The sequence below is a fragment of the Chaetodon trifascialis genome, chromosome 17 (assembly GCF_039877785.1).
Source record: "Chaetodon trifascialis isolate fChaTrf1 chromosome 17, fChaTrf1.hap1, whole genome shotgun sequence".
Taxonomy (NCBI): domain Eukaryota; kingdom Metazoa; phylum Chordata; class Actinopteri; order Chaetodontiformes; family Chaetodontidae; genus Chaetodon; species Chaetodon trifascialis.
Genome location: NC_092072.1, coordinates 5,563,249 through 5,631,769, shown reverse-complemented (window position 1 = coordinate 5,631,769; position 68,521 = coordinate 5,563,249). Strand labels below are relative to the sequence as shown.

At 43.0% G+C, this 68,521-nt stretch overlaps 3 protein-coding genes across 5 annotated transcripts; 2 read left to right on the top strand and 1 right to left on the bottom strand.

Moving 5' to 3' along the window:
* Nucleotides 1-5,173: 5,173 nt before the first annotated feature.
* On the top strand, nt 5,174-13,791 carry zc3h12ab (zinc finger CCCH-type containing 12Ab). The gene is made up of 6 exons (XM_070985143.1): nt 5,174-5,190; nt 6,977-7,485; nt 10,371-10,510; nt 11,717-11,951; nt 12,068-12,168; nt 12,702-13,791. Exons 2-6 carry the CDS (start codon nt 7,115-7,117, stop codon nt 13,679-13,681), a joined length of 1,827 nt encoding a protein of 608 aa, XP_070841244.1. The 5' UTR covers nt 5,174-5,190; nt 6,977-7,114; the 3' UTR covers nt 13,682-13,791.
* Nucleotides 13,792-20,952: 7,161 nt separating this feature from the next.
* Nucleotides 20,953-23,685, top strand: smim13 (small integral membrane protein 13). Its single transcript, XM_070985432.1, has 2 exons — nt 20,953-21,446; nt 22,226-23,685. Exons 1-2 carry the CDS (start codon nt 21,371-21,373, stop codon nt 22,414-22,416), a joined length of 267 nt encoding a protein of 88 aa, XP_070841533.1. The 5' UTR covers nt 20,953-21,370; the 3' UTR covers nt 22,417-23,685.
* A 4,688-nt stretch (nt 23,686-28,373) lies between these two features.
* nedd9 (neural precursor cell expressed, developmentally down-regulated 9) lies at nt 28,374-59,826 on the bottom strand. 3 transcript variants are annotated; one of them, XM_070984884.1, is made up of 7 exons: nt 57,743-57,942; nt 44,478-44,894; nt 33,852-33,950; nt 32,805-32,942; nt 30,051-31,226; nt 29,819-29,908; nt 28,374-29,338 (listed from the first exon to the last, which is right to left on the bottom strand). In XM_070984884.1, exons 1-7 carry the CDS (start codon nt 57,752-57,754, stop codon nt 28,802-28,804), a joined length of 2,469 nt encoding a protein of 822 aa, XP_070840985.1. In that variant the 5' UTR covers nt 57,755-57,942; the 3' UTR covers nt 28,374-28,801. The 3 variants fall into 3 exon arrangements, with proteins under 3 accessions (XP_070840985.1, XP_070840986.1, XP_070840988.1); XM_070984885.1 differs by lacking the exon at nt 57,743-57,942 and adding an exon at nt 59,775-59,826 and having other exon boundaries at nt 28,670-29,338; XM_070984887.1 differs by lacking the exon at nt 57,743-57,942 and adding an exon at nt 50,323-50,424 and having other exon boundaries at nt 28,670-29,338.
* Between the last annotated feature and the right edge of the window lie 8,695 nt (nt 59,827-68,521).

Here is a 68,521-nt window from a genome sequence, read left to right as displayed (position 1 = left end):
TGCAGCAGAATCACCAACATCTGGGCCGGATTCAGAGCCCTCCTCTGAACCAGAACCTGCAGCAGAATCACCAACATCTGGGCCAGATTCAGAGCCCTCCGCTGAACCAGAACCTGCAGCAGAATCACCAACATCTGGGCCAGATTCAGAGCCCTCCGCTGAACCAGAACCTGCAGCAGAAACACCAACATCTGGACCGGATTCAGAGCCCTCCTCTGAACCAGAACCTGCAGCAGAATCACCAACATCTGGGCCGGATTCAGAGCCCTCCGCTGAACAAGAACCTGCAGCAGAATCACCAACATCTGGGCCGGATTCAGAGCCCTCCTCTGAACCAGAACCTACAGCAGAATCGCCAACGTCTGGGCCGGATTCCTCTGAACCAGAACCTGCAGCAGAATCACCAACATCTGTGCCGGATTCAGAGCCCTCCTCTGAACCAGAACCCGCAGCAGAATCACCAACATCTGATCCGGATTCAGAGCCCTCCTCTGAACCAGAACCTGCAGCAGAATCACCAACATCTGGGCCGGATTCAGAGCCCTCCGCTAAACCAGAACCTGCAGCAGAATCACCAACATCTGGACCGGATTCAGAGCCCTCCTCTGAACCAGAACCTGCAGCAGAATCACCTACATCTGGGCCGGATTCAGAGCCCTCTGCTGAACCAGAACCTGCAGCAGAATCACCAACATCTGGGCCGGATTCAGAGCCCTCCGCTGAACCAGAACCTGCAGCAGAATCACCAACATCTGATCCGGATTCAGAGCCCTCCGCTGAACCAGAACCTGCAGCAGAATCACCAACATCTGGGCCGGATTCAGAGCCCTCCGCTGAACCAGAACCTGCAGCAGAATCACCAACATCTGGGCCGGATTCAGAGCCCTCCTCTGAACCAGAACCTGCAGCAGAATCACCTACATCTGGGCCGGATTCAGAGCCCTCCGCTGAACCAGAACCTGCAGCAGAATCGCCAACATCTGGGCCGGATTCCTCTGAACCAGAACCTGCAGCAGAATCACCAACATCTGGGCTGGATTCAGAGCCCTCCTCTGAACCAGAACCTGCACCAGAATCACCAACATCTGGGCCGGATTCAGAGCCCTCCGCTGAACCAGAACCTGCAGCAGAATCACCAACATCTGGGCCGAATTCAGAACCCTCCGCTGAATCAGGGGCTTCACCAGAATCACCAACATCTGGACCGGATTCAGAACCCTCCTCTGAATCAGGGGCTTCACCAGAACCACCAACATCTGGGCCGGATTCAGAGCCCTCCGCTGAACCAGAACCTGCAGCAGAATCACCAACATCTGGGCCGGATTCAGAACCCTCCTCTGAACCAGAACCTACAGCAGAATCGCCAACATCTGGGCCAGATTCCTCTGAACCAGAACCTGCAGCAGAATCACCAACATCTGGGCCGGATTCAGAGCCCTCCGCTGAACCAGAACCTGCAGCAGAATCACCAACATCTGGGCCGGATTCAGAACCCTCCTCTGAATCAGGGGCTTCACCTGAACCACCAACATCTGGGCCGGATTCAGAGCCCTCCGCTGAACCAGAACCTGCAGCAGAATCACCAACATCTGGGCCGGATTCAGAGCCCTCCTCTGAACCAGAACCTACAGCAGAATCGCCAACATCTGGGCCGGATTCCTCTGAACCAGAACCTGCAGCAGAATCACCAACATCTGGGCCGGATTCAGAGCCCTCCGCTGAACCAGAACCTGCAGCAGAATCACCAACATCTGGACCGGATTCAGAGCCATCCTCTGAACCAGAACCTGCAGCAGAATCACCAACATCTGGGCCGGATTCAGAGCCCTCCGCTGAACCAGAACCTGCAGCAGAATCACCAACATCTGGGCCGGATTCAGAGCCCTCCGCTGAACCAGAACCTGCAGCAGAATCACCAACATCTGATCCGGATTCAGAGCCCTCCGCTGAACCAGAACCTGCAGCAGAATCACCAACATCTGGGCCGGATTCAGAGCCCTCCGCTGAACCAGAACCTGCAGCAGAATCACCAACATCTGGGCCGGATTCAGAGCCCTCCTCTGAACCAGAACCTGCAGCAGAATCACCTACATCTGGGCCGGATTCAGAGCCCTCCGCTGAACCAGAACCTGCAGCAGAATCACCAACACCTGGGCCGGATTCAGAGCCCTCCTCTGAACCAGAACCTGCAGCAGAATCACCAACATCTGGGCCAGATTCCTCTGAACCAGAACCTGCAGCAGAATCACCAACATCTGGGCCGGATTCAGAGCCCTCCGCTGAACCAGAACCTGCAGCAGAATCACCAACATCTGGGCCGGATTCAGAGCCCTCCGCTGAACCAGAACCTGCAGCAGAATCACCAACATCTGGGCCGAATTCAGAACCCTCCGCTGAATCAGGGGCTTCACCAGAATCACCAACATCTGGGCCGGATTCAGAACCCTCCTCTGAATCAGGGGCTTCACCAGAACCACCAACATCTGGGCCGGATTCAGAACCCTCCGCTGAACCAGAACCTGCACCAGAATCACCAACACACCAGTATGATTATGTTCTCCCACACACCGAGCCTGAAGCAACATCTGCACCAGAATCAGCATCTGGACAGCCTTCAGAACCATCCTCTCAACCAGGGGCTTTGCCAGAATCAGCAACATCTGTGCAGGATTCCAATACCCCCTCTAAACCAGCACATGCACCTGAATCACCAATGCCTGGGCAAATCTCAGGACCAACACTTGAGGCACACACCACTCCAGCACCAGAATCACCAACACATCAGCATGAGTCTGTTCTCCCACACACCCAGCTTGAAGCAACACCTGCACCAGAATCAGCATCTGGTCACATTTCAAACACACCAGCTGAGTCACACTTCACACCCACAGGAGGACATCAGGTGGAAACACCAATATCTGAGGATGACTGGAAAGCAGCTCCTGAGTCACTCACCACAAATAAAGATGAACACTCACATGGATCTGATTCAGCAGAACATGGACCACAGCCAATAAATTCACCAGCCACTGTGCCTGCAGTACTACCTGAGTTATATCCTGCCGTGCTTCCTAACTTGCCACCTAAAACATCGCTCAAGCCAGAACCAAAATGGAGAGGCCGTAATTGTCATAGAGGATAAATTGAGGGAGAAATTAATCAGTAAAGTAAAAGATTGTCATTATATTATATATATCATTAGATTGCGTCTGTCCTGAAAACATAAATAAACTCTAACAAAAAATAAACAGAACATTATTTTGCATTATTATATTATGTATCTAATTGACCAGCTTTTCTTTAAAACTGAGATGTATTGTTAGAAACAGTAACAGACAAGCCTTTGAAAAATCACACAACCGTCTTTAAAGACAAATATAATAACCCAAAAGACATGAAAAAGACTAAACAACCACCTTTTTCAAAACAATGCATTAAATCACATATTTATACCTGCAATCATGTAACTGTGATACACACAAAAAGAGGAAACAATTTAATTAATAAAATGTGTTCTATCCAATCATATCATTCATGTGCAGTGATGTCATCGCAGCTGAAGTACAAGACCATGATGATGTCATCATCTTTTCATTGCCACACTGAGAAAATTCCTCCGTCACTGTCGTGTGATCGTGTTCCTTTGTTTCTGTGTGGCTCAAAAGACTCATGATGCCTTTAAATAAATCCAACCACACAGTCAGTAATCTATATGAAAATGAATTAAATGAGTGTTTAATGGTGTAAAATAAATAAATTATGACATGTAAAAGACATCAAAATGAATATACTCTCCTCTTCGTGTCAGGGATGGAGGAGTAGGGAAGCGAGGAAACAATTAGCATCGAGGTTAATCTCAGATTGCTGATTTCATTTTCAGAGTTCTGAGTCTAATTTTAGCAATCTTAGACCTCAGTTTAGTCAGAAGATTGTTTAAACTCTGAGGCTAAAGTTATGAGACTTTAAAGAGCAGAGTCAGAATTCAGGTCAAGACTTGCTGACACAGGATTAATGACAGTGTTTACTGTGAATGTCCACTCATAAAATACATAGAAACTTCAGTAGATACACAAGTTAAGATTTTTTCTGCCTTTTTCTTTTATTTAATTTTGTAAAACACTTAAAATGAAACAATCAGAAATGCAAAGAAATCACCTTTTGTTTGAACTCCTTACAATTTAAGTCCATACTAAGGTTCTAACCAGTAATGAGATGTCACAGGCTCTACTGCTGTAAAGCTGGATAAAACTGGTCACTGCCCTTCAGCTCCATCATGTGGTAATAACTTTATTGTAATTTAATAAAGTTAAAAGGTGTCTGTTACTACTGGTGGAAAATAGACCAGGTTTTGACTTATTGTATCACAGCTCTTGCAGTATTTTTTGTGAGTAGACGTCAATTTCAAAGAAGCTTATGTCACCCAGTAATTATGTATTCAAGCTCTGTTCTTCAGTACAGTTTTGAGGTACTTATACTGTACTTGAGTATTACTATTTTCTGCTACTTTATACATCCTTTACACTTTACAAAGGATATCAGAGACAAATGTTACTTTTTAGATAAGATTTATTTGACGATTTGAGTTACTTTTCAGATACAATACACAATCGATGAATAAATTATGAAGTATTATTATAGATTAAGATGTTACCCAGCAAGTAATTAAAAGTGGCCTCACTTGTACTAGGTGCAACATTAAAGCCATGAGTACATCAATAATCAGAATCAAATAAAATACATAATTCTTAATAATGAGTGCTTTTACTTTTAGCACTTTGAGTATATTTTGATGCTATACCTTTGTATTTTTACTTGAATTCAGGACTTGTATTTGTAACTGAGTACTTCTACACTGTGTTATTGCCACTTTTACTGCAGTAAAAGCTCTGAGTACCTTTCCCACCTCTGCTTTTACATGTATTTATTCTCTTAATGCTCCTCATTTATTCGTGCGTAATTGATCTCAGCGGACTGGATGAGTCAGAGCTCTGACTGGAGTCTCAGCATGTGACTCGCCCAAATCTCCACGTTGGTCGCCTGCTGGTTGTTTGATGATGTCGAGAAAAAGAAAAAACCCAACTTCCTTGAACCAGCTCACAACACAGACAGAAGCTTCTGGTCTCCGCGCTCATCAGCTGCCACAGATTCGTTAACCTGCGCGAAAAGACGCGTCCATTAGAGGCTTTTCAGGTGAGTTTCTTTCTTCGTCCTGTTAAGTTTTAGGCAGAAACAGCAGGAGCGACTTTCTGAACTCGGTTGTGATCCTGGCACAAGGTTAGATTCTGCTCTGTGTTCACAGCGGATCCACAGCAGAACGAGAAGTTTCACTTATTCATGTAGATAACGAGAGATGGACACGAGAATCACTCTCTCACTTCACGTTTTTACCGCATCAGATGGGATGAGGAGGAGAAGTTTACAGAGATGAAGTGCTCATGATTAGTCCGTTTATCGATTATCTGCACTTATTTCATTCCTGCCACGAGCCATAACACTGTACAACAGTAACTTACACAGTTAATCCACCAACCTCACAAACCCCAGTATTTGACATATTACTTGCACTACTGCAATATTGCACATACTGTTTACTGTTTCCTTGCTTGTACATGCTTATTTATATACTTTGTTATATTGTATTTTTATTATTATAAATTATATAATATGTACTATAAATGTAATATAATATAATATAATATAATATAATATAATATAATATAATATAATATAATATAATATAATATAAATGTAAACATATTATATAACTATATACTTAGTTATAGTTATATTTTTATTTTTAACAAACTGCTGTTATTCCTGTTGTATACATTCTGTGTTTGTCTGTATGTTTATTTGCTGCTGCAACAAAATAATTCCCAAATTGGGATCAATAAAGAAGCACTCTAAAGTCTAAAGTCTAATATTGATAACCTATGAAACATTTCAGTCACCTAAAACGCAGCAAATGCCAAATATTCACAGATTTCAACCTCTCAAATATGTGGATTTGCTTTTTTCTCTATTAAAGACATTGCAAATATGACATCCTGGGCTTTTTAAACTATTAACTATTTCCCATTTTATAGACATAACAGCGACTTATTAATCAAAAAGTAATCTGCAGATGAATAAGTAATGAAAATAATGATTAGTTGCATCTCTAGAGATGAGTAATAATCTGATTTTGGACAAACTAAAAGGTGTTTAAGACAGAAAGAAGAATAGAAATGATAAGAAATGACTAGTAAAGTAACAAAGTAAGTTTGAGAGAAAGAAATAAAATCATTTCATTAAAAGACAATATTAATGGAATAATGGGCTGCAGTTAATCATTATTTTCATTATCCATTTATCTGCTGATTATTTTCTCAGTTAAGTGGAGACACTACAGGAGTTGTGTAAAAAATTGAACACTTCAACATGAAGCTTTCCCAGATGATGACTTACATTAATGACTGACAATAATTTTTTTTATATTGGAAATTTTCTTACGCATTACAGCCGCATATGCAAATGAGACATTAACTGTTAACTGTGCTAATTTGCATAACCGTCCAGAACAGAAATCTGAACTCAACACCCAAATGTATATCTTGAATGTTTTCTGTCCACTAGTCTGAAAGACGACATGTTAGAGAAGGAAAATAGCCCAGAATCTCAAAACAGACCAGATGCTTTCACCTGTCATGTTTCCCGTAATTGATTCATAGATTTGTTTATAAAATAACAAAAAATAATGAAGAATGCCCTTTATTATCATTGCCCAACAGGATGTGTTCAGGTTCTTTGTTCTATGTGACCGACAGGCCAAAACCTAAATATGCTCAGTTTGCTGTAACATAAGACAAAGAAAAGCTCAACTTTCTCACATTTGAGAAGCTGGAAGAAGTGTTTGAATCAATGATTGATCAATTATTATGCTGTTGTTTAGGGCTACAGACTGATCACAGTAACAATAATGTGTTTTTTCAAACAGGTGGAACATGAGAGAGAAGACATAAATGCTGAAGGTACTTTCGTACCATCTGTTCACCTGTGGCGTAAAATCCTCACAGGCCGTGACACAGCTGTGTAGATCTTCCCTTCACTTCCCCCAAACTCCTCCTGCGAGAGCATGCATTCCAGCGATCCCGACCCGTCCCCGGACCCCCAGCACCTGGAGGCCCAGCTGGACTTCTTCCACAAGCTGGGGTACTCCACGGCTCAGGTTCAGGCCGTTCAGCAGCTGTTCGGCCACAACATGGACACAGATAAAGTCCTGGGGGAGCTGGTTCGGATCGGGGCCAGTCGGGAGGCCAATCAGGGGGCCAAGCAGGGGCCGGTGACCACAATGTCGGTGCTGGTGCCCAGAGGGGACGTCCAGGCTGCGGGCCCCACCCTACTGCTGCCTTTCCCTGTATCTTCTCCTCAGAGCAGAGAGGAGAGTGGTGAGGATGAAGACGCTCTCAGACCCATTGTTATAGACGGCAGCAATGTGGCCATGAGGTGAGAAACTCCACAGAGTAAAAACTACAGCTGAAATGATTGATCAGTTGATCGGCACCTACTTTGTTAATCAATTAGTCCGTTTTTTTTTTAATGCTCCAAATTCACATCACAGCTTCTCAACTGTGAGGATTTGCAGCTTGCAGCATCTCTCCTGCTGTAACTGTTTCCTCACCTGTGTCCAGAGTAATAAAGCCTTTTGTCTCTTTGTTTGGTTTAGCGAAGCTCTTAATGTTTTTGTTTTATTTATTCTTAACTTATCTTAATCTGTCCCACAGAAGCTAGCCACCATGTATTTCACCTTTAATGTGGTTTTGTGGCCAAAATGACTCTTTCATGTCAAGTTGTTGTGAGTTGTCAAACTACTCGCTCGTGAGTTGTCAAACTACCCGTCAGTGAAAATAACACCGTGACAAATATGAGATGTTCGTCTGCAGATGTTTCGTTTGACCTCAAGTCGTCCGATGATTCACGTTGTGTTTTTGAGTTTAACGCCATCGTCAGTGAGGCGATGGTAGATGTGTCTGATAGCCAACAAAGTGAGCTCCAGCTTCACTCAGATTGACGTCGTAGTTGTATTTTTGTTGTAAGTACAGCGAGAAGATGCAGTGGGAGTTTTTTGTGGTAAAGGTTTAATAAAGATAAAGTGATGTGCAGCTTTCTGTGACCTTTCAGGCGGGACCAGCACATTTTTAAACAGTCTCAGCTGCGCTGTCTCGTTAGTGTTGTAGTGATGAGTCACTTCTGACATCTAATCTAAAATCTTAATTTTTAATGTAAGTAAATCAACGCAGGATTTGACATAAACAAATGTGTAATTAAGTTGATGACACATGATTAGCAGCGCTGTGAGGCTACACAGACCCTAAAAGCTAAAAGGTAATGTCAGCATGCTAACATGCTCAGAATGACCATGCTTAATGCTAATGTTAAGCAGGTATAATGTTTACAATGCCCACTATCCATGTTTAGCATATTAGCACCCTAACATATGCTAACTAGCAGTAAACACAAGGAATAGAAGAGAAATAACATGCTGTTTGTTTTCTCTGTATTTGCACTGAGCTTTGAGGGATTGTTCACATTTTACTCAGAGGACTCATGGACCAGTTTTACAATTTCAGCTTCTTCTCTGTCACTGACAGAAAAGGACAGCGTGTCCATCATGGCCTCTGCACTCTCTCGAACACTGAGATTCTTCCTCAGTGTTAGCGGATGTCATAGAGTTCAACAACAAACAGAAACTGTTGCCGTTTTCTCACTTTCCAGCACCATTAGACTGGTATGCTGTCTCTCCCCTCATGCACCTTCTCATACATGCACACACAGTTTGTAGAACAGAGGTCAGAGAACAAGACACAAAAAGCACAGTGTGTAAACTCTGTGTGTGTGTGTGTGTGTGTGTGTGTGTGTGTGTGTGTGTGTGTGTGTGTGTGTGTGTGTGTGTGTGTGTGTGTGTGTGTGTGCAGAGTATACACACCCCTTGCCTTTCCCAGCCAGGCACGCCCGTTCAGGCTCGTTGCAGACAAGCTGCTTGAGTATGCAAATCAGAGCGAATACGTACGTCTATGAGAGCCTTCTTGTTTCCTTGCAGACCAGCACTTCTTATAGAGAAAGGCCTCATTTTGACAAAAACAGGCCTGACAGCATTTTACGCCTCTGCTCTCCTATAAGCAGTCATCTTCCACTGTTCTGCTGTTTGCCTTGGCTTTAATCGCGACTCATCCAAAAAAGCTCCTGAGGGCTAAGAACACTAACAACTGTCAAATTTTTATCGCAGAGCTCTGCTAAAGTAAATAAGCAGTGACTGCCTGTTGTGTCTTTAGATTTGTGACTGTTCCTCAGGTTAGATGCTCTGATATCGGTGTTTGCTGCTGACAGATTTGTTGTTAGTCGTAGATCATCGTGAAACTGCTGCCAAGAAGAGCAATCAGCTTAGTTTTAAACCTTTGTGGGTTACTGCATTGGCGTCTGGGCAAGATGAATCTGAAGATGAAAGAATGAAAACAAGAGAGACAAAATATTTTTGTTTCCCAAATTATTATTATTGTATTTCTATTACATTTTTAGATGTTTCTCTAATTGCTTTTTTATTGTAAAATACTGGATTATTGTTGTCTCTTCAGGTGTAAACAAACAGTCTGAAGTAACGCTTGTTCACTGCTCCCAGCCAACAAATTGTTTGCCATAGAACTCCCTGTAAATCTACAACTTCCTGATTTTATGCTTCTGTTTGTGAACAGATTAAACAAATGAGATATAACATGTTAATTAGTGAGTTTTTAGGTGCTGGGAGGCTGATTGAGTTTTCTCTGAACTGAGCCAGGCTAGCTGTTTCCCTTTGTTTCCAGCCTTTATGCTAAGCTAAGCTAACTCAGATTCTCTATGCTAGTCTGACCGTTAGCCATCAGAACTGAGCCAATCAGGTTATTTGATTGGTCGATTGACAGCACTATAAATCAACAACTATTTGAACAATTGATTAATAATTTTTCATTTTTTAAGCTCCTCAAATGTGAACATTTGCTGTTTGTCTTCATTCTCTATGATAGTAAATTCAATATCTTTGATTTTTGGACTGCTGGATTGCAGATTGAGACATTTGAAGATGTCACCTTGGCCTCTGAGAACTTGTGAGGGACATTTTATAGGCTGAGCAGTCCAGAAAATAATAGTGAGATTAACCATTAACAGTTGGCTAAATCATCAAGCTTGTGATCCTCAAGGTTACATAGTGAATATTGTGATAAGCTGTATTGATAAGAGTGAGGACACCTCTGTCATTGTGCTCAGGGGAAGCTTTCATCCACAAACACTTAATTCCAAGAAGATGAATAGTTTCTGTTTTCTCATTCATGTTTCCTGGTTTCCATTCATTCATTCAGCCATGGGAACAAGGAAATTTTCTCTTGCCTGGGAATCCAGTTGACTGTGGACTTCTTCCTGGACAGAGGCCACACTGAAATCACAGTGTTTGTTCCCTCATGGAGGAAGGAGCAGCCCAGGCCAGATGTTCCCATCGCGGGTAAGAAGATGGGGCTTCATGTTTGCTTTAAAGTTTTCTATTTCCTTCTTTTCCTGGCAGCGCTGAGCACACAACACTGCCCTCATTGTTAATTGAGATCAAGGTGTGGTGGGATCTCTGTGATGGCTTATTATACTCATTATTGTTATCAGGAAGCAGGTTGTGAGTGCATCGTCATGAACTGATATTTTATAGCCTAAAAGATTATTGGGGAAATTAAACAACTGCAAGTCGCAGCCCCGTGTCAAATGGTTTGTGGCTTGTATAGACTGCAAAGCCACAGCCAAGGTTAAAAGGAGCAGGATGTGATTGGCTCTGATGATATTGCTGTATTTCTCAAAATGGGAAAAACCCCAAGTACTTTTGTTTTTTTCAAATGCTGAGTAAATGATCTTTATCTGTAATCTGCGTGGCTATAACTCAAAAGATGCACAGTAAATGCAGGGTTTTTCCGATGGTTTGTGATGCCAGAAGATAATAATTTGAACTGTTGGCGTCAGTGATTTGCAAGCGCCGACTGACACCAAATCGCTTGTTTGGTTTATGTAGATGAACAGATTGCGCATGCTGACATAAAGGGTTTTTTTTTTAATCACGATGTACTTTTAGGGCCCTTAGTTAATATTAAACTGGGTTAATCAGTCTGACTCAATTCAAAATGCAACAGTGGCTTCCTGTAGAATGACAGTTTCGGTTGTGCATGAAGTTTAATGTGCCTTTACTTTAAGTGGCTATAATTCATATTATTATTATTATTATTATTATTATAACAATGTGTTATGGCAATGTGAAGAGCTGCTATACTGAGTTTCAGCTCATTGTTTAGCTGTCTAGATCACTCTCATCTCTCTAATAATGTTGTTTTTTTGCCACAGGAGGCTGTTGATTTCAGTGAAAGAGCTCTAAAAACCATCTGTAGCAGCTAAAGAGCCAGATATTTACCTCAGAAACTGGTGGAGACCAAAATCCGAAATAAAAGATTGAATATCGGAATTGTCATTTTATTATTATTATTATCCCATGACACCAAATGAATGATAATGTTGCTCCAGAACTGCTGGATGTGTAAATAAGCACTTATGTGGTTCTTACTCAGGTAATGTTGTCGTAATGCATTCACAACTTGTTGCTGGTGCCCCCAGGAGGCCAAAACAGTTGCTGCCGGTGTGATAATGGCCTGATAAGTACTTAATGTTTGGTTGACAGATCAGCACATTCTGAGAGACCTGGAGAGGAGGAAGATTTTGGTGTTCACGCCGTCGCGACGTGTTGCGGGGAAACGGGTGGTCTGCAATGATGACTGCTTCATCGTCAAGTTGGCCTACGAGTCCGACGGCATCATCGTGTCCAACGACACGTACCGGGACCTTCAGGGAGAGAAGCCGAAGTGGAAGCGCTTCATCGAAGAGAGGCTGCTCATGTACTCCTTTGTTAATAACAAGTGAGTTCTGCCTTCTTGGTACAGGGTTTCCCTTCCTGCTGTCATCCTGAAATGTCACACAGGTAGATGATAAATGAGTCAGTGTGGACTAATGTTTGAATTTCACCCTGATGCAGGTTTATGCCTCCTGATGATCCTCTGGGTCGCCATGGGCCGACCTTGGAGAACTTCCTGCGGAGATTTCCAAAGACTCAGAAAAAGCAGCCGTGCCCTTATGGTGAGAGAACCTGTGTAAAACATTACTAAGGCCAGTAACGTGCCATTATTTTTAAATGAAATGTGACACAAATACTAATAATACGAGTAATAGTTTAACTGTACTAGCAGTGTGGCTGTATGTTGACTGGTTCACCACAACTACTTCGTGTTTAGTGCTAATTAGGAAATGTTAGCATGCTAGACTGACATGGTGAGCGTGAAACAATTTTGTACCTGCTCAACATCAACATTATTATTGCGAGCATGTTAGCATGCTGACGTTAGCATTGAGCTCACAGTACAGCCTCCCAGAGCTGGTAGCATGGCTGTGTTAAAACACAGCAAAATTGTTCGCAGAATGGTAAATTGTTGTGTGAGGTATATTTGATTACTTGTGAATGGGATAAATCATGCCAGACCACCACCGTTCTCTTGGAAGTATTTGAACACTAATAGTAAAAAGCTAAACATTAGCATGTTAACATTGTCACTGTGAGCATTGTGTGATTCTTATCAGCACTGCTACAATCTTCTGTTTTGTTCTTCTTTCAGGAAAGAAATGCACGTATGGAATCAAATGTAAATTCCACCATCCTGAGCGTGCCAAACAGTCCAATCGCTTGGTTGCCGATGAGCTTCGGGAGAACGCTAAGCACCCTTCCACTGCTCAGAAGCAGTCGTCAGTTCACTCCAGCCCTGTGCCTGGACAAAGCCTCTCGTTGGTGGAGGACATGGCAAACAAACTGACCATGGGACATGAGAGTGGCTCCTTAAAGAAAGACCATAAAAATGAGCATGTAACTCAGGTCAAGGCGAGTCACCGCTCCAGCAAGAGACTGACATCTAGAAAGGAGAAGACCAGCCAGCACTCCTCTTCTGACCACGGCTCAGTGCGGCATAGCGGCTCTCAGGAGCAGCTGGACTCTGGCTTGGGCTCCATAGACAGTCAGCCAATGGAGGCTCCTCGGAGTGACCACCAGTATGGGGTGACATACGGGAGCTCTCAGCACACTCACGGTGCAAGAAAGCAGTATTGCCCTCCTAGAAGTGCACCGTGCAGCTGCTGCTCACATGGCCCTTCCACTCAGGGGACCACACCAGCTTTCCTGCACCACAACCAGCATTACAGCCTTGGGCCTGTCAGCAGCCACAGCTCTGATATGATCCCCTACAACTCGCCTCATTACCCCAGCTATGGTACCTACCCAGTTAGCATTCGTGCGTACAGTCAGCCCACAGATTTCCAGCACAGCAGAGTCCACTGCCACCAACAGCAGCAGTACTGCTCCGATCTGTTCGGGGCTCATCCGGCAAGGCGCACCCTGCCGGGGGAGCGCTTACAGTGGGAACCTCCTCAGGGGACACAACCAAGCGAGGGGGGGGAGAGAGAGGTTGTCCGAAAGAAACTTCTCGCTATCTTCAGTGTCCACTTGGTGGACACGGCCATGGACATGTTTCCTCAGCTGATGGATCCACAGTTGCTGGTTGCTGAGATCCTCATGCTGCAGAGTCAGAACAGGTCTCTGAGATGAGATGAAGTCCATGGCCGGTCTGAATCCTCGTCTTTCAGTGGAAAGACTGACAAGGCTGCAGAAGCCAAGATAAACATGAGTTTGTGTATTTTTGTATTGTGGTATCCACCTTGCTATAAACTGTATTAGAATACATTGGAACGAGGTTTTAAGTTGCCTCGATGAACTGGATAAAATAAGAGCCAGTATGCAGTTGATACAAATTGTATCTTTATTTAAAAATGTAAAAGGAAAAAGTGGATTTTAAGGCCAGATAATGGTATTGAAAGCGGTAACGCCCTGACACTCTTATGGTTTACCACTGTTCTGACATCTAATCTGCTTCTACTATGCTGACGCTATCCTGGACGTGTTTAATTATATGTTTAGTGTGGCATGGATGAAAAGAACTCTTTAGAAATGACGTTGTGTCATATTGGCACTGTGCACTGTGCTTTTACAGCCAACTATTGCACAGGGTTGGGCAATTATTAACTAGTTTCAACCCTTCAATAAAGTTGACATGATGAAATAAAAGTGTTGAGATATTGTGATATTTTAGGCAATGCTTCATAGGTGCAAGTAATAATCTCAGAGATAATGACATTTGAAAATGTAAAAAGTGGCTTTAATATTCCCAGTTTATTTAATGTGTTTGTCTGTTTGTGTATTTGCTATTTTGCCATATTGAGAAATTAGATCCTTTGTAATAGTTCAACTTCTTGGGAATGCAACACAACCATTTAACATGTGTCAGTTATCATTTATTGTTTCAGTCATAGTATTTAAAAGTGCAAATTTACTGATGGTTGACTGAGAATGATGAACGATTGTTTTCATTTTAATAGCAATGAACATCACTGTTATGATATGAAAATAAACTTTTGTACATTGTACATGCCACGGTGATTGATATACTCTGAGTAAACACCAGCTGACAACACAGATACTGTGTGTGTGTGTGTGTGTGTGTGTGTGTGTGTGTGTGTGTGTGTGTGTGTGTGTGTGTGTGTGTGTGTGTGTGTGTGTGTGTGTGTAAGAGAGCTGTGCAGTCTTTGGCTGCAGTCTTGTCTGCACAAGAAAGTCCTGTTCATCACACCCCTTCAGGTGTTTTGCATAACTCTTAATTGTCTCTGCCCAACAATCCTGCAGGAAATCATTCATTTGGCTGTATGTGAGTGTGTTAGTATGTGTGTTTGCAGCTCATCTGACCTGACAAAGTAATGACATTTCCATCAGCCTCAACTGAACTTTGTGTTTAGTGCTAATTAGCTAATGTTAGCATGCTAAACTGACATGGTGAACAAAATAAACATTGTACATGCTATACATCAACCTTCTTATGGTGAGCATGTTAGCATGCTGACATTAGCATTTAGCACAAAGTAGAACCTCACAGAGCTAGTAGCATGGCTGTAGACTCTAAACACAGCAAAATTGTGAGCAGAATGGTTAATTGTAGTGTAAGGTATGTTTGACTTTTAGTGAATCGGACAAATCATGCAAAAACACTGGTTTGTTGCATTAAAATGAAGAAAACTGATATTGTGGTAAAGCAGTTAAGCACTTTTCATCCCAAATTTTAAACAAAACATTTAATCTTCATTTTATTATTTAATTACAAGTCACAACTAATTAGAAATTAGTTCTTTAAGAGTTTTTTTTTTTAAAACAATACTGTATGTAACTGTTAAAAGCTAAACATGGGCATGTTAGCATTGTCATTGTGAGCATGTTAACAGGCTGATGTTAGCATTTAGCTCACATTTAGCTGCTGCGCCGTCCTCACAGAGCTGGCATAAAATGGAAATACTCAAGTGAAGTCCAAGTACCTTACATCTATATCTAAGTACAGTGAGTAAATGTGCTTCTTTTAGTTCATTGTTCCACCACCGACTACAGCCACACAAGCAGAGGAGTATATACATGTACTACAGTATGTGAAACAGCTTTGAAGTCCTTGCATAGCTCCGATGCCTGTGAACATAAAACATCTCTGCAGTCTGAATGCAAAGAGTCCACAGGTCATCAGAGGTACAGGTTAAAACAAACACCGTGAGCCGTCAAAACTTGTTCTCCAACACAAACACACAGCTAAACCACATTTTAATATCATCTCCATAAGTCCACACAGTGAGAGAAAAAAGAAAAAGTTATGAGAAACCAAAGCAGCTCTTCTAATGATCAAAGTTAAATGTTTTTGCAGGGGGATCAGATAATGATGCATTTTGTGGGTATCAGATTAAACAGCATGTGCAGAGGTGGGAGACAGTTTCATTTTAAATCAGTTACTGACAGCGGGGGAACAAAAGCTACTCAGCTCCTTTTTTAATGATTTTAATGTCTTTTAATGCGAAAAACAAAACAGTTAAACTTCCATGGACTCACCCACAGTTACCACATACTGTGTTTGCATGAGGCAGGTGTTGAAAATAAGGAGTGCTGTGTTCACTGACTGCTTCATACAATATATTGTTACAGAGCGAACACGTTCAGTCATGGGACGCTTAGCAAAGACGCACAACAAGGTGCCGGGGAAAACTCTAACAGTGACATTATGACTCATTCACGGAAACAGTTTTCCATTGATGTGCTCTTACTGTACTTTCCCACCTAACACTGCAAAATGATACCAACTAAACACATATTAACATACTCAAATACACATTACACGCACACATGTATCAGAGTGAGGATGTGGAAGAAGGAAGTGTTCTTGTTGTCAGCAGAGAGCAATTTATGGTGAGATCAAATAAAACTTCACTGAACATTGAGTGTAAACTAGGCCAGTGAAGCAATAACGAGTTACACGAGAAATAAAAGGATAATCATTAATGAGAATTTTGAAATAATCATATAAACATGCACTTTTAACATGTTAAACAAAAATGTATGCATATAGGTCGGTGTAAAGATGCTATATTATGATGTGCAAGGCAACTTGGATTAAACATCGGGAGGCAAACAAAGTAACATAATGTTTGTTCAAGCCATGTTGCATGCTACAACAAAGTTTGGACTTTTCTTTGTAGTTGCTTGGGAGAGTTCTTGTCAACACGTAAATATCAACAATTGTGTTTCTCTCCTGCACCTTTTTCTGTGTTAATAGCCGAGCCTGCCAAGGAAACGGTATGATAGTTATTGCACAATCGGCTGGGGGGAGGAATTCTCACCAGAAACGGAAACTCAGTGTAATGTGGTGCAGCATGTGGAAAGAGCCTGCTAACCCAACAGCACTGCCATCTCATGGAGATGAAAAAATACACGTTGAAATGATGATCCGAATGTTCGCAAAGCAGGAATGTTTGTAGAAACAGGAGGTCTTTGTCTGCGCATAAAGTGTGTTGTGCTTTTTTTTTTTTTAACGCAAGTGCAATTTATTACACCATGGGAACTTTGCCACCTCGTTGTTCCTGCTTTGCATCTTTAACTTTGGCAGGACATAACCCCCCCCCCCCCCCCCCAGTAGCTGGTGCTGGTGGATCTTATGGAGGTTAAAGACCAAGAATATTCAGCAGTGATGGAAAATAACTAAATATGCTTGTGAAAGTACTGTACTGAAGTGCAATTTTGAGGTACTTTACTTGGGTATTTCCAATATTTTTAGCTCCTGTTTACTTCCACTCCACCACAATATATAGGCAAATACTGAACTTTTCCACTATATTTGTTTGATAGCTTTAGTTTCTGTAACCTTACAAGATTTTTATATATAAAACACATGGTCATCAACAAATAACGCATCGTTACAGATTACAGTTCACAAGAAAGTATAAAAATAAATGAATTCACCTCAACCTGCTGTGACATTAAAAAGCTACTCATCCTTTAATATGCCAGTCAAACTATTCCAATACTATAATATATAATAAATAATATATGATTATAGAAGATTCTGAAAGGGGTCATTTTACCCAGTGATTACCTTTAGGTTTGATACTTGAACAGGACATTTTGCTGATGAAGATTTGACATCTTGTCATCTGAGCTGCTGCAAGATTTCACGGGCCTTTACCATCAAAATATTATTCATCATCAGACTATAAAACGCCCGGAGAGGCTGTCATTCTTTTCAAGAGTTAGATGAGATGATAGATGTCACTGTTCCGTCTGTAAGCAAATGTGAAGCTACAGTTGGTTAGCCTAGCTTAGTTTAGCTCATAGACTGTTTACAAGGGGAAGCAGCTCAGTCTGAAGGCACCTACTGTACCAGCACCTCTAAAGCTGGTAATGAATTACATCAGGGTTCATGATTAAAGGACAGATCTCTGCCCGGAACTAACCAAGTTGTTTGTGTGCCAAAACCTAACCAAACAGGTGTGCTGGTCCTCTGGGAATGTACTTACAGAGCATGATTGAGTGATGATTGAGTTACTGTTTGAAGAAACTTTGGGTTTAGATCGATCATGATTAAAAGATCCAGAAAACAGCGGCAGGAAATAACTTGATAGCTTTTATCTCACACACTAAAAGTCAGTGAGCAGGTCAGAAAATGTGACCTCCTGAGAAATATATCAGAGGTAAAAAAAGTTCCATATCACTGGCCGAGGGCCCAATAAGGCTTGGTTGCTGAAACCTATCAGCTAACTGACGCTCAAAGCAACCATGCCCATAATTACGCATAACATCATAATATAATTTCAGTGATTGAGTTGAACAGGGAAGTTGTCATGAATGGGGAAATTGGCTATAGAAACCAAAACCCTTTTTTATACCAGGTTGTAAACATGTTTATTTCTGCTGTAAAATTGAGCAATTTAAATTTTATAACACAGCTATAAGTCACTCAGTCTGCTCTTACAAGTCAACTCCCTGTGGATAATCATGAAATGTGTCTGCAGCTATCAGTTAAAACATTCTTTGAAAGTGTCCCAGCAGAAACCAGAACCACCGTAAGTGTTTCCATCCGCAGTAAAACAAAGTAATTGGATTTAAAAAAAAATTTATCTGACATCCATACAGGTGGAGACAAATCAACACAGTGAAAATGAAATGCCACACTTTCTATGGAAAATGTCAGGTTGTTGGAAAGAGATTACACAGTACAAGGGAACTACCACCAAACCACATATTTTTAATGTGATTCGCTGCATCAGAGAACATATTTAGCAAGAACTGATTTTATTTATTTATTTTTTGTTTTTTTGGCCACCCACATTTGGCCAATAAACAGGTGTTTATTCACACATCCAGTAATTTTCCACCTTTATAGCCTAATTTTTTATGTCCTTTGCATTTTCATGACCAAATAAAGACACAGCACATGATACAACAGCAAGCAGCAAACAATAACAATCAGCTATGGAGGAGGGGGTCTCATGTCAGAAGCTGTGCAGATGATTCCAGATGCAGTTCGATGGGTAAAGATAGATGCTGCAGGCAGGGAGATCTTAGGTTAGTGCGGACTGGGCAGGTATACTGTGAGCACTGATTATATGTCTATGCTCTTGTGAAACTAGAAAGGAGCTTACAGTGTCTCTATGCTCACCTGCATCCTGGTCTAGGTACCAGAGGATGGAGGCAGTATTCTCCATGCTTAAAAGATGGAGGAAATCCTCCAGCCACCTATTCTGTTTTAGCTTTATTTTTGGTCTCCACCAACGCCTGAGGGAAACATCTGGCTCTTTGGCCGCTAAATGCTCCACTGTGTTCACCAGCTACTCGCTAACTGTGTCTGTCTGTGTTTGATGCTCAGCAGATAATGTAAAGTGGGTTTTTAGAGCTTTTTTGCAAAAATAAATAAAAATAAAGAAATAAATAAAAAGCTGCCTATTACAGTGGTGAGAGTGGAGTTGCAGCCAGGCAGCTAAACAATGAGCTGAAAGTGTGTAAAGCTCAGAGGAGCCATTTCACATTGTTTTCACATTGCCATGAAACACTGTCATTCTAAAGATGTTTGTTTAGACGTAACCTGAGAATAACAATCCTGCAGGTGAAAAACCTCATATGAAGCAGAGTCCTCAGGGCTTTCAACTGTATGGGCTGGACCGACATACTTTGGCTTGACACACTGTTCTGTTCACACATTGGTAAAATGCCTTCTTGAAGCATGACTCATGAGCTCTCTGTACTTTAACATGATATGCAAATTCTGAGGTACGTGAAAGGATACACTCGACTGCAAATATGCGCATGTCAGGACATGACTGCTCCCAGATTTCAGCAGTGGTGAAAAACGTACTCAGATCTTTCATTTCAGCTGCTGCGCAAGGTAAAGTAGAACTCCTACATTTAAAATCTTCAGTAAAATACAAAAGTATTTGCATCAAAACAGTGTGATTTAATTTAGAATTATATTTTGTATAAAGTCTAGTGAAAAAATACAATGAAGTACAGAGTAACAGAAAATGGATATACTAAAGTTAAGTACAAGTACCTCAGAATTGTACTTGTGTAAATGTACAAAGTTACACTGGATTTGAGACAGAGAATGAAAGAGGATGAGAGGGAGACATAGACCTGCATACATTTGCATTTTTTGGTACATCATGTGATACACTCTTGAATTTATTAAAGGTCTCCTCACTTCTTGTGACGCCTCAGCAGTGTGAAAGAAAGTAGAAATGGGTCACAGCATCAGATCTGATATCCACAGCCTACTTTCTGCTCCACCACTGGAACACATGATACAGAAAAGATAACAGCTGTTTAAAGTCAGCTCACTATGTTTCTCCACATCGTCCAGATCAAAAGGATCTGACTTGCACCTGACAGTGTAGTGAAGAGCTGTTTATGTGCAGTGCAGTGTCAGAATACAGGATGATGTCATGTACACCTAAAAAGCAGCTTTTCTACAACAGGGATTTGTTAATTGAAAATAATTCACCAGGTTACAGATGTGTGATAATGACTCCTCCTGCTGGACGTATGAAGCAATGCAACAGTGTTTCAAGTTACTGCATGTGTGAGCAAACATTACTTTGTTAGTGTCTGGTTGCTTATTTCTTCTTTAACGCATGGTTTTGTTTGCATGTGCTCAAAATAACACCAGAAAAGTTAATGACTGCCCAAAACTTGGGCAGTCTGCAAGGGAATCACATCGAAGAAACTGTGTCCCAACAATGCAGAGCAGAGGGAATATTAGCAAACAGAAATGAGCACACACAAAAACAAATTAAAAACAATGTATATTCCACTTTTAGCATTAGAAATATTCTATGCTTAAATGTATATTTCTAGTACTGGTAGAAACAATAAGATAAGAATGAGAAAAGTCTGGTGACGTCAGAAACTTCACTTCCCAGAATTCAAATGAACCTTGCGCAGCCGCAGTTGGGCTCGGTCTGCTGACGCTGATTTTGTTGTCTTAACCCAGTTACTGTTGTGAGCTAATGCTCTGCCTCGGCTGTGAGAACCAGCTCATATATGTTGCAGTTATGTAGCACATGGAAAAAGGACTTTACCCTGCCGTGACCAGCTAACCTTAGCTCATGTTACAGCCCTCCCTCGTCGTGTGAAACTGCTGCGGCTCCGTTTGTCAACCAGCTAGCTAAGTAGCTAGCTAGCTAGCTAGCTAGCCACACACGAGCAAGCGAGCTGGTGTGAGTTTGCAATGTGCTGCTGTTTGTTCTCTCTCTCTCTCTCTCGTCTCGGCTAGCTATTTGACTCAGCGGCCAGGCGGCTAACCTTGCTACGGTTGTGAGGTGCGGAGCAGAAAACATACCGCATCCGTTTCCTTATGCTGTTGGTGCTGTCAAGTGTCCAGCTAAGATGTGGCAAAGTGTCGGGCTCACACTGCTGGTCATTGTGGCCACACTTGTCTGTGCGCTGCTCTTCATGCTGTTTGGTGAGTTTAAAGAAAATAACCTCCATAACTTACTTACATAACGAGCTAACTCCCTAAAAGCCATTGTGTAGCTGCTTTAACTGTTGTCATGCTTTGGGAACAGTGACGCCGGGATCGGTTGAGTTAGCTAATAAGGGGCTGCGATAGCTGACAAATTAGCTGAATGATTCGGTGTTAAATTCACTTTGACCATCTTAAAGGAATAGTTCCTTATTCCCACCTAAACGTCCGACTGCTCCTCTAAAGTCGCTTTGAATGGCAGGTCAGAGTGTATTGAGTGTCTTTGACCGGCACGTTTCGATTTCAGTAAGGAGTTTCTATATTTATCGTGCTCAGCGGAGCAGTCTTGCAGATGTCGGGACATAAACACGGTTGTTGCGCTCAGAGCTGCAGGTGCATATTCACGCAGCCCCACCACTGAGTGCTTGCGTCTCCTCCTCCTCTGCTCACACCTGCTTAGCTTTAACAGGACACACCTGAGCCACATACAGTAATCAGGTGTGAGTGCCTCTAATGTAGCAGCATTACTGGTACATTCACATTCCAGTGCTAAGCAGCTGAAAGAGAGGTACTCTGTGATCTCTGGAAAACATCCCAGTTGTTTTTACTCTTTCGTCTTTCTGGATGAAACAATATTCTTTCCGCTGCTCAAAAAAATGACACGCTTACCTCTGTGTAATGCTAACATGAGAGGCACAAAGGCAGACTTGAGCACCTCTGGTTTTAAGAGCACCTGTATCATCCCTGTAAATGCCTGTTGTCCCTTCCTTACCCCTCAGGTTGGTATGTAGTCTGGCAGCTCTTCCTGTCCAAGTTCAAGTTCCTGCGTGAACTCGTTGGGGACGCTGGCACCCCGCAGGCCGAAACGCAGCCGTCCGAAACCAAGAGCGAACGTACAGCGAACGCCTCAACACGAAATCGGCCCAGGACTGCACGCCAAAGAGTTGCCTCTCCAGAAAGCACTTCATAGATCGCCTAGACGGCCGCTGTGTATCCTTCACATCTACTTGCGAAACCTCTCCTCACATGGCCGCTTTTCAGCCCTCTACAGACGTCACGTGTGACCATCAGAGACATTTCCCACGGACCCTACACTCTCCATTACACAAGAACATTGTGGACACTCAGTAGTCAGCCCTCCTTCACCAGGACACTTTAAACTGACCAGGCAGATCTCCTGGTTTCAAAGGGAAAAGCCATTTACATACATTACTGTCCATTTCTCTGTCTTCTGTTCATGTGTTTGGTTATGTACTGTCGTCTACGTACTGAGCAGTGAGTCTGGGGCTCCACTCATGCCCCTCCTGTTATCCTGCAATAGTGATGGCCAGAGTTTACGAGTGGCCATGCTGCTTCCTGCCACCTATGTGGAGCATGAAGATGCTCCATCACACAAAGAGATGTGTTAATTCTTTCACGTACATGTTTTAATCTTGCGTTTTTAACAGAAGTATGTCCTACTTTGAACAAAGTAGACAGACAAATGTTAAAGATGAGCTCGTCTGCATTTCAACAACTGAAGATAAACTCTAAACTGAAACAGCGATTTGTATAACTGACAATTTAAATTTCTTTGAAACGTAACAAAGTGCAATGAAAGGAATGTTTATGCTGTCGTTTTGTTGTTTCTTGCACAGTATACTCTTCATATTACGGACTACCATCCAGTAGATAATGCCCAAAAATCTCTAAGGACCTGTTGGATGGAAGGAAGATGACAAATGACACGGCTTCATTCCAGTTGTGCAAAATGTGACCTTTTTTTCTTGCAACTTCTCCTTTGCTCTTTTTTTTTTATCGATTTATACTTGAAGAGTCAGGAGAAAGTTTCAAGGACTGTTGGTGTTCAGAAGCAGCTCTACACATTATTAGCTGATCTCTAGGAGCAATGAAACAAGTGGTGAACCCTCTCCCGTTCCCTGTGCCTCTGTCTGTACCAGTGCCTGTCGACAGGACATCCACTGTTTGTTACATGACCTCCTTTTGTATAGCTGAGAGTAGTTCGGTTTCCATTACACAGCAAATCAAAGCTGACCAGGGCCTCGTCAATATTTATGTAATATTCTCCCTCCAGGTAAAACTCATGTAACTCTTGCACCTTTTTATCAAGTGATTTTTTTTCTTCTTCAGTGGAGCACTGACTTCAAATAAAAAAATGCCATAAACAGTTTGAGCACTGACCTTTTTCCTTTTGGAAGAAAATGTGATTGATTGATCAAGGTACTCGTCTGTATCAGCTATAAATTACCAGTGTAATAAATATACACAACACTCCATAAAGTGCCTCATTCTAAATATACACATGCAAATAACCACCTCTTAGCCATTCAGAGATTCAGATTCAGTAAGCTGAAAATCTTTGGGTTTTGTTTAGCTGGATAAAAGAAGACATGTTAGACATGTTACTCTACTACCACTCCTTTTTATTTGAGGACATTAGTTCCTGTTTCCCTGCAGATTTAGATTAATACAAATTATTATGACTCATATCCCACAACTAATCAACCAATAAATCATGACGTATTCCTGTAGATTCAGTTGCCAGTCAGCAGTTTAAATTCCCTTCGTTTGGTGAAATCCATGAACAGTATTCAGTATTTTCCCTGACATCCTCGTGTTTGACCACACGGTGGCAGTGTGGTACCAACAGAAAACAGCATCCTAACAAACTGACAGCTCAAAGGAAACCTTAACAATTGAGCAAGACAGTACATGTTTTATCTCTTTGCTCTGTAGCCTGCTCAGTATAAATTGATGTGGATAAAGAATAAAATCTTTTCACCTGGATCTTTTTGTTTGAAGATGTGTTACAGCTTTGAAATAGACTGAAAAAACCCCTGTGTGTTGGATGAGTGTGCAGAAAGAGAAGGCTGCATTGAGCTTTAATGCCCATCGGGAGTGAAGACAAAAGGGGGAAATGTTCCCATAAATGGAAATATTACGATTGTTCTGATAATAGTCTGTTTGCTCAGTTTTCACCACGAAGTTTCTCTGGAACAAACAGTGCAGCTGCTTTGTTTGTGAGTGGAATTCACAAACAAAAACAGATGCTCAAAACATACAAAATACTAAAAATAAAACAAATACTAACACAAAACCACATGTGCTGACTGCAGTGAACTCTTCCTCCGTGCCCTTCGAGCTCTGCTGGCTGTTTTCACGTTGCTGCCATGAATTAACGTCCCAGAACTCAATGCAGTGAATTAATCTACTGTATGTGTAATCTAATTTGAGTCTGTCTAGCTTTAAAAGGCAATTTTAGTCTTTGGCAAGGCTTAACCCATTTCAGCCTCAAGGGTCATTAGCTTCTTCCTAAAGTGCTCAATACAAAGCAAGGATGCAAACATGTCTCACAGGTCTAGAGGGTGAATGCAGATTTATAGTTGGAAAGTTTCAGAGACAGGAGGGTAAAGCAGGAAGTTAAATACACTGCTGACACTTTTTAAAGTTCAAATGTATTGAATTTCTCCATAGAGTGTGGCTTTTAGACTTTTCTGTATCAGTCAGCTCTTTTGAAACTCAACAGCTGCAACAATCTCTTATCCTACATCTGCATCTTTACTTAAATTCCACTACAATTCAGAGGGAAACATTATATTTCTTAGTCCACTGACAGCTGTAGTTACTTTGCTGATTAAGATAATTACAATAGAATCTAATCAACTTATGAATTAAGACGTATTATTAAGGGCAGAGCATTATATAAATGAGTTAACTTAGCTGCACCTTTACCAGCTGCAGCATTTTAAGTGGTAATTAAATGAATGCACCAGTAATTATAATCCAATAATGAATGTTTTGATGGTGGTACTGCAGTGAAAATGCAGGACTTTTACTTGTGGTATTTCTACACTGTGGTATTGCTACTTTTACTTATGTGAAAGCTCTGAGTACTTCTTCCACCGCTGCGAGAACGCACATGTAATTAAACACATTGAAGAAATATTTAAAGTGCAGTAATTGATGCATTTTACTGTGGTATGACTCAAATGTTGAGAATCCACTCATCCAGAATATCCTGCATCCATCATCTACTGGAAACAGATGCAGAAAATTAAGAAACCACCCTGACAGTAAATTAACTCTGAGGCAAACCTTCACTCGTAGTTTTATTCATACTAATGATGCCACCTCTTCCTCAGATCTGGCTGACTATGTTTCTCCTTGCAGCTGGGGCCTTTTTTTAAGAAAAGGAGGCCCTGCTGAGCTCCGAAGCTGTAATTTCAGAGCCTGCAAATACTTTACAGGAAATGATTGTGGTAAGCCAAGGAAATGACATAGACTCTCCAGTACTCCCTCTATATATACAGCAAGAGCCACACTTTGCCATTTGCTCCTGCTGCTGGCTGTAGGTATTGCACATTACCTCTCTGATGACCTTTCCACTGTTTGTTCACTCAGCAGACAGGTGAGCAGCTGACTTCTTGATTGCTGCTGCTCTTGTATATCACTGCAAGTTTCCATCTCAGCAGTCCAACACCTGTTTGCTGCTTCTCGGCTCGACCAGACGGTGTCTCATCGGGGAGCGTGGAGACAACTGCTCCAGGGGATTGAACAAAATGCAGCTTCAGCTCTCTGTCTCTGGAGCACCTTGTGTAGTTGTGCAATTGTGGTAAACCAAAGACAGCCATTTATGAGATGTTTGGCACACTGCCCCTGGTGACAGACACACACAGAAGCTTCTGCTGCTGTTCAGAGCAGGACTGTGTGCTCTGGCCCGAGTGGATTTATTAGAGCTGCCAGGACAAAAATAACTCATTGATTCACCAATCTCTCCCCAGGTCACAAGCATTAATCAGACAAAAGCTATTTTCTTACTTGTTTGGAGCCACAAGATATCCTGGCATGCCATTATTGCTGCCCTACAAAGGCAAAACAGCTAAAGAAAGAAAGCTATATGAGGCGAAAGCTAGCTGATGAGGCGGCCACAGCTAACCTTAGCTAAAGCTAAAAGGAAATGTACTTATTGATTTTTGCTCAGTTCTTATATGTAACTGAAAAAATGGCTATTATAATGGACAATTATCTCAGTAATTTAGCTATTCACCATAACTAAATGAAGTAGGAAAATCAAATCATGATGGAGAAACAAGCCTGGCTAATCCCTGGCTAACGGTAACTAGCTTAGCTAAAGAATAGCAATAACTGCCACCTTGGGTTTTGACTCCAGTGCAGACTGTGTGTTCTGGCCTGGATGAATTAGAGCTGCCAGGATTAAAATAACTCATTGATTCACCGAAGTCTCCCCAGGTCTCAATTATTTATCAGACAAAAGCTATTTGTCTCACTTGTTTAGGGCCCTGAGGTGTATTTAAATGCCATTATAATTGTCCTACAATGGCAAAACAATAGCTAAAGAAAGAGAGCTAGCTTTATATCGAGTGAACGCTAGTTGGTGAGATAGTCATGGCTAGCCTGAGCTAAAGCTAAAGCTAAAACTAAAACTAAAACTAAAACTAAATGCACTTGCTAAGGTCTTATCTGTAATTGAAAAATACAAACTTTAATAGACCAGACCAACATCTCAGTAATTTAGATATTCAACATAAATAAATGAGAAACTAGAAAAATCAAATCATGGTGGAGAAACAAACACAGCTAATCTCTTGCTAATGGTAACTAGCTCCTTGTAAGACTATGTGTTCTGGGCTTAATGAATTAAAGTGCCAGGACTGAAATAACTAATTGATTGGCCAAGCTCTCCCCAGGTCTCAATTATTTATCAGACAAAGGCTATTTTTCTAACTTGTTTAAAGCCCTGAGATGTCCTGAAATGCCATTATAACTGTCCCATAAGTCAAATCAGCAGCTGAGGTGCTGCAGTAGCATGTCTGTTGACTCTTTGTCATGTCAGGTATTATGTAGGTTCTATGGAAATTATTTTTGGAACAAAATAGTCACCTCAAATAAAGTGAAGGCAGTGAATCTTTCTATCAGCTGGAAAGCTTAAAATGCTTTTTTCTCCACATCACTGCTTCTGTGGTTTGTGCTCTCTGGCTTTGCAAGGCAGACTTATAAAATGGACCTGACATCGTCTGACGTATTGTGTCTGTCTGCAGTTTGGGTTAAATGGGAACCCTTTTTAAAGTCATTGCAAATTCCTTTCTCATCTCCCTGGAGAGAACAGAGAGGAATGCAGTGAATAATAAAAACACTTAGATTGCTTGTAAGTGCCAGCCTGTGTGAGCTCGGAGGATTTGTAATGAGATTTTCTGATTGGGAGCTAAAGGGGGGGGGGGGGGGGGGGGCAGAAGTCTCACTGTGATCATGAGCATCTCTTCATCACACAGTCCAATCAATCCATCTATTAAGCTTCTTCTTCTCCAGAGGGAGTTCCACTCAGGGCATAACGAAGGAAAGAGGAGCAGGTAAAAATGTGGAATGAAGAGAGAAAGAAAACACAAAAGCTGTTTTCATTTTATCATTTCACTACACTTTGAACAAGAGAAAATGTGTTGAAGCTGATGGGATCGCTTTGAAAAACATGTTTCTCACTGTGGGATTAGAGGGTACAAATGTCTCTGATCAGATATGACTTGAAATCCAAAATATCCCTCTGGCATCCACGAGGATGTGATTGAGTTTGACGTTGGGTTACCTCAGTCAGATAAAGACTAAAGCCTGCAATATTTGACTTGCAAATGTGGCTATTTATTAACTGCTGAATCACGCTTTGCATAAATCGATTCTTCATGTAAATTCTGTTTCCATCACCCCCAATTTTAAAGACTTTATATGTGAGCATGAAAGTCATTCTTGTTTCTGGAAATGGGTGTCTCATTATTATTATTACTATTTTTTGCTGAAACTTGACAGGACACAAACACTATGTGTGGACGCCGATCATGAGATGCCGTTGAAAGCTCCAGAAAAACAACTTTTACTATAACAAATCTGAGACGTCAAAGAAATTAAACAACACCATCACATGGTTAAGAACAATCCTTTACTTTGTGGAGAGCTCCACACACATATCGACATTAACGTGATTTACAGGATTTACTGTCACACCCAGCAGTAAGACACATCAACGACATTCTACATGGAAAAATGGAAAAACAGGACTCATCTCATAAGGTGCTTCATAATATACGATGGGAATGTTATGAAAAACGTCTACGTAATCCTACAAAGACACCAATACTGCATCTACATATATATTCATAACATAATATAAAACAATCTACACAAAAATAGAGCAAATATTTACAGAACATACTATTTACAACATCCAAAACAGGCTTAAAGATGAAGAGCAATATATATATATATATAATGTAAATATATATATTTATGCTAAATTAATGCACACATGGAGTCTGTGGTGAAATGAACTGGAGCAACATGGTTGAAAATCACAAACTGGCCAGCTGCAGCAACTGTTCTTTGAACTGCTGTGCGTGGTGTGAGAGATCAGTGACTCTGTCCACCATCTCCTGGATGGCAGCTGTGTTCGGGTAGTTCAGGGCTGCCGTCTTAGTCGCAGCCACAACCGTCTTTAACAAGTCACACAGCACGTTACTGGAGTTCATCACCCTGTTGGCCACCTCAGGAGCAGAGGCCTGCCTGGACAGAGTGTCTCCGATGAAGACCAGTTTGTGGGCGCTGAGGATGACGAACTTGCTGTGCGCCACGAAGATGCGAGGAGGCTGCCCGGCGCTGACGCAGGCAAAGAAGGCGTCCACGGCGCTGAGGAGCGTGATGAAGTGCTGCTCACACTGCTCAGAGTAGAAGCCGAGCAGCTGGCGGTCCCGAGCGCACACGTGAGTGGACGGGGAGGAGGAGGAGGAGGAGGAAGAGTCTGAGGTTATGCCCGAGTGTGAGATCCACTGCGTGATGTCATTCTCCACGGGTTTGATCACTTCCTGCTCCAGCTTCTTGAACTGATTGATCTGTGAAGGGTGACATGATTCAGATTAGTTCTGACCTTGCTTGCGAACATGCACCTTGTCCTTGTGATTTTGCAGAGATAATCGTATCAGATCCAGCTCGGTGAGATTAAAATTCTGCTCCAGACAAAAACAGAAATCCGCTTCCAGCTCGGTCTGCACAGAGCAGTCAGTTAATCGATTAGACGAAAGACTGTTTCAGTCACTTTTCAAGCAAAAATGCCAAATATTTGCTGCTTTTTTTTACTATAAGTAATGATAAATTAAGTATTTGTTTGGTTTCAGGACATCGCTTTGGGCAGTGGGAGGTTATGATGGGCGTTTTTCACCACTTTATGACGTTTCATTGACTGAAATGAACCTATGAGACCCAAAACATCAACCGCTGTGTGCATCTGATGGCGTGCTACGAATGTATGAATATTTCTGAGTGATGATAGAGACCTGTGCAGAGGTACCAATGCTAACAGCTTCTTGTCTCACCTGCTCCTGGCCCAGCTGGACTTGATTCTGCTTGATAATGTTTTCTTTGTCCAGCAGCTCCTTCTGCTGACGTTCAAAGTCATCTTTGCCCTGCGGACGAAGACAAGCAGGTGAGAAGAGGCATTTAAGGGACTCAGGTTTGACCTTTTATATATCTAAATAATGGAATGAGAGTAGGTTCCTCAAAATTGTCAAAAAACAGAAGGAAGCTTTTCTCAGTCTGAGGATTTACCTGCAGGTGTACATAATCGTAGTCCTCCATCCAGCTCTTCACACACTTCTCACTGTTCATGTTGTCTTTGTCTTGGCTGGAGGGCACGGGGAACGGCTTGGTCTTGCCTCCGTAGTTGTCGTTATCAGAGGAGGGGGAGGTGAGCGGGTGGATCATGTTCTCGTCAGGTGTGCTTGAGAAAGACCCGTCCATGTGTGTCCGCCTGAACAGCAGCTCAGCATTGCTGCCTATTGTGGAGGACAGCTGTTTGGCGTCATCGGGAACAGTCCTGGAGACCATGACGAAGCGATCCAGGTCGTCGCTCTTGTTGTGGTGCTTGGCAGAGGACGCAAGAGCGTTCAGAGCCCAGCTGCAGTTCTCCAGGACTTGGTAGATCTGCAGGAGGATCTGTTGCGAATCCTCCAGGCGTCCCAGCTGCCTCCTCAGCTTACTGTGCAGGCTGGAGTCTGATAGAGCTGTGGCATTAGCCGCGGCCCCTCTACCGAACACAACAAAGTCCCCCAGAGCAGCCCGGACCCTGTCCAGCACTGTGCGGACATCGTTAGCGTGACGCTCCATGAAGGGAAAAGTCCTCCAGTGAGGGGAAGCTGCCATTGAATGTAAAGCCCCAACTGAGGCATCCACAGCCTGCTGCAGGCGGTACAACCTCTGGACAGCAGCGTCCACGTCCAGAGCGAGGCGGCCCTCAGAGCTGGAGCCTGTGGAGGACGAGGAGGTGGACATGCTGCTGCGTGTGCTCCCGGTGCTGGAGAACGACAGACGGTTCACGCCGTCCGTAACGTCCCCTACTGCGCGAGCATCCTGAGCGGGGATGTCGTAGATACCTTTGCTTCCGTCTCTGTCGGCGGCCAAGGTTCTGTGCTGTGTGTGCTGGGAGGGCTGCATGCCGCGGGGGATGTCGTATACGTCCCTCTGAGACCCCGCCCCTGAATGAAGGGTGGGTGGAGGCACGTCGTAAATGCCTTCGTTGCCGTTGGTGTTTGGGTGTTGGTGATGGACAGGAGGCTCCACACTGGGGGGGAAATCATAATGCGACTGGGGGCTCTGAGTGGGCTTGGTGAGGACAGGTGGCGGCACGTCGTAGATGCCTTCCTGTTTGTGTTTGAGAGGCTGTGGGAAGTCGTAGTTTCCCTCCTGGACGGCGGGGTTGGTCCTGCAGGGGGGCACCGAGTAGACCTGCAGGCAGAGACAATCAGACATGAATTAAACATCGCACAAAGAACTTTGTCTTCTGTCCTCCTACGAATAAAATCACACACACAAAAGGTTCCTTTTCTAAAACACAACAGTTTCTGATCATCATTCATCCAGACAAACTCATCAGAAACGAAGGATGTTTCACTAAAAGGAGAAGACCTTCAATGATCATGTGATGAAAACATGTAATGGATGTCACCATCGCCATTAAACCCCTCTGTTTCTATAGCTAAAAGCTATGAATATGGTTCATTTCTGCTGATATCAGGCTCTCCACTGTGGCTGTTGGCAAACATCAACAGAACATCCTAAATCAGGAACATGATGTACTTTAATAACCAGGTTACCCACAGAATTCAGCCTACACGGGTTAGTGAGGAATGCGTTTTAAATACACTGTAGTAATTTGGTTACTGCAAATTCGTGTACACATGCAGCAGGTCAGTCATCAGATTTCTCACCAGCCCCCAGCCTTATTTTGGGACCACAGCCTTCTTATTTTAACTGTAGGAGAGACCGAAGCCACAGCGGGCTGAGCATTTCATCGCACTGTGTCTGAATCACATGTTCAGTGGTGAAAACTGACTTATTTGGATTTATAGAGGCTACGTTTTAGTTTTAGAGGTTTCAGGTTTAGACTGGGCTGAATCATTTTAAATACAGGGGTCGATTAGAAACCAGAGCTGTCGAGGGGAAACACATACTTCTCATAATGCGACATTTAAGAAATGATTTTACTGGAAAGAGTCGACTGTAACCCGTAAGGTGTGAATGTAAAGGCACTGAAAGCCGGCGGGTTTTCACCGGATACAGTTTGTACAGCAGCACTGCAGCTCGTGATGGAGGAAGTGAAAGACCTTCTGGCTTGTGCAGATACTAGATTTGAAACCTCAGAGCTTCTTCCTCTAATGCAGAGTCAAGAGCACAACAAAGCCCGAACCTCCCACTAACTTGACAGGGCAGAGTGTGTGTTCTGACGTACATGCCACAGAGCATGATGGGAGCGCAGCGGGGTGAATAAAACGCTGGCCTGTAAGAGATTTCCATCAGCCTTGAAATGCACTCTTTACAGCTAGACAGGCCTACCCAAACTGTAATTAGGAACAACGCAAATAACAGGTCCCAGCATATTTCAGGTTATTACAAACAAACTGATGGCGCTCTGCCTGGTCGGGTCTGGAAGTCTGGTGAAATCTTAGAGGGTCTGGAAAGAGAGGAGTTATGTCCTCGGCTTTTTTTTTTATTTCCCCTGCTGGAGAGTTCAGATGCAGAACCATACTCATGGAGTTTTGGTTAAAGTCCTCTGGCAGGCGAAGGTTTCATTTAGCTCAGCCGCAAGAATGTCTTAAATATGACATTTGACGTACTATTCATTTATTACAGACAATTAAGAGAAATACTAGGAACTGTATCAATAAACATAAAATAACATTTTCTGGTCATAAGCAGCTACCACTTCCTTCATTTTCTTTATACGCCTGAAATAAATGGAGTGTCTGACTGATGTGCCCTTTCATTGTGGTGGAAGATGGAGTAGTTGTTGAAATGTTCTCTTACCCCTTGTGAAGAGGGAGGTATGTCATAAACGCCTTGTGTCCTGAGGTCCATTTGAGACGGGGGAACATCGTAGACTCCTTGGTTCCTGGCAGCACTGTGCTGACCGGGGAACATCTGACCAGGTGGGATATCGTACACCTGAAACATGAAACAAAGAAAGAAAACCTATTGTTACAAGTCTGACACTGAATTTTAAATAATTAAGGGAAATTGCAGCCTTTTATTTTGTAGGAGCTCAACTTGATTTCCTTTAAATAACACCAAAACTGGCTTTATTCAGTGGGTGAAACTAACATCACAGCAGTACTGAAGGGTTTATCAAGACAAGATGACAAGACAAAGTTAAAACTGTCACGGATCCTTTCTGAGAAATTAAGATCACTGAGAGAAGAACAGGAAATGTGGTCGATTCAAATACGGAACATACTGACGATCAAAGAAACAGCATTCTCATTGTGACAGATAAAGACCGCCTACTGTACAGCTTTTGTCTCACATTTCTGTTTGTTTGAATGATTTATTTCAAGTGCTAAACAGCAGCGGATTAGACCATTGTGACATTTTCCTAATTTTTATCACCAAAACTTTCACTGATCTGATTGAAAACAACCAAGCGTGTTTGAATGCTGTACAGTTTGTACACTTTTTGTCCTTTCTGGGTGTGTTTTTCCTTTTGTTCAAAGCAGCCGTTGCCTTCTCATTTCTGTTTTGTAGGAATATCATTCGGGTTATTTCTGAAACCCATGAAACATGTCTGAGTTGCGTAATCCACCACAGCGATCCCCAAATCCACACTGTGACCAAAATGAACACAGGCTTAATGTAGACTGTGATGGATTATACAACTTTTTTATACGACTAACTGATTTTTTTAAAATGTGGATATTAATGGAAGTAGTAGACAATTCAGGCAAAATGCCACTTAAATCCCTTTGAAATCAGTCATAATGTACACTGTGGTGTTGACACTTCATTATTAGATTTTTAAGCAGACAGAGTCAGCCATACTGGTGAACCATACATGCTGTGGGAACATGAGACACCTACCCCCTGTGATCTACTGGGTGGGACATCATAGAGGTCCTGCTGGTTGTGCTGGCCTGGGCTGTAGGTGTAAGACTGTCCCACTCTGGTCGGGGTCACCACCTGTCCGATCACAGTGGGAGGAGAGACAAACAATCAGAGCTGCTGTCTAAAAAACGACACCCGGGGCACAGCAGTGTTCAAGACAAACACAAATTACAAACACACTCTAAGATCTCTACATCTGTCCCCGTTCTCCATTGTTTTGAATGGTTTCATTCCCAGTCCTCGAGTGACCCGGGGAAAATAAGTGATTACAGTTGATGCAGATATGTTCTGACAACAGAGGCGGACCAACATCCTCCCTGTTTCAGGCTATTTTTGAAGGACCCAGGAAACCAAGAGATAAACAGAAACCTGGAGCTACAAGGTTGCTTTAGAGACATCTGGTTTGAGTCCGACCTGGGACTGTTTCCTGTCAACTCTATACCAGGAAAATACTTTAACTGGCTGTATACAATTATTTTCTTTACTTGTTTTGTAAACAAAATGTCAGAAAGTAATAAAAAATACCCATCACAATTTCTAAGAGCCCAAGGTGATGCTAAAAATATTCATTTCCAGTGATATAAAAAAGAATAAAGCAGAACTGAAATGGGGCCACAAGCAGAAAAAGACAAAAATGTCTTGGTGTGTATTATTCTTTGTGATAAAACCATTGAGTAATGGTTTTATCAGTAGTATCAGTTACGCAGCAATATCTATCCACAGTTTGCTAACATAAGCTAGCTAACATTACCTTGTGATAGCTAACAGTTGTACCAGACAATGAAAAGCTGTACAGTAGCTGCAAAACCCCTGAGTTTATGTAATTACGCAAGGTTGTGTTTTATTGTTATGAATTTAGCCTTTTTTTCTTTTAAATTTTACATAATCTCACTTAAAAGGCTTACAAAGTTAAATATTAAGAGCAAGAGGAAAGACGTTTAGCAAACTAGCTGACATTAGCCCACAACAGCTAGCAGTCATTCCAATCAAATTCAGGCTGTAGCAGCAAAAAACGCTACAGCCTGAAAGTAGATTTAAACAGGGCTGTGTTTTATTGGGTGGAAATTCATATTTTAATTAGTATGAGGAATATCATGTTTTTCCTTCTTTTAAGATTTACATAGTCTCTGCTTAGAGGGCATAAAAGCTGAAATACTAAGAGCAAAAGAGTTGTAGCTAGAGCTAGCTAACATTAGCCCACATTAGCTAATGGTCATAACAAAGTAAGGCTGCAGTAGCAAAACCTCTGAGTGTAGTGCAGGGTGTGTTTTATTGCTAAGTAATTAATCTTTCAGTTAGTATGAAGAAGATTGTGTTTTTAACCTAAAAACTGAAATATTAAGAGCAAGAGAAAACAGAGTACAGACCTAAAAGCTGCTGAGTTATATTTCAACTTATGGCTCTACTGGGAAACAGTTCAACTAAAAAAAAAACTAGCCAGAGTTTTATCGTAGTACTGGCCGCAGTGTGAGTTTTCCAGACATCTCACAACCTGGAGAAGTAATCAGTCATCTGTATTGATGAACAACCTTGTTATAAACAGACATTTTTTGCTGTACAATTTAATACATCTTTAAAATATTTTACACTACGGTGCAGACAGAGTAGCCGACAGAATAATAGTGCGGTTCCTATTGGAAAAAAAACACAAGCACGCACAGCTGGTTTCACCTACGCCTGTGACATTTTTGCCCCTGTTAATTTTTTATCACTTTTTTCCCTCCTCTTTTCCCATCAGTGCTAATCATTCCCTCCACACCTCCTAATCCCAGAGTTTCCGTCCCCCTCCCCCCACCGTCGTCCCCCTAAAAGCAGAGCTGCAGACCTCCTTGCTGCGTCAGACAGACAGAGGAATGCTGGGAATGTCCTTCCCTGAGCCCAGTAGTCCTCTTCTGCCCCCACACACCAGTATCGCCACACTGGAGCGAGCAGGGTTCATTAACAGGGCTCGAAAATAGGAACCATACGCATGGCAGAGGGGAAAGTCTCCTGGGACATATAAGACTTTAGCCACACCATATACTCATGAGTCGCTGTATAGCCGAGTTAATATCCTAACACCATCTCTCGTGCTGTGGAGACATTTATCGGAGCGTGAGCAGTAGGAGCTTTAACCTCAGCCAACTCAGAGTGGGATTAATGTTTCTGAGGAAGCAGCATAGATGGAGAGGAGGAGGGGGGGGGCTGGTTTGTAAAAGAGATTTATGAAAAAGGGTAACAGAGGTGGAAGAGGGGGGAAAGCGAGAGGAACGGAAAATGAGAGTTTGTCGCCTAGTATGGAAAGGAATGCCATTCATCTGAGCCAGAGTCTGACTAACAGTAGTCCATATGGTTCTCATAAGTCCAATCTGAACAAGCCTGTGGTGATTTAAGGTGTTCATTGTTGGCATTCCTGTCCGTGCATACATCATCCCAACAGGGCCTGTGGGGTCAGAGCTGAAACATACACCGAGGGCTTTAAACACATCAGACCGGGCTCTGAAATAAACCAGCAGAGGAATAAATAGAATCGCTGCTCTGGGCTCTTGTCACGCACTGTCGCTCGCACACTTCAGGCTGTTCAAACTAAAAGATGTTCAAGCTACCTTATGGTACATATACAGCTCAGTGATGGAAACCATGCTACTTGTGGCTGTACTGCAACAGCACTATGAAAATGTTCATCATTGGGAAGTTTATATACTGTGATTCACATGATCCAGATCAGGGGTTTTCAGCCTGATATTTTGGGCTCCCCCAAGACAAAACTGAGCATGGTATGAAAACCCCCAAAATATGGGGCTTTTGGGGGATTTTTTAAGCCTGTATTTGTTTAAATTTTGGCAAACTGTCACCATGAAAAGTATGCCGAATTTGCTGTCACTAGTTCCTGTTTGCGATGTAACCACAGATGTACAGAAAACTACCACCGGATCACATTAATTCTGCAGAAAACGTAAAAACATGATGATTCTCAGGCAAGTTCTGGAGTTAGGAGCATCTTTTTTCTGTGCAGATTTATGGACGTTTATTTACAGACAATGATATCTCTATATCTCTAAAAACTAGCAGTATCATGTCTGTGTTTTTAGATTCGAGTCATGACTCAGTGCCTTAATTGCCTCCATGTCACACCTCAGTGTCAATCTAAGGTACACACCTTAGTTTTTTTTTTGCACGGCTTGAGAGCTGCATTGCTCCTACATGTTTCATTGTTTGCAAAATAAAAATGTGTCAGTATTAACAAAAAGGCAGAACATACAGCAGATAGGAAGCCAGCCTTTCACTACATAACGGCAGATTGATGCTTGCTGAAAGGTCACTTTAGCCCGGCTGCTGTCCCTGAGGGTTGAGCTTGTGTGCTGACGATAAGGGGATGCCTGGACTCAGCTGCCACATGCAGATGGCGGAGAGTTGTCTGTCAAAGACTTCGCTGACCTTTTCCACAGGTACATGTCATTGCTTTGAGTAGCACTGCTCCCATCAGTGGCTCCTCTCGGCCACAGCCAGATGCACACTGCTCATTTATTTCTCATCTCCGCCCTCTGTTTACCCAGCAGGCTGTTGCTCCGAGGCTGCTCGGCGCTGCTATAATTTCTGGCGGGTAAATATTTACTGCGTCCAATGAGGTTGGCGCTTGCATGGCAGCGGCGGGGGCCCTTTCAGAGAGCGATGACATCATGAAGAGCCGGGACGACTGAGCAAACATTTGTTCCCGCTCAGGTGATAAGGTCTTAGGATTCCTTTATGCAGGAGGCAGAGCAAACTGAGTGACTAAAGAGGGATCAGGTTTAAAGTAGTGCCCTGAGGAGCCAAATAGATGTCTTGTTAACGCTCCTACGTGTTGTGATGAGTGACTCACAGCTCTTTCTGCAATGCTGTGTTTACTTAGCATCCTGGCAGGCTCAGGTTTTGGCAGGTACGATTTTTCAGCTTTACTTCACAGTGATTTGAGAGGTGTCGTCATAACGTCAACAACTACCTCATCAGCTTGTTATAAGCCGTCTCAGATTTATGTGCTGATGAGCAGTGCGTCGCGTTGAAAACATTTAGCGTGTGCTGTAGAGCTTAATGATAATGATGAATTATTGTGTCATCTTTCAGCAGAATCATATTGTGTCAAACAACATCTTGGACTGGTCCTAAAAGTCAAAACTAGACATGAAGAAGCAGCATTAAGTTTTTGTTCATCAAATATCTGCAACATACGTCCAGAAACTTGAGGTCCGCTCCAACGCTGGTTTTAAAATCAGGGGTAAAAACGTCATTAAAACACTAAATAAGGGAACATATTTTGGGACAATGGTGCTCATCCCTCTAGTAGAGTTCAGAGACTCACTGAAACACTTCATGTTGATTCCCCTTTTACCCATGTGTTTGTAGGAAATACCCTTATTTATATCAAACTGTTGTCAGCCATGTCACCCAGCCCCCACATGGCTCAGTTCTGCACGACGTCCTGTGGGTGAGTTATGGCACGATTTCACAGGAAATCATCATTTCACACCTTTTCATTGGTTATGTACACACACGCACAGCCGCCTCCTCCTCCGGGTAATGGCCTGCTGACACAAATCAACAACCCTAACGAGGCTTTTCAAAGATGTCTACAATGACGTTGCCATCAAAGTGGCACTCTATTGAGTTTCCTGCCTCTGTGTCCTTATTCACACCTCCTCATCTCCTTTAACCATCTACCTAGATGCTGACAAAGTCGACCTCCCCCGCCACCTACCTTTAGCTCTGTCAGCACGGGGCATGTAAGTTCACCTTTTAATGAGCGTCAAAGACAATTAAATCTGCACCACAAGCTGTGGCAATCAACCATACGATCACTCACATAGGTAAGAGTAGTATTTTGTACATGACTGCATCTCCAAAATGTAGGGTGTGTTTCTGCTCTGTAGTAACCCGCCCTGTTCTGCTTTGCTGAATCACAGTACAAAGACGTCTCTTGCAGTGTTGCGGTCCATTTTCCTCGCTGCTCAGAACTGCTCGATAATGTTCCCCTCAGCCACTTGGAGCTGCACCAGCCTATTAAAGTGCCAAACTAATTAATGCAGGTAATTAACTCGTGAATCCTGTGAGGCTTTCAGCCGTCTCCATAACACGTCCAAGTGGCTAAACCCAAACAGACAGCAGGCTTAATGAGGAGCATTAAAAGAGAACACACTGATTTTAGCACTAATAAGGATCATCCTTCATCCTCTCTGATCAAAGCGGCTCCTTAATCTGGTGGCACCATTATCTGAAGAGAAGTAATGTTAAAAGATGTGTCTGACATTCAGTGTTTATTTTTGAGGAAGACAATGTCATGAGACAGTCCTCATGAGACAGAAAAAAGAGGAATGTCTTGAATGACCCTTCAGCGTAAATCTTATGAGGGAACAACAGCGTACAGCCATGCTGGCAGCTCTGGGACACTCAACTTTGGCACAACAATACTTTGAAGTAAATGCTAGTGTGCTCACGGTGACAACACTTCGATCCTGATGTTTAGCAGGTATGATGTTTACCGTGTTTAGTTTAGCACATTAGCATGCTAACATTTAGTAATTAGCACTAAACACAAAGTACAGCTAAGGCTGGTGGGAATGTCATTAGTTTTGAAGGTATTTGGTCATAAACTAAAGTGTTGGACTGATTTCAAATTTGACCTGATGATGGTGCCAGATGAAAACTCAGTTCATCCTGAGGAGGGCGTAAATGTCTGAACCAAATTTAATGGCAATCCATCCAAAAGCTGTGGAGACATTTCACCCAAAACCATAAACGTGAACCTCATGGATGCACTCGAGGAAAGGTCAGGGGACCAACAAAGTCAGACTGATTCATCCTCTGAGCACCATGAATGTTGGCACAAAATTTCATACCAAATCAGCCCACGGTTGAGGAGATATTGCCATCTGGACCAAAATGGTGGACTGACCAAGCAACAGGCTGATAGTGCCGTCCATAGAGCTGCTAGTGTGGCTACAGATGCCAAAAAAAGCTGAATATTTCTTGGTTTTCTTTGTCTTCTATTACATGACACTGAATCTCTCTGGGTCTTGGACAGCTGGTTGGATAAAAAAAAGGCAATTTGAATGTCAACTTTGGTTTTGGTAATTACCATCTCTGAAGCCATGCTGCTAAAATGTTAACTTTCAGCAAAGCGTTTCCCGTCAACTAACCTCCCACTTCTGCTCATTTATCACATTCTCTGCTTTAGACTTTCAAGGGGAGAAAGTCCTCTCAGTATGCACACCGCAGAGCAGATTACTTTTGGTACAACTGATTTATGACCTTGCCCCCTCGGTCAAACCTCATGGGCCAGCGATTTATCACAACTGCGACAATGGCGAGCAGACAAGCGTCTGAAGGAGCTGGCTTGCTCCAGGAAGAAATAACTCACTTATCTGGTGCTGAGATTGTCGTGCGCATGATTAGGCAGAGAAAATATGGCAGAGGCAAACAAACAAGCCATTCATTACACATAACCTGGTTACTTCCAAAAAGAGGATTTTTCTCAAGGTAGATGGCACACCCCAGAGCCCATAAACAGCTATCAGAGCACTTCCCTGTGTTGTGTGGGAGTTTATTAATCCTTTTGTGGCACCCCTACCTCCCGACGAGCAGATTGGATCTACGGGTATGATACGGTGAATGGAGGAAATGCCCATACAAGGAGCAGACCTCATGAGTCAGGAAGTGAGGAATGAAAAGGCCGTCTGGTAGGAGTAGATAAGAAGCTTGGCGGAGATCTTTGAACTCTGAACCCAGCCCATCTTTGAACACCGTGACCTCAGCGCCTGAGTTAGAGGGGGAAGCACAGAGGAAACGGGAACACTGGGGAGAAACTTGTGCAGTCAAACAGACGCACCTTTCAGAGCTGAAGAAGAAAGAGAAAATCAAGAGCAGCAGACTGAGATGAAACTCTGAGAGCAGAGTGATAAAAGGCAGTACAAGGCCTCCATGTGAGGTGCCTCTTTGTGTGGCTGAGAGCTCCAGGCATCTGTCCCACACGGTCCCAGCTCGGAGGCCTTGGGGGTGGGGTGGGGGGGTGGGGGGGTTAGCTCAGCCTCCCAAAAGGGTCATCCAAGGACAAGGCCGCAGCATCAAACCAAACAGCCAGAGAGGCAGAGTGCTCCAGACCTCAGTGTGCCTTTATATACCAGAGCCCCACACCACATGAAGAGAAAATAACCAGTCGCCAATCTGGATTTGCACTGCGGGGTTGGCATGAAAACCTGAGGAGGCATTCTGGAGGATATGTGCAGACGAGACATGACTGTACACACACATGAAGGCCGTGCAGGAACCTTTCTCCGTGGGAGGCTTAGGGGTAATATGAGAGGGGATTATCAGTCGAGGAAGCTTGCATCAGTCTCCATAATCATTTGGGAAGCATGTGTATGTCTGTGTTTGCGCTCACATCCACGTTTGCACTTGACAACAGGAAAATGGCTGTTTTCCCTTCAGCCCCGCCGCCTCTCAGCACATTGCACCGCATGCAGCATGAGTCAACGCTCGGAGCCTGTCATCAATACTGCTCCACAAAGACAAGCAGTAGTAAACAAGGCTGAGTTTGGTGTTTTGAAGAGCAAAGGTCAGGGTTTGGATTTCACATCAACAGAAATTATCTCCACAAACATGATGACGCAGTGAACTGTGCTCACAGGGTTTCAAAGTGGAAGAAGCTGCTGGTTCTGTGACTACTTTAAAGTTGGATAATTCTAACTTTACCGTAGGTTTATATTATGGCTGTCCGTTTGAATTGTTTTAGCTTTGAGATATCTTTTGTCCATCAGTTTGGGAAAACGAATGGCTCTAAATACTGAATCTTAGTCACTGTTGCTATGGAGAAGACGCAACAACAAATTGCAAGTGCTTTGTCATTGCACTGCAACACCACACCTACAGCTGTAGGCCTGGGAGGGGATGGGATGTTTTGAGGTCAGCTTGACTTAGTTTTGGATTATCCGTAAGTAAGTACACTGCATGTGTTTTTTGTTTTCTTTTTTTTATGAAAGAGGTTGAAAGAGTCAAATTTGCCATTCTGAGTTGGAAAATGTAAAGTCAGCCTGTTGACCCATTACGTTAAGATGAAATATTTTACTTTGAAAAGACACAACCAAAACAACATTTCAACAAAAAAAAAATCAAGGGGACATTTCAACCCTGGATGCCCAAAATAACTCCTTCAGCTTCCACTTTATGGACCAGAAGCCCTTTTTTGAAACAGTTCTTTGCAGTTTTCACTACAGATTTTGCTGTTTGGCTTTCAGAGGCCAGACTGTGGCCACAGAGACCGACGGTGCTTCTGTCCAACACTCAGACGTCACTGGAAAACAACAGAGCCTTGTCTGGACTCCTGCACTACACTGACACACAGACGAAAGTCCAACACACAGTCAAAATCTCTCTATTTAATTGACAGGAACAACCACTCGAAAATTGCACCACTTTGATAACCGCAGATTGGAGGGAAAGTTAAACGTCCAAGACTTAATTTAATCTCTCCAATAACATGATTACAGCAAAAAAAAAAAAAAAAACACTCTCATTAGAAGCGCATTTAATTTTCCATGTTATCGCAGAAGCCTTTTTAATACCAGTTCAGCCTTGAGGCCTGTTAGTGGGAAACAGAGGTGTTGGTAGACAGAGCTGCTGTGTGCAGGTTGATTGACAGGTCTCTCCTCTCAGCCCCCTGGCTCCAACTGACTTTATCAGACAGTGAATCACACAAAGTCCCCTAAGCCTTCGGCGCCTGCTGCCTATTTACCTACTAAAATGCACACCTTAGCTCATTTCTATGATAGCTAGAGATGATTTGTTGGAAAAAACACCCTTAGGATCTCAAAAGCTCATCCAGCATGTAATTACTATCCGTCTCCTGGAGGGATGATCTGGTCTGAGGTGCTAGAACTAGTTAAACGGTTGAATAAACAGGAAAATTCTTCCTTCCTGTTTAATCACACACTTGTCAATGACTTCCAGTCATACTGAAGGATCACTTTGCTCACCCTTGTTTAATTGGTATGCACCAAGACTAAATAACTTTTGCTGAAAAGCAGCTGCTGGTGCCACAAATGGCAATTACTGTGTGTTACAGTGGCACAAATAGAAAGAGTCAATGTCAGCAAACTAGCTCAGTGTCAGTTTAAAGCAATTTCTAGCTTAATTATGCTAACATCAGCTACAAGTGGCTGGAATGGCCTTGTCACTTATGGTAGCTAATGTTAGCCTATGTGAGTGAATGTTAGCTTGTTAACATCCACTTGGTTTCTTTGATGTAAACAAACACATCAGCTAACAAATGAAATGACCAGTTACTTATGGTAGCTAATGTTAGCTGAAAATTAGCTAATGTTTGCTAACATTAGGCAACATACGATCACTTTTGGTAACATCAGCTAACATAACATTTAACAATCCACCGTAAACAAATGTAATCACCAGTCACTTATGGTAGCTGTTGGCTTGAAGTTAGCTAATGTTTGCAAACACAGTCATTTATTTTAGTTAATAATAGCCAACATCGCCTGACATCACATGCCACAAGCTTGTAATGTTAACTGATGTGTGTTGTTTTGCTTTCAAGCAGCTGAATCAGCTTCATGCATTCTGGCTCACAAACAAAGAAGAGTTTGATTTCACTGCTTTAAATGATATACCATCCAGCCAATAAAACAACATATATGGAGGACTGAATGTATAGCTATACAGTAAAGGACGATGCCAGGTGTAATGGGTTTGCCAGTGACTCTGTGTACAGCTTCAAAAAACCTACTTTCAGGCAGCTGGGCTCCACCAAAATCCAAAAAACAGCTCTGCGCTGTTTGCTTTTCCACAAGTCCTTCCCATATTCACTGCCCTTCTGTGGCTTAGACTGGCTCTGCTACACACTGTGTGCCAATGTACAAGAAAAGCCAAATGGGAGCCATGCACAAAAACACTACCCTGCTCTGTGGTGAGCATCAGGCCCGGCACACCCTGTGCACATTTCACATCGCAGACCCACAATCCCTCCTGCTTTCTGTGTGTGCAATCACACTGATGAGAGTCGTGGCAGACTTGCAGGACAACAGGTCAGGGTGTAAATGTGTAAATGTCTTATGACACCTAATACCCACAATCCCCAGCAAATGCCATACACATTATATGATAATAATATTATTATCATTTAAAATATTATTTTAAATCCACTCCATCTTGAAGAACTGTCCCCAGAGGTCAGCAAACTTTTTATCATTGTAACATGAATTTTGTTGGGTTATGTACTGTTGTTTGGTCAAAGCAAGTACTTTTAAAATGGCACGGTAGTGACTTGTGATGGGCCTTTTCCAGTTCTGTTTTTATGCTTTATTGACAAATAAAGTGCCATAGAGAGCCAATAGTCCACAGGTGTTCCTAATGACCAATCACCTCGGTTAGTGGTGTCACTGATGAGTTCCTCCCCTCTACTTGAAGGAAAGCTAATCAGTGCAATCAGCTGGTCCAGCCTCGTTGGCTCTTCATGGTGCATGATTGGATTAAATGACTAATAAAAAAAAAAACTAATTAATTCACTGATAATGAAAATAGTCATTAGCTGCAGCTCTGGAAGCCAGAGTCTCATTTCTTGCTCCTTGTCTGCCTCACCTTGCTGGGAGTGCTATCAGCAGCCAGAGTGCTCCTCGGTGGGACTTGGTAGACGTCTTGTGCAGGAGGGACCTGGTAGATGCTCTGCTGACTCTGCTGCTGTGGACTCTGGAGGGACGGTGGCACCTGGTAGATGCCCTGAGCCCCTGAGCCGGGCTTCTGCTGATAGGCCGAGCCCTGAGGAGAGGACTGGGAGGCCGCAGTGGCAGCCGGGGACTGGGCCTCGAACATGGGTCCAATCAGCAGCTTCAGACGGTTGCCGGGGGCGATGCCTTGGCGGCCATGCAGGGAGCAGAGCCACCAGCCCTCCAGGCCTCCTGTGTTCTGCTCAATGACGGTCAGGATGTCCCCTTTACGGAAGGCCAGCTCCTCTGGGGACTCCGGCACATTGTCGTACAACGCTTTGGCCATCAGGTTCTGCAGAAAGAGAGAGGAGCCATTCTTTAGACAAAGTTCTTAGCCGGCTGCTGGCTATAGCTGAAGCTATAGCCAGCAGCCAGTTAGCTTAGCTTAGCACAATGAAATGACCGGTCAAGAAATAGTTTGTATTTTAACGCACTATTCCCAACTAAACTGTCCCTTTAAAACACTAGACTTACGATAATTTACAAAACTTCTATTGCAGTTTCTAAAACGCTTTGATGAATGACATGCTGGTGAACTTCTTTCTGCACTTCAAATTACCATGCAGGATTGCATTAGCCCCCAGCTCCCCACCAGATGTCTTTCAAACCAATCTGAACTTGATGGGATTTTCTCAGCTTGCGCCCTGCTCCAGGGCACAGTTATCTAAAGGGCCAGCGAGGGCTGAGGGATAATGACTCGAAACCACAGATTCTGGAGATAGGAAAAGCCCAGTGTGCCACTTCTGTGTCTGAGAGAGGCATTTAAGACTAATAGCCTCAGTAAATGCATCAATCTTTTTCCTTTAGCCTTTATTCATCCAGGGGAAGGAGTTAACTGAGCATGAACGCTCCTTTTCTGCTGCTTCATACTCACATAATAACAAAGTTTAACTCGCACAAGCTGCCTTGCACAACAGTCCTGTACTTTAAGCGATGTAAGCTCCATAAATACAATTAAGGATTAAGCGCCTTGCTCAAGGGCACCTTAACTATAGATACTGAAGGAGAGGAGAGTGTTTGTTGTTCAGTTTTCCCAGCTTGCCTGTGTTTCATGCGTAAACCTCTGCTTTTATTTCATTTTTGGAGCACCACTACCAAGTCAGAGGGGTAGTAAAGACAATAAGAAACAAGCGACACATCTTTTTTGTTCACAGTTATTGCCTCTGCTTCAGCAATAAAATGCCTAAAAAATGTTCTATAATGAAGATGAAACTACGCAGTAAAAGCAGCACTGAAGCCACATTGCGGCTGACTCTAAATCTTCATGAAGTCTCATCTTGCAGCATTGTGAACTGGATTAAATCCGCTCACGTCAGACGAAATGAGCTGAGTTGAGGATGAAATTGGATTCCTAATCGGACTAAAAGCTACATGCACATTTGGATCACAAAGAAACATTTTCACAGAGTGAGGATTATCAGAAACATGTGAAACAGCAGCTTCGCCTGTCAGGGCATCCAAATGCAGCTGCTCAAAGGACAAGCATTACTCAGTTTCACTTATCTTTCTAGTACCTTTCTTTGTCCATGTTATTCAGGCCTCACCCTTCAGATGCTCAGTGTGGGAATCAGGAAGCCTACTTTGTGGCTGCTGCTGGTTCGAGGCTTTCTTGAACCCTCTCTGGCCTTCCTCTTTCCTACCCAGCATGATTCAGGCAGTTCCCATGTGAAACTCTCTCCTCCAGTGACATCGTTATCTCTCACTGCGGACCTGGCCTCTCTGGCTATTGTCTAAGTGCACCGTCAGGGCCGTTAGCCAGCAACACCCGCCGCACAATTACACCCTCACAATCACCCCGCGCCACCAGCTAGCTGCAACAAGTTTCATTGTGACCCCTGGAGGTCAACATTGCCCAATGGGAGCGGATCCTGCATGTGTGCTCGTTCTGATAATTTGATCAAGGCTGGCAGAGGCATCCATGAGGAAACAAAAAGCTGATTACTGTGATTACAACTGCAGCTCCAATTAAGAGTTTGAATATATTTGCTCTGAGAATGGAGGGACGCTTTTGAAGCAGCAGACACGTTTTCATTATTCTAATCCTAAGCTCATTAATGTCATGTCATCAATCGCTCCTGTCAGCCTCATGAATGTCATCTGTTCAGCGCCCCGAAAGCTGCCGTATAAGGCCGCCTGTTCCAGTCTGTCTGTGGGAAACTTTCATTCATAAAAATGTATTTCACACTGCAGAGAGATAAAAGAGATAAGTTTAGCAGAGTCAACAGCAGTGTGAAACAATTAGAAAATATTAGTAGCACAGCTGCCAAAGACAAAACACTAGGACACATCTTTTTAAAGCAAACTGGTCCATGACTAAGATGAGAGGCTGTCAAGACAACAGATATCTACAGCCTGCAGTATTTGATGTTACACTGTCGGGTGCTACAGAGGATGAAACTGCACAGACACCTGCAGAAAGCCTCTGAGGCAGCTGTTTTCCTAAAAACTACTAAACCGCAGAGGCTGCTGTGCTGAAATATGGACTCAAAACATCTAAAAGGCCTCTCAGTAAGCTGGAAAACCATGATGATGATAATGATGATGATAAGGTGACCAAAGCATTTGGATGAAAGAGGAGAAAATTCTGAGCTTGAGAAAACTGGTGAATGCAACAAATTCTCTTGAAATCCCTCGTACGTGCCACATGAGAGCAGTCCTGTTCGTATAAGCGGTTCTTGCAGGAGGGCTGTTGTCCTGCTGGTATAAACTGCTTTGTGTTTGATGCTCAGAGGAGAAATCGAATCACCTCACAGACATGAACAGCACGTATCACCCTCCTCCATCTATGCCAATTACAGTGATCGCTGCAATCAGCTGCCAAATCAAGACCGCCGCTTTCACCAACCACACGTGCTCTCAATCACAAACCAATGTTTGCACCAATACATGCATAAATAGGCACCGAAAGCCACCTATGCAGAGACCGAGACCAGTCCTGTAAACCACACTGAGACGCTCACTCTGCAAAACATCTCACAGCTCGACAACACGGTCGCTCAACATATTCACACTTTGGTGAAGCCTCGGTGCAGATCTGAAACTAATCTAAGGACTCGATTGGCTTGTTTACAGCTCAAAAATAAAAACACATCACTGTTTTCACCATGATACTTCATGACTTTTCATTTTACGTAAATCGCCAATAAACAGGACAACGTTTAAAATTGGATTAATAGTATGTTTGAGAAGTCAGCTACAGAAAGTGATGCATTACTGTGATGCATTACAGAATTCCATGTTTTTTATCCATGATTGGTGTTTACAGCACTTCTAATGCAATGCTGCCAAATCCCAAATGTATGCTAGCTGCTAGTTCGACACACTGCAGCTTAAGAGTGAGGCCACTGCCAACAAAGCACAAAGGTTAATATTAGGTGCTAAATGCTGTTACCACTCCAGTATCGATGACACCTCCTGCAGGTCTATTAAGATTATGAAGGCCTTGACAGAAAGCTCAGACTGCCCCTGCTGATTAGTTTTACTGATGCAGAGCTCATACGTAGGTAAATTACAGACGACATAAATGGAAATCCTGATCACTTTACAGCACCTCCACCAATAAAGAGTGAGTCACAGATGAGCCAGAGTTCAAACATAATGGCTGACATGTGAAGGGTCATGTGGGACATCACCGCTAATCATATTGAACAAACAGGCTGTTAGCTGTAATGGCTAACAGCTACATGCAGATCCTTTTGAAGCGATGCAGAGGGGGACGCTCCTGTTGTCGTGTTTTTGTTTGCTTCAGCCTGCTGCGCCACTGTAATCTGAGCAGGTGAAACTGACTATTAACCCGGGCGTCACATCTCCGGCATAAACATTGGTTAGTCACAACACGGTGACTCCACCACCAGCCATTGATCCTCCTATAAACACATGTGTTAGCCATTTGGCAGGCAGAGAGGGCCCCTTCTGCTGCACCCACAGATGAGTGCGAGCTTCCAGGAAGTTATCTGTTATAAGGCGGCGAGTGGGGGGGCACTCTGCTGCTTCCTAATGTAAATATGAAGCGATTCTGCTCCTGACCTCCTATCTTACTGAAATAACATGGGCTGGGGAGAGGTTAAGGCCGTCTAACCCAGTGTCATCTATAATTAATAAAACTGAATATCGGAGAACTTTTACTATCTGTGCTTAAAAAATTACTGAATCGATTAATTGCTTAACAAAACAGTTGCAGGCAGCTGACTAATCGATTAAAGCTTAACACACTTTGGCCTGATTACTGAAAAACAGATCAGGTCCAGATGACATTAAAGGTGTAAAAGTTAAACGCAGATATGAAAATCCTGCATGTGTTTTTTTTCTTTGTTTGTTTCAGGGTCTCTGGGGTCTCATCGTGCCCTCAGCAGCATCTGGCTTCAGAGACGTCCCCACAGCCTCGTATGTTTTTGTCATTCGAAAGCGAGAAATCGTGCAAAGCTGAGCTGTCCAGATCTGCACCTGGAGCACGATATGCAGCCTGGAGACCCAGCTGTCTGAGCCCCCCCACCCTGAGCCGCTTTCTGCTATGACTCACTCATCTCTACATCAACAAGCCAGTTTTTTCCACCAGCGTCTCGCCTGAACACAAACAGTATAAACGTCCTCGTTTGCGTGGAGAGCCTGAGCTGACCATGCCAAAAATAAAAACTTATGTAACTTCACCGCCTGCTGAAGGGGCCCCACCTTTGCTTTCAGTCAGCGCTCTCTGGGTGGGTTTGGCTCTGCCTCTCTGGGGTACACATCAATCTAATAATAATGAAGGTGGCTTTGGCTAAACAAGCTCACAAATACTCAAATTCTGCCGCTGCTCCGGCCAAAAACACAACCACACCACAGAGCAGAAACCGGCATCCCCACAGCAGCAGGAGCGGCCCAGCTTTCAAAGACACAAAGATGTTTTCAACCCAAACAAACACAACCTGCTCCCAAAAAAGTGGTACGCTCCGACTGTGAGAACATCACAGAGCACCTCATCATGTGAAAATTAGGGCCGTACCACTGTAACACGTGTCCCGGGGTGGCTCGCAGAAAGGGGCGAACCAGCACACTCATTTGGCCTCATTTCACATGGTTAAATATAGAAAATAATTATAGTAATGACGATAATGAGGACCTGATGACTTTTACGAGCCGTTCCTCAGAGTGCGGCCTGCTGCGGGTGAGAGCCAGTTCAAATAAATGGGCCGTGTGAAGGGTTCTGGGTAGGAAGGGCTCATGGGAAACGGTTCAGAGCTCAGAGTACATGGTAATTTCTTCATTTGGACAGTTTTCAGGAAGGTTGACCCTCTGATTACAGCCTCTTTACAAGCCAGTGGCCGTGTATTAACATAATTATACAGCAGGCTGAGTGAAACTTCACTTCCTCTATTTCTGAATAAGCCTCATGGAAAAAACATCCATGTCACAAATTTGGTGCTTTCATTTTAAGCCTGTAAGCACACAAGGCGGCATGATCCGGCACACGCGCTGCAGCCGCACGACCGACTGACATCTTATGCAAGATGCTATAAATCAATAACTGCGACACAGTTACAATGTCATGAATAGAGTTGAAACTACACAACTGTCAAACAATCAATTGCTTTTTCCAGTCATGTGGTCATCAGCCTTTGACGGGTAGATGGACATATATCACAGCACACTGGGCTCCTTCAGGCGGGTTGAAAAGGCTGCATTCATTCTGCCTGGTGCTGCATAAAAGACTATTGTATCCCCTGTGTAAATATGACACCCACCTTGCCTCTCTCATGTGTGATTCACAAGGTGCAGCACTGCGAGGAAATCTCCACACCCTGCAGCATCTCAACAGTACGAGCGTGGCGACTGTCTCTTGAGCAGGATGTGATGTGCCATGCTGCGTCTAACCACACGGCAAGCTGGAACAAACCACTGATGCTCAAAACATCAGTTTGAGGGCTGAAGCATTTGTTTAGTCAAGGGGTATGCATCACTTAAACCGTGTCATAATCGTGGAGTTTCCCTGAAAATATAAATTAAGCATGACACCTCTTTAAAAAGTGGGCCTCAATCCATAAAAGCCCCTACTTGCTTGAAATGTGTTGCTGCAGAAAGGATTAGCAAGTTATCACGTTCTGCTTTTATTATCATGTTTATCTTTATAATAAAGGCGAGGCCGCATCTGAAAGTAATGAAAGTCTTCATGAAATAAGTTGCTCATAAGCTCCATGACTGTTCACAACAGTATTTATAATGCTAATGTAGCTGCTAAGCTATTCACTTAGCTACATGCTAGCCAGACACTCTGGTGCTTGTCAGTCAAAATATATCTCAAAATATTTTTCTTTTTTCTCAGTACTGTGCGGTTAAGTCCTCTGTGGTACTTTGGTTTTCAGGATTGTATATTATTTCATTCAATAAAGAGTTACAAATTACTACTACAAATTAGCAAGCTAGCTAACTATCTGTTGGCAAGCTAGTTAGCTCACTTCTGTATTGGTACTAAAACTCAGTGATAGTACTTATAATCTAGCTCAGCTCCTTTTATGAAAAAATTTAAATCACTTTCTTTTCAAAAGTTTTGGCCAGACAAAATCAGTGACTTGTGACTCTGGGAGATTCTGATGGTATTTTTTTTTACTACTCTTAGAGACAAAATGATTCACCAAGTTGCATTTGTTGCCTAATTTCTATCAGTCTGACTGCGGACGTCAGAATAAAGATAAAGACAACGAAATACGTGACACAACTGCAACGCCAGCAGCCGCTGTTTGATTAAGTCACAGGAAGGGGTTTGAGGAAATTCTTGGTCGAAATGACTGTTCTCCTCTGGATCCTCCTCACTCTGTCCATTCATCGTAGCTGTTTTATGTCTTTACTGTCACATAAACTACAAGGTAACTTGACATGACGCCCTCCTCTGTTTCCGTCTCACTCCTTAGCCTGCAGCACTTCCTGCCTGCAAAGAGATCCAGGCTACGACTGACCCAGTCTTATCATTTTGCATCTTGGACTCCCTCGCTCTGCCCCTGAACGCCAAGTCCAACCTATAATTAGAAGTGAAAGCCACACTGGAGATATTCTCTCAAATGTGCATCAAATTTTGTGAACTGGAATGGCTGCTGGGGAAACATATTGTGCAACGTTGCCTCTCATATTCTGCCAAGTCATTCCAGGACGGTGTGAGTGATGTGAAGCAGCAGGAAGAGAAACTGTCCTTCAGTTTGAGGACCCACGTTGGCAGGCGGCCATGCTGCTGAAGTGTCTTTGAGCAGAGCTATGAATCTCAACAAACTCCAGGGGCTTTGTGTGGTTGCTGACACTGCCCTCTGACCTAAAAAGACGATTTACTGCACCTACAGGGGTCAAAAAAGCACCAGCAACACAAAAAAACAGCAGTATGGTCGGTATTCATGGGGCCAGCCAAGAAGCGATCAGTTTTGGCGGCGTGGAGGGGTGGATTATTTCCAAGCTTGGCATCGACGCCAACCGAGGGTACATGAGTGCATCGTGGTAAACCCCGGAGACGAGAGCTAATCCCTCCAGGGGGGAACAGCCGACATGTGAAATATGTTTCATGGTATCTCTGCAGGGCCACATTGAATGGTTTTACATATAGGAATAGCCAATGAGATGGAGATTCACTCCAGTGTCCTCCCGATTTCACGCTACGCAAAGATCCCACAGACACAAAAAGCCGAAAAACCGAGGCTGCCATCATCCTCTTTTGACACATGAAGGGCATCTGAGATAAAAGGATGATCTTTTGTTTATTGGAGGGAAAGATTCACCCTCTTTAACACTCTAGTGCCTTTGACAAACATCTGCTTATGATGCACTTTGCGTTTATATTTTCTTTATTGCCGTGGTGAATGGTCAAAGGTTGTCCATGTGATTAATGGTTAACGTGACCCGCTGAAAAATGTCAATTGACTGCTTTGAATATAAAGTCGTTTTGATTGATTTCCTGCTACTACAGTGAGGTTTAAAGGCAGAGAACGCCTCAAGTGATCAACAACAAATGATCAGCCTTTACTGTCAATTCCTACAATTCCTATTTTTGGACCATTTTGCTCCAACTTCCAATAGAAGACTTTTGTAGAAAAGACCAGAAGAAACCTCAACAAACCACAACAGTGTTATCAGTCTTTGAGGGTGAATGCACCAAAGTGATCTCTGAGAGCTGCTACAAGAGGTTCAGAGAAATGTTGGAGATCACAAATTAGAGCTGAGAAAGTGGGAACACCAAAATGTGCATAATTTCAGTCATAAATAACAAGTACCAGTTCAAAAACAGGTGAAGGAGGATTTTTCCTCACTAAAGTTTAGATATCTTGATGTCATTATCGCTTGAAACTGATTTCAAGAATCAGTTCAGTCACTTTCTGCAGGTTTTACTACAAATCAATCAATAATTTTGCAAGAACATGGTGAAAAATCACATTTTCTTTGTTGGTTTTATCCAACCAGCAGTCAGAAATCCAAAGATATCCAGTTTAATTTCATGTACGATGAAGCAAATTCTGAACTAATTTGCACATGCATGCTTACGTCACATGTTCAGCCAACTTAAGTCACTGATAGTCCTCCAAACACATTTCAGAGCACAGCTAAGTGCAGGTTTTCTGCAGTGGTATTAAACACTTTTCTTCCCCGGTGTTCGCAGCTGTCCTGCCTCCTCTTATCTGCCACGAGGACCGACTCTCCACAGGGTCGCACCAAGCTGACAGAAGCCTGCGACGTCTTTAGAGATGACCCTGAAAAATAGTTGGCATTCCTCACGGGGAAGGAAGGAGGTGGCCAGAATTATTTCCGCCAAAGGTCAAACATGGAAATGATTATATGCATTGTTGCTGATGTTGGGTAGTCTCTCTCTCTCTCTCTCTCTGGCTGAAATGAGCACACAATGCAGTCTGTCTCCCCGCTGACTGTTTTCAAATGTTAATGGCTGGCTCATGGTGCGAGGGCGCAGCGGGGGGTTGGAGGGACGGCTATTCATTCTCGCTGGGAGAGAAGCTCTTCATGCTCGCTGAAAACCTTGCACAGGAGCAACCTTGGGGCACAGGGGCAAATAAGTCTGCACCGAAATGCACTGAAAACGCTGAAAAAACCAGACGACACAGCATGATAATACCACGACTTTTTAACAGGCGGTGGGGTAATAAACCGCCTGTGGAAAGAGGGAAAAAAGTCACATGGAAAAGCTTTTTCACTGCTTAAATGTGCATGGAAACCCTGCACAGGATGATCACGAGCTCTGAAAGGGATTGTTTGCCTGGTTTTCTCTGAGCAAACTCTGTTCATCTTTCAGGAGAATACAAATGTCTCTTTCTTCACAACGCTGCACAACCAAACATGCTGCACACAGACAAGAAAAGACTCGGTTATCCCGGTGAGCCCCGCTGCCAGACTCATTACCAATGTAAAGGGGCACCTTGAAACAATCATGTGCATCTTCCGAACAACCTTCCCACGCACAATCGCCTGAAATGCTCTCATTCTCACAGGGCGCTCCTCGACCTCCCGGCTTCCACCCCCCCCACAATACATCCAACTCTGTTTGCCCTCTCGTTCCCCCCACAACTTCCTCTTTCTTTCATTTTCTGCAGGCCCTTTCAGCATCACAGATCCTCCTCCTCCTCCCTCTCAGAACAATGTCTGCTCCACTCTCCTCCAGCCCTCTTTGCTTTTGGACCAGCGCCTGGACCCATAAAAGCGAAACGCTGAGGAAAACACACACACACACACACACACACACACACACACACACACACACACACACACACACACACACACACACACACACACACACACACACACACATATTGGCCGTAATATGGGTTCACCTAATCACTCTTCTCTGTGGTTGTGAAGCTATTTCTGCAACAGTTACATCAGTTACAAAGGAATGAGTTAAAAGGTTGTGGACGTCTCTGGGCGAGGATGTACGAAAGATGACTTTTTTACTTATTTTGCCCCAGACAGTTACGTCATAAGACTTTAAAGGAATAGTTTAACATTTTGGGAAATGCATTTATTTTCTTGCTGTTGGAGTGTTAGATGACGGTAAATAGAAATCTAAAGACTGGAAACAGTGGGACAGCAACAAAAACTGCAAACCAGCATCTCTGAAGCTCGCTAATAAACGCATTATATCTTGTTTGTTTAATCCAAACAAAAACCAAAGAGTGAAAACAACAAGTTGTTGCTTACAGGGGGTAAAGTTTAAATAATAAAACGTTTTTAGTCTATTGCTTATTCTATGCTAGTAGGTAGGTGGATTTTGCTACCTCTGAATAGAGTCAGGCTAGTTGTTCCCCCCTGTTTCCAGTCTTTATGCTAAGCTAAGCTAACTGCCTTCTAGCTGATGGTTGTATTTCTTTGGATTTCTACCAGAAAGCTAATAAGCAAATTTTCCAAAATATGGAGCTCATGCTGCTCCTCCTCATAAAGCCCTTACTAGTGATTGACAGGGGAGCTCACATTAAATTAAATATGATCATAGTTTATCGTCCGTCGCAATCTATAACAAAATCATATTCTACATAAACTACAAATAACTATAAAATCTATTTTATTGTTAGCAAAAGTATAAGCATTTGTATTTTCTGAGGTATTTTTGTCAGTGATGATTGCTGGGTAATATGTATGTTGATGTTGTCCAATGTCAAGCCTGTATTTGATCATGTGAGAGGACATATGAGTGTGCTTCATAAGCAGTAACTAGTGCGCACTGGGCCCGTCATAACCGCCTCACACCGCTGCGTGGGCCTCACTGATGCTGTAAGAGATCCGTCTGTGTGTGGACCCATCAGGGGGATTATACGCATTAGGTGACCTATGGAAAACAAGCCCTCCCTTCACACCTGAACACCCTTTGGAAACCATCTCTGATGTCAGAGAAGGGGGGGGGGCAGGGGAGCGTCTGGCCAGGGCCTCACCTCAGGACATGTGACGGGCGCCAACCACCGGGACGACCTCGTTAAGCTTCTGTTGAAACATTACCACTCGGCGAGGAAAGGAGCGCTTAATATAGCTGTGAATAATTCACTGCGGCTGAGATCAAGAGCAGATGCTGAGACCTGATAGGGGACATAGTAAACTTTGACACTATTTAACAGATTTAAACACGGATCTGTGAGAGGCCGGCCTGCAGGAAACTCCATAAACCCAGCAGTGACGCAAAATGTGTCGTCTAACCAAGACCAGGCCTGTTTGGCTTTCCGTCTGTCCCCCTGTCCCCCTGCCACCCTGCTTTCCTGTGGAAGTGTTGCATAATGCAGATATGTTTATTATAAGTAAAGAGCACTCTGCATATTTCTATGCTGCCCCCATCTCGCCTGACTGCGACAGAGGCAAACAAAGACGTGTAGACACAGTTTTACGTCAGAGAGGTTGTATTCTGTGCAGATAACAGCTTCTAAACACAAGTGCTCACATTTATTAAAACCCACTGATCAATCTCCTTGTCGAGGCTGAAAACAGTGATCAATGGAGACCCGATCAAAGTCCTTCCCTCCCATGAAATCTGTGCTACTCCCTCTGGCCTCGCGCCCAGAAACGTCATCACCGCCGCGGACTGTTCGGCTCCCTCTGCTCCGTCAACTGTGTACTTAACAGGACAATGACTCAGTTGCGACCATGACGCAGCTACACAGCGCGGACGCCCTCCAATCACAACCACACCCGACTAAAGAGCAACACCAGGGCCGGCAGACACCGAGGAAAAGACCCAAACTGTGTCAGCTCAGGAGTCTGAGGCAAAACTGGCAAACAGCAGCTTCACACTTCAGAAAACAGCCAGTGAAGAGGTGAAGCTGCTGCCCTCTGAAGCCTGGATCATCCAGACACTTAGCACAGTTTTGCATGACAGAGTGCAGTTTTTGCTTCCCTAATATGGAGAAGCAGACTTCAAACTAAGGTGTGTGTAGCCCATGATGAAGGAAATAAAGCAGAGGGGCGACACTGAAACAGTTCAAGGCAACATTCAAGTCTCTTATTAGATGCCCTGTGTTTGTAACATAAAGCCTGAAGCTCAAAAATATCCAAAACGCCGGGGTCAAATCATGTGAGCTCTCCTCAAAGCCGACACAGAGCAGCCCATCACAAAATAAACCCCGATGACTGACAGTGACAGACACAACAGAGCCCCTGATTGGCTACGTGCTGAGGCCAAGAGCAATCTGAGGGCTCCAATCACAACCAGAGCACGGGGAGGATTTTATGAGGACATGATTCATTTCAAAGTGTCAGAAATGATGAAGTGGAAAAATATCAGCAGGCAGTTCATGATATGAATCAAGCTGAGGGATTTTTTTTCTGCACCAGCTATTCAAAGGTAACTTTCCCTTTAACACTACAACCCATAGGCTGAATCAACAGGATGGTTGCATCAGTGCAATGATGTTTGAGTCATTTCAGTCACTGAATAAGCCCAAAAAGACACACTTCCCTTCTGGTTATGTTATTAATAAAAACCACAGTGTTTTAATTGAGTTTAAGAAAAATGATTTATCACAATGGAGCTGGAAGCACGGTACAGTGACAGACAAAGAAAAGAAATATCAGCTGCTCCCTGCTTAAACATTTTGAGTTTCAAGGAAATTATATATCACACAGCTAATCTCGTCTGAATTAAACAAAAACCAAAGTCCGACAGCAGCAAGGTAAAGAGGACATGTGTGACTCTGCACCCATTTATCCACCTGCTGGTCAGTCAATTTTAACAGTATTTTAAAAGTTCTTGTCAGCAACTAATCTGAGCTGAAATGACTAAATGAACATCTATTTCTGTTCCTGTTTCTTCTGTTTCAAAGGGGGGTGTAGGGTGCCTATTTACTCTATTTACGCCCCTGTGATGCCTGAACAGAACCAACAGTAGCCTCACACACATTTACATTCATATCAACCACAAACATCCAACATGAAGAGTGTCAGCATCCTCCTCCCTCCATCACCTCTCATGAGCGCAGTTTCCCTTTTTTTAACCATTTCAGCTTCTCAGACAAACCCGGATGCGCTCATTTCAAGAAGTTATAATTATCGCCACGGGAGCAAAGTGAAGAAGTTTCTTGAATCACAGCACCCACACGGACCCCTCAGACGAGCCCAGCTTTGGTGTAAATAACAAAAAAATCCAGCATTCATGAAGATTAGAGGCAGAAAAGCAGCGCCTCCACTCTGCGCCGCTTCACTTACTTTGTATTTCATCTTGCAGCTCTTCTCTGTGACTCCAGCAAAAGTGAGAAATATATCCGCTTTATCGAATCAAAGAGCGCACATCTGCTGGTTCTGGGTCTGCAGGGGTTTTCTGTGGGTTAACGAGCCATCCGGAGCTTCACGGACCGGAGAAACACGCACTCAGGAATCTCTGGACCCGGACCGCTTCCTTCTAGTCCTCCTCATGAAGCTCGCTCCTCACCACATTGACGGTCGACAAGCTCATTTGCATAGAACGCCACGGATTGGTCGTGAGGAACATTCTGATCCCGCCCCCTCTCTCAAGGCGCTCTGCTCTGACGTCATCAGCACGTACAACGTAGATTCAATCACATAGTCCCTCAGTGGGGATAGTCTCATAAAAATAAATTGTTTTATCAATAATGCAAAAATTTTATATATATATATATATATATATATATATATATATATATATATATATATATATATAGAGAGAGAGAGAGAGAGAGAGAGAGAGAGAGAGAGAGAGAGAGAGAGAGAGAGATTTGGTCTTTTGTTCTTTGGAGGATAATCCTGCTCTAAATTTTGGAGGTAGTATATTGGCACCATTAACAAATGCCCAATTAGCTATTAGCAGCCTCTGTTAGTCCTGAACCTACAGAAGAACAGACAACTATGACTAGATTACTTTGATACTGAAAAAACTTGAAAACCAGATGATTCTTAGGCAAGTTCTGACTTTTAAGATGGTCCTATTTTCTGGGATTTCTAAGCATGTATTATGTTTGTGTGCTCACATCGAGGAGTTATGAGGGTCAGAAGAAGTACAAATACAACGCAACAAAACTGTGGCAATTGAGTATTTAGTATCACAATTCTCCATCATTTTTGCTGCTGTCGCCTCAAGTACTGTTCAACAAGGATTTAAGCAAAAATCAAAGTTCAAGTGAAAGGTTAAAAGTAGACAATTTACCAGCAAATCACTCACCTCCTGCTAAGATACTGCTCCACTAGCTGCCTACTAGTTAACAGTCAAGTGCAATTTCATGAATTGCATTGTTAATTGATTATATCTTTTGCAATAAAGTTTATTGGAAAAAAATGTGTAGAAAATTACATTATAAGAATAATGAGATAATTGGCAAATGCACTTTAGCTACAGTATTCTCAAAATAAAACATGATTTGACCTATTACGTATCAGGAAATTATTGTGTCTCTATATGCAATAAAAAGAAAAAAGTGTTGGTTGCTTTTCTCAGAAACAGTCAAAGCCTGATTGTTGAACCAAGTGTGATTATGTAGCATTTTATTCGGCCCGAAAATGTGTCTGCCAGTTCACAAGAAAATTACAACACCCTGTAACACCACCTTTTAACCCTTTGCTCCCAACACCATCATCCTGTTCTCCAATGAATAAATAAATACAGAAACAAATGAGTTTTTCTGTGGGCTGTGGCCGTGTCTTTCCAATGCTGTCCTGCACTGCAGAGCTCAGGTGAAACAAAAATGTACTTGAAAATCAGTGACTACAGCCTCAGGATACAAGTCTGAAAATGAGGGCTGCACAAGAACAAGGTATTTGTGATTTGCCAGAGATGAAATAAACACTTCAGATACAAGATAAGAAATCAAATGGGGATAAGGTGTAACCTGTTTTCTACTTGAAGCGTTTTCTTTTAAAAGTATCACTGCTGCACGTCGCTGCCCCACCAGAGGAAATCAGAATTAAGAGACATTGGCATGAAACTATAGTTGCATGTCATTCACTGGTCTTTCCAAATCCTTCTTACAAGGTTAGTCCACAAAACTGTGTACTTTGGAGGTGTTGTGTTCAAAGTTACAACAGCTGTTTACAATTTGCTGACTAACAAGCTACCTGGAGCTGATTATTTAGAAGAAATGAATCACAAAGCACAATAAACTCAATCTCTCTGTACAATACAAAATACAATACATACAGTGAATTCCTCACACAATACTTAACAGCACAAGAGAATTAATTTACAGGATATTTAACATGAATTTACAAGTTATTTTTCAGTGCTCACCTTGACTTGAGTGGAGACAGCACAGGCGATAGCAGAGATGTCACCTCTGTGCACTCAGCTCTGCATCTAATGGAGGTGACAAGAAACACCCAAGCTGATCTCTGACAAGCTGACAAGCTGGCAGGAAAGCCTTTCGCTTCTCTGCATCACCCTGCTAACACCTCCTCAGTGCACTCAGCCGTCTGCAAAGTGTTAGTTATTGCACTGAAGATTTGCACCTCACCAACACAGAAGCACAGTGGAAAAGAAGTTAGTTCTGTCATTTCTAACATTTTGCACTCATACAGGCATGCCTGTTTGTTATGGGGACTGTTTTCTCTAAAGAGGCTGAAGCCTCCTGTAATTAGCCTGCCTCTCATGTGTTTCCGAATGCTCTAATTTGTGTCAGCTCATTTATTACAATCACAGAGACCCTATCGGCTCTCATTGTCCCCTGTGAACAGTCATATCCTCAGATGAATGCCTCTTGTAAGGGCACTCAAAACACTCGTTTGTGTAATATACACCATGCCCAGCTGGAGCCCATTCTCTGGGCCACAAGTGGGTATGGGGGGCTATTCTTTTCAGTGTATGGCATGTGATTATGTGCCTGTGAGCACCTGTTTCCTATGACAAACAACTCCTTTTCCCATCTGTTTATATCAGCGCGTTGGAAGAAAACAGCCTGAAATAAGCCAAAAAGGTTGTTTATCCCCTCTTCACAACATTTGGCTGGATTGAATGAGTCCATTAGTCTTCAATCTCTGGTGGCGTGTCATTTTGGCTGGTTTCAGCTCCAGCCTGATTCGCATTATCAGCTCACCGTTGGTAGAAATGAGAGATTTGGAGAGCTCTTCTCACAAGCTTGAGTTACAGCCCCCCAAATCCTCCTTTTGAATCTCAGCGGACAAGTCAAACAATCACTGGCCGGGGGAAGATTTGTATTGGCATTTGGGCCCGGGTGGCAAGCCCCGGTCGTCATGACAACTGCCACCATGGCCGCAGTATTTGTGGTCTCACACCTACCGTATTACATGAGCGGAGAGGGTCTCCAGTCTGTATAGGTGCAGAGGTCTTTCAGTGCTATTATGGCACATTTCAGCGCGGAAATAGGTGCTTATAGAGCGAGTGAAAAATGAGCCGCTCCACCTTTCATCTCCGCCAGGTGTCTGTGATGTTTAGGTTACATAAGCGCCCCTGCAGATCTGACCCCAGGTTTAACAGAGGGCAGAGCAGCCATATATCTTACATAAGTGGAGATCACAGGGCTCTGTTGCCTGAAGCGGGGATCTTCATTACTGTTTCGGTGGATGGACAGTAGCAGGAGGTGTTGGCGGTGGTGGACAACAGCTCCTCTGTGCGGGCCAGGCGGAGGCGGCCCCTCACTGCTGCCTGTGAATCACTGTCCCTCAAACTCTCGCAAACCAGCTCAGGCAGATTTATGGGGACCACCACCCTTCAGACAGGCGGGGGCCCCTGACTCGTCCTCAGCGTCTCCCCCTTTGTGCCCTGTGACCTTGTGAAGCCTTGTGGCCGGGCAGCAGCAGAGAGGAATGCACAAAACACACAAAGACGGAGGAGTGAGAAAATATGAGTCTGACACACAGTTGGGGTTGTGATGTTTTTCTGCCATTTGTACCCAAAACTGTGCAGAGTTATGTCTTTCCCCCCATCACTTCCATAAAATCATCACTTTTCTCTCGTGGTACTGAGTCACTCTTGATTTGATGTGTTTTCAGATACTCGTCTGTCAGTTTTCTGCCACCACCCCAACACAATGAGTGAACCGAATCTCATCTGTGGTTCTCAAAGCGTTCAGAAATTATATTTAGCACTTCAGCAGCAACATCTCTTTTCAGAAGAAGTGTCTCGTCACTCCGCTAATCCACAGACCTCAACATGTTTTCGTTTCCACTGCTGCTGACAGCTTGTCCAGTGACACTGATTTTGGAAAGAGATGTTATAGTTGAAATTTCCTTTCCAGCCCGAACGCCAGATTTGAAACTAAGAGATGCTGACAAACCATTATGTTCAAGGACTTAAAAACTTGAACACGCATGAACACGATTTCCTGCATCTAAGTCAGAGGTACCTTCCTGACCTCCACTCATTAATGGCTCACTACTTCCTGCATTAGCGCTGCAGGTTGGCACTGGACATAAATAATGAGGTTTTCCAGTGCTGTGAGCACCACAAACCAAAGCCCATTCGCCTCCATTTGAATAGAGGCAGAAATCTCAAAAACACTCAACATCTCATTCACTAAAGTTGATGAGAAACTATTTTTTTTCCATAAATTGTGAGCAAAGCAACCCTTCAATTGGAAAAACATTCCTTATCCCAGAAGATGATCTCAAACCTGGGCACGTAAAACCAAACCTATCTGCATGGCTACATATAACCAGAGGCAAGTGAAATAATACTGTACCTGATACAGAAAAGAAAGGAAAAGAAAAGGCAACATGTGGTTTGAAGTTACGCAACTGAGACCAGTCTGATCCTCCCTCTCACTGTTTACTTTTCCTCTTCTCGTAAAGTCGGGTATTTGCCCACTTCTTTGAAACTGCACTTACCTCAGATATTTTTCTTTCCTTGTTCTTTGGAAGACGAGGTGATCTAGAGGTGTGGCCATGAGGGTATGAAAAAAATAACCTCCAACACAGTATCCTCAACCTGAACTCGACAGAAACCAAGAGTGAACCGAAGAACTGAACTGAGAAAAAGAGGTTTTCGTGGACATGAGTCCACCCGATGCTTTGGAAACAAGAGTCTGTCCAAATTACAGGTATTCAGTCTAATTGGGTCCAGACAGGCTCCTGGAGGTCTCTGTTTGTGTGTCAGTGTCACCCAAGTCGATGGATTCGCAATAGGCTGCAATCAAATGGTGTGCATTATCATTATGGGTAAAAAGCTGTTTTCTGAGGCAGACAGTAAACTGTGAAATGCATTTGAAAAATTACTTGCTGATTAGTTTTGTATCACGCTGCTGCCAGTGTTGGTAATCACTCTCTGTCTGGTTAGATGTTAGATGAGAGGGCACTGGAGGAAGGGGAGATGATTAGGCTAGCTTAGCATAAAGACTAGAAACAACTAGCCTGGTTCTCTTGAAATGTCTACCCACACCTCTGTAGCTTACTGATCATTTTATCTTTTCTTTTAATCAAAACACACAAAAAATGTGTTTCCCCCTGCCTTGAATCTTTATGCTAAGCTATGCTAATCGTTTCCTGGCTCCAGCTCCATACTGAGCGCACACACAAGACTGATATTAATGTTTTCCTCTACTAAAGTGAAAAATGGTAATTCCAAAAATGTTTAACTTTTCCTTTAAAAACAACAAACAAACTACAGACAGTCCGACTACAAATCTGCCAAATGGGACGAAATGATCCACTTTAAATGATTTGTGATTTCCAGCTCTGGTGTGAACTTTGGTCGAACCGACATAATGATCTCAAACTGACATCAGTCTTTTCAAGTCATCACATTTCCAAGTCTAAACGCCGCTCTCACAAACGTTACGTGCCGTGCTTCTCCGTAACACTGCTTAAACATTACAGAGGATTGATTCCCTTCTGCATCATTAGCTGAATCAACCACAGATCAGAGGAAACAGTCACGGCACTATCGCTCTGTAGCCTTTAGCAACCGCTCCAAGGCTCCAGTTTGACCAACCTCACAAACATGAAGGGTTTCATTTACGTCTGATTGTCACAGTTGTATTTCAATGACCTGAATAGCTCCTTGTACGCGGCTAAAGGCTTTGCTTTATTTGGCCTTCAACTTGGCAGTGAAATAAGTGATCCACGGTTGCTGAAAAACAAGACCATAAAAGTCTGTTTTAGACTTAGATTGTGCTGCACACGTAAACGCTCACTGTGAACGTGAATTATTCTTAACTGGACGCCAAGGCCATCTTTTAAAATCCAGAGTTCAATGTTCACTCTGTTTTTTAATCCCTCTCACTTGTTCATTCATTGTACATTGCCCGGGCACACCTTCCCCTGTGAGTAATTTGCCTCTGGATTGGTCTTGTATTCTGCAGCAGAGCCAACTGTTCATCATTCTGTCACCAGCTACTGCAGGATAATGCTTCAGTGTCAAGAGCAGTTTTAAAATTCAGACGACATACAGATCCCTGCACACAACGGAGCTTTATTAGTGGAAACAAGAGAGGTGAAAAATACTTATTTTACACTTTAAATGCGAGTACACCAAGGTCATACATATGATATTGACAAAGTGGCGGCTCAGGTCTGGCTCCCAATCATCCACTCCACTGAGCTGTACTGTAAAGCTACACATGTCACTCAATCCACAGCAGGACCAGACTGTTCGGCTCAAAGTCAGCATACAGCAAGGGCAAAATATTCAGCTGGCAGTGGGCATCGATATCTATCTATCTATGATGTGAAGCAGGAGCAATTTGGCTATCATTGCAAATACTGAACAGGACAAATTTCATATATTGGGGGGACCTCCATCCCGGTCCTCTGCTCACATGAACCATTGCTCCCACTAATATGAGCGATATCCCAGTTCAGGACAATGATTCTCAGCTGATGGTACTTCTGCAGCTGCCAAGGGGTTCATGCAAGATTGTGGCTTAGTGTTAGCTCAATTGATTTAAAGGGACAGAAATGACAGTTTGGTTTGAATATATAAATAAATATATCCACATACTGAATCAGCTCTGTCTTAACAGTTGGAATTGATGGTATGTAAAAAGTAGTTAGCAAGCATGAGAAGTTGAAAGTGTTGCACAAAAGAATAACACTTCAGAAAGATAATGAATAAACTGTTGAACTAGCTACATGTGGACAAATGGTAGAAATAGCTAAAAATATAAAACAGTTGAAATAGCTAAACTCAATGGATAAATAGTGAAACAGTTAGCTTGCAATGGAAATATTTAGCTAAAAGCAGGCTAATAAGCAGTTGAAATATTGAGCTAAACGTGATGAATAAGTAGTGAAATAGTTTAAGTAATGGATAAAAAGTCAAAAATACTTAGCTAAAGTAAATAGAAATAGATAGCTAAAAATAATTAAGAGCTGAAACAGTTAGTTTGTAATGGAAATGTTTAGCTAAAGGCAAGCTAATAGACAGTTGAAATATTTAGCTGAAAGTAATGGACATATGATACAATAATTAGCTGACATAGCTAACAGTAACCTACAGATATATTTTGAAATACTTAGCGTAAGTGTTGGATAAACACTATTTAAGTATTTAGCTAAAATAGGTTAATGGTACAGTAGTTAGGTAATTGTTAGCTGAAGATGAAGTAGATGTTGTAATATTAGCTGTAGTAGAAGTAGAAGCTGAAATAGGTAGTAATGGATAAATGGTGAAGTAGCCAGTGTGGGAAATTATGATTTTATGTGATTAATCGTGTTAAGCAACAAAAATCATCTCGACCTTGATGGCTGGTGTTTATGAAGGTAGATAAGTAGATCTGTAAGGGGTTTGTTGGTGGGCAGGTGGTATGTCGGAAAAGAAATGAAACCTCTGGCTTTAGATTTAGGGTTCTGGCTGTGATTTCAGGGTGATGATGTCTAGTAACGTGTTGATGTGTTACACTCACATTTCAGCTGCAAGATGCTTTTCCGCCTGGTTGGAAGCATGATAAGACCTCCAGTGGGCGAGGTGATAGACTGAGCGTATTGACCCCCTCTGCTCTCTGTCTGATTGGATAGTGTGTATTTGTGTGTGTGTGTGTGGCCCCACGAGCATGTGTATTTACTGTTGCATGGTGTGTGTTGCAGGGTTGTGTGTGCACACGCAGCTTTAATCATGCCACTAATCCCAGGGTGCTTTAAAGCTGCAGCATTGTGGGAGTGAAATGAGACACTTTAAGCAGAGCTTCAGATGATGACTGTGTTTCTGTGTGTACGAGCATGTGTGTAAATCTTTTGTGTGTCATTTAAAGAAGGGCTGTAACCATTACCGCCATCATCAATTTTAATGGCCAGTTGTTTGACTGATTTATTGATTAGACGTTTGTTGTCTTGACCTCAGGTTGCTTGAGAAGAATATGTGGAGTTGTTTAGTTGATGAATCTTTGTTTGCCAAATCCTATGAAAGAATTTCTTGTTGTGTCTGACCAAGGCAGTAAAATCTCCAAAATATTAATTTCAATTAATGTAAAACAGACAAATCCTCACATTTAAAAAGACAGAACTATCAAATATTTGACATTTTAATGATGAAAACTAGCGACTAATCATTTCAGCACTAACTGAAAGTGATGTGTCAGGTGATCAGACTCAAGAACTGACCTTTCGTGACACATTATGTCAACACCTTCTGACATGATTCTGTTTATAATCTCATGTGCAGACAAGTCAGTCTAATCTGATCATATTCACGGTTTTCTTCTCCTCCTTCCACAAAATTCTATCCGCTTTATTTTCCCTCCATGCAAATGTGTGCCAGAGATTTATCTGCCCTTGTGATGCATCCAGCACACTTGGACAGCTACTTTCTGGAGAGAGCTGTCCGGGGCCGTCAAACAAAGCATGGAGAGAAAAACATAGTGGTTTTGGCTTTGCTCTGCTGGTTATTTATGGAGAGGATCCATCCATCCTTTTGTGCTCTGCGGGCATGGGCGATGCGGGTGGGAATTCTGGGAAGTGAAGGATCTAAATGAGGCAACAACCCCCCGAAACATGCCGGTGGACGGTGAGGTCCGCCAGTGCCTCCAGCTTTCGAAATACGGTGCTCTAGAGTGCACTCAGGCGCGCACACACACCTTAAATAAGCACAAAAACAGAGTGAAAACAAACAGGATTTTAAGAGGGATTCCTGCCCTTTGCCTCCACCTCCAGTCCTATTACTCACCTTTTGTTGCACGAGAAACAGCTCTCTGCCAAGTGACCTACTTTTAGCTTCTCCTGGTTGCACTGCACACATTGACCTTTTCTCCTTCCTGCTCTATTTAGCCAGTACTTCTCATGTTCACTATGGTTTGCACCCCTGTTTTCATACCTGCATTTAAGTGTTTTCTTAACTTAATCCTACCAAAACACAACCGGGACAAAGCACAATCATACCAGTGGAGTTGAAGAAATATGTGAATACGCAGGAAGGAAAGTCAGTGATACAATGCAAGCCATCCGTGCTGAGGTCTTTGTGAGTGTGTGCCTCTGGTATGGCTGGCGGGGTATTGGAAATGGGGTTCTGGTTTCCTGCATACCCTGCTGACTGAGATGAATGGGTGTAGTGTGGGTAGTGTCTTAATGAACTCATAGCAGGGTGTAGTCTGGGCTGGCGGATTGCTCAACACCAAGTCTGGAGCGAAAACGCTACAAATCTAATTGTGGCTCTTGAGAACAGGGTCTGACTGCTCTGATTGCTTTCTGGTTGCTGTTGTCAGGACACGGAGCTCTGCCCAGGATCTGTGGCTGAAAAGCAAAGCGAGCGTTTGGCTTACATCTGGATTTGGTGTTGGCCGCGGGTGGAGGAGACATGATGAGACACGGTGAAATGAAGGACATCTCTGCCATTAATGATGCTATGTTGTTCACCGTGAAATGGAAACAAACAGATTACATCAACAAGCTGTAGGAGTGGAGGCTTTGAAAGCATGTCTGGCACCACCCAGGTGGTCACACGAACCAGCCATTTGTAAAACAACAAAAACAGAAAAATAAAGTTGCCTGAAAGGAATATTAAGAGCGTACAACCATGCTAACATCGCTCTCAGCGGTACTTTGAGCTAAATGCCAGGATGCTAACATGCTCACAATGATAATGCTAACTTTCTGATGTTTCGCAGATATAATGCTTACAATGTTGCTAAAATGTGCTAATTAGCATAAACCGATCGTGGTTAAGAGATATTACGGACAGCAAAAACATCGACCTCATGGTGGCCCGGGTGGAAAAATCCGTGGAATTTGGGATTCATTATCAGAGGACTGTGGATGCCATTTGACCACATTTCAGGGCGATTCATCCAATAGCTGTCGAGATATTTCAGTCCGGCAGCTATCCTACAACCACAACGCGAGTGTAGCTAAAAACAGAAAAAGAAAGCATAATAAAAAATCTAAAATGCAATAGAAATATTCAGATTTAAGAATTATAACTTCTTTAAGTTGGCTTACAACAGCTGATCTTGTTGCCGTTTCTGCTATTTTTCATGCATGTATCTACCTCTGCAGGAAGATGAGACCCTCCCCAGCCCTGTTTACTAAACTCTGATTCTTCAGTTGTTTTTCCAAGCAGGGAAACAGCTGTCAGTGGGCAGAACACAGGACCTATCAGCATCTCTGGTAGACTTTTCCCTATTGTCTGTTGTGTTTTGAGTACAGTCTGGGACCTTTCAGTTCTCTGCTGTCTAATAAAAGCAGAGGAAATCCCCCAAAATACATGACATTTGTCTGCACCAGCATATGAACTCAAAAACAGACACTTTAATTGGTTTGATAGAAAGCTAACAAGCTGACTAACCTGATCATGTTAAACTGAGACAACAAGGGAATGGATATCCTGAATCTGAGTTTTATTAAAGGAAGATATTTCATGCATGTTCTGTTTCTGACCCCCTTTGTGTTTTTGGTTGAAGTTTTTTGTGCAAGTGGCTGCCATGAAAACATTCATCTATAAGCCACTAGCACATTAGCCAGCATATGAAACAGATGTTTACAACAAGGCAGTGATTGTTAGCACACAATAATAAATCTGGTGCTGCAGTGAGGAGTAAACCTCAGCCTCAACAACTGCACTGATACAAAACATGTCTTCTCGAGTCTTCTCAAGAT

Bases quoted from the DNA above. Each gene is read 5' to 3' on its own strand.
- nedd9 (XM_070984884.1), bottom strand. The intron at 29,909-30,050 runs GTAAATCCTCAG...CTTCGTCCGCAG, and splicing joins ACGATTATGTACACCTGCAG to GGCAAAGATGACTTTGAACG. The intron at 29,339-29,818 runs GTGAGACAAGAA...CACCCTTCACAG, and splicing joins TCCAGCTGGGCCAGGAGCAG to ATCAATCAGTTCAAGAAGCT.
- zc3h12ab (XM_070985143.1), top strand. From the start codon at position 7,115: ATGCATTCCAGCGATCCCGACCCGTCCCCGGACCCCCAGCACCTGGAG. The intron at 11,952-12,067 runs GTGAGTTCTGCC...ACCCTGATGCAG, and splicing joins TACTCCTTTGTTAATAACAA to GTTTATGCCTCCTGATGATC. The intron at 12,169-12,701 runs GTGAGAGAACCT...TTCTTCTTTCAG, and splicing joins AAAGCAGCCGTGCCCTTATG to GAAAGAAATGCACGTATGGA.
- smim13 (XM_070985432.1), top strand. From the start codon at position 21,371: ATGTGGCAAAGTGTCGGGCTCACACTGCTGGTCATTGTGGCCACACTT. The intron at 21,447-22,225 runs GTGAGTTTAAAG...CTTACCCCTCAG, and splicing joins GCTGCTCTTCATGCTGTTTG to GTTGGTATGTAGTCTGGCAG.